At 30.3% G+C, this 72,089-nt stretch overlaps 2 protein-coding genes, 2 long non-coding RNA genes and 1 pseudogene across 10 annotated transcripts in view; 2 read left to right on the top strand and 3 right to left on the bottom strand.

The window, feature by feature from the left end:
* LOC149058161 (uncharacterized) overlaps nucleotides 1–116 on the top strand; it is a 1,437-nt gene extending 1,321 nt beyond the window's left edge. Inside the window, exon 4 of the long non-coding RNA XR_016190419.1 lies at nucleotides 1–116. This exon is cut by the window's left edge and continues 174 nt beyond it. This is a non-coding gene — a long non-coding RNA (uncharacterized LOC149058161).
* A 1,984-nt stretch (nucleotides 117–2,100) lies between these two features.
* LOC149058160 (uncharacterized) lies at nucleotides 2,101–5,903 on the top strand (annotated as a pseudogene).
* Nucleotides 5,904–6,184: 281 nt separating this feature from the next.
* Nucleotides 6,185–11,951, bottom strand: LOC107163658 (uncharacterized). Of its 4 annotated transcripts, none has more exons than XM_089221241.1 (3): nucleotides 11,266–11,951; nucleotides 9,296–9,628; nucleotides 6,185–7,653 (listed from the first exon to the last, which is right to left on the bottom strand). In XM_089221241.1, exons 1-3 carry the CDS (start codon nucleotides 11,530–11,532, stop codon nucleotides 6,610–6,612), a joined length of 1,644 nt encoding a protein of 547 aa, XP_089077367.1. In that variant the 5' UTR covers nucleotides 11,533–11,951; the 3' UTR covers nucleotides 6,185–6,609. The 4 variants fall into 4 exon arrangements, with proteins under 4 accessions (XP_089077367.1, XP_089077369.1, XP_089077368.1 ...); XM_089221243.1 differs by having other exon boundaries at nucleotides 11,302–11,948; XM_089221242.1 differs by having other exon boundaries at nucleotides 9,317–9,628; nucleotides 11,266–11,944.
* Nucleotides 11,952–14,659: 2,708 nt separating this feature from the next.
* ed (hemicentin protein echinoid) lies at nucleotides 14,660–67,875 on the bottom strand. Of its 3 annotated transcripts, none has more exons than XM_015511458.2 (12): nucleotides 67,484–67,875; nucleotides 24,183–24,369; nucleotides 23,558–24,018; nucleotides 21,339–22,514; nucleotides 20,664–21,247; nucleotides 20,164–20,316; nucleotides 18,985–19,279; nucleotides 18,730–18,904; nucleotides 17,593–17,756; nucleotides 17,277–17,447; nucleotides 16,628–16,810; nucleotides 14,660–16,542 (listed from the first exon to the last, which is right to left on the bottom strand). In XM_015511458.2, the coding sequence occupies exons 1-12, from the start codon at nucleotides 67,521–67,523 to the stop codon at nucleotides 16,364–16,366; spliced, it is 3,768 nt and encodes a 1,255-aa protein (XP_015366944.1). In that variant the 5' UTR covers nucleotides 67,524–67,875; the 3' UTR covers nucleotides 14,660–16,363. The 3 variants fall into 3 exon arrangements, with proteins under 3 accessions (XP_015366944.1, XP_015366928.1, XP_015366936.1); XM_015511442.2 differs by having other exon boundaries at nucleotides 17,593–17,768; nucleotides 67,484–67,874; XM_015511450.2 differs by having other exon boundaries at nucleotides 17,599–17,768; nucleotides 67,484–67,874.
* Nucleotides 31,329–57,533, bottom strand: LOC107163863 (uncharacterized). 2 transcript variants are annotated; one of them, XR_001506036.2, is made up of 4 exons: nucleotides 57,354–57,533; nucleotides 55,877–55,942; nucleotides 46,309–46,353; nucleotides 31,329–34,046 (listed from the first exon to the last, which is right to left on the bottom strand). It is a non-coding gene; the product is annotated as an uncharacterized LOC107163863 (long non-coding RNA). The 2 variants fall into 2 exon arrangements; XR_016190328.1 differs by lacking the exon at nucleotides 57,354–57,533 and adding an exon at nucleotides 56,001–56,877.
* Nucleotides 67,876–72,089: the final 4,214 nt, after the last annotated feature.

Genomic DNA, 72,089 nt, shown 5'->3' with positions numbered 1-72,089 from the left:
TAATTACATAAATAATGAATTTTCAAATACAAAATTGTTTTTGTTATTAGAATAAATTAAATATTACATGTTAGTAAAATGTTTTAAGTTAATAAAGCGCATATTTAATTATTTTATATTAGATTTATATTTTGTATTTTCTTGACCTATTATTTCTTTTCTAGATAATCAAAGAATAAAAAAAATATATTTAAATTATGAATAAAAATTAATTAATTAATTTGACCCCCGAAAAAATGGCGTCTACATCGACGGTGAGCTTCACCTGATAACGGGAGTTCGCTATCTAGTATAGTATAGATATCTGTGGTCCGGGATCATGGTTAGTGAATGATACCATGATCACCATTCACCACGCCAATCAGAATTTTGATTAAGTGTAACCACACTACCTACTACCTACGAATAATGACGTAGACTGTGAACCAGGCTTTGTCACGACCCACGGCTTTACACAATGCCCATCATAGGTTTTGAAACGCTACTGCAGGTGACATTTAGAATTGGAAAACTCCGTAGTACCTACCTATAAGTGTACCTGTAGGAACCCGAACCTCCTATATTAAGGGGATTGCAAATCCTATTAATTTTTCATCAAAACAACCTTAGCGGCTGAAAATAATTAAGGTATTTCTAGTTGTTCGATTAAAAAAATGTAAAGATTTTTAAATTGGTAAACAAGTCTACTTTGCTTTGGTCGAAGCATATATTTTATATTTTTTAATATATTCAATATTAAAAAATTACATATTTATAAAATGTAATACAACTAATACGTACATTAATTCTCGTCAAGAATTTACTGAAATTTAAAAAAGTACTTTGACTGATGCAAAGTAAACTTGTTTATAAATTCAAACATCTTTTGATAGAGGTCATATATATAAATCAAAATAATAAATTGAATGAAAATTCTTCTTTAAATTAAAATCATTATGGTCAATAAAAATAAAAAGGCGGGTAAGTCGTGGATGTCGGCATGTCGCTAGCTCTGCTGTACAGTAGGGGTAACGTACTGTAATGGGTGGAATTAAATTTGAATCCAATGATATTATGAAAAACGATTCTTAGCGAAGACGGTTTATCTGTCTATAAGACATAATATTATAGATTATTAAAAATTTTCAAATCTTAGATTAAAAAAAAAAATTTTTATGAATTTCTATTTTAAAAAATTTGCGAATTTTGGTGATTTTCGTGATTTTTACATATTATGTTGTCAAAATTCAAACTTTGAATGCTTGTAAATAAAATTTGTGAATATAGGTATATTTCTTTTATTTTTCAACTGCTATTGTAAAAATATGTTAGAAGCCTTGTATTAAATTTTCAAATCTTAGATATAAAAGGAAAATACTTTATGAATTTCTAGCATAAAATAATTTATGAATTTTCGTGATTTTTCGTGATTTTTACGTATGTTGTAAAAATTCAAACTTTGAATGCTTGTAAAAAAAATTGTGACTATGAATTTATTTTATTTTTCAACTGCTATTGTAACAATATGTTAAGAGCATTGTATTAAATTTTCAAGCTTTTCTGCCTAAAAAAAAGAGTGTGCTTAAAATTTCCCGTGTTTCCCTTAATTTTTAGTTAGTTTTTCTAGATTATTTAGAAAAGTATTAAGAATTTTTTACCTTTGACCGCCCAAAGTACCAACTAGATTCACTTTCTGGTCGAACGAGGTACTGAAGTCAAAAATCGAAGCACTTTTACTGCCCCAAAACGTGATGACAGACACACACACACACACACTAAAAAAAAACACATCATGGTAAAATCAATACATTCATTCATCGCTCCGCTCAGAATCTAAAATACAATCACTCATCAATATGGACCGGATAAAGTGTGTCTTCGAGTCACCGTTTGATATATATATATACACCATGCAATATGACTCAATAAAATATTATATAATTTTATGATAAGTGCTATTTGTCATGGAAACGAGTGACGGAGTTTCGTCAAAAACCTACCTATTCGACGAAAACAGCGAAAAAGTCATAACCGCGGTATGAATGTTATATAAACACATAACTTATTATTAGGTACTGCTCCAGTATTATAGGCGTTATATCGTCACGTACCTACCTATACATGGATACATTTCCTGACCTTGACGACCGGAAGAAAGTCGTGGCGGCGTCCGAGTTCCGAGTCCGCGCACGCTTCTACGCGATCCGCCAGGTGGACGGCGAACGAGCGTACGACTGGTACAAGCGGGTGCGGGCGGCTGCCGTGCCATGCAGATTTGGCGTCGTCAACCAGCCACAGTGGACACCGGTCGTCGACAAGTTCGTTACGGGTCTACGACCAGGCCCGGTGGCCGACCGATTATTAGGCGAACGAGCGGACAGCCGGTTGGACGTCTTGCTGGCCGCGGCGGTTGAGGCCGAGTCGGTGGCCGACGGAGCGAGACGACGTCTGCCCGCCGGAGGGGCATCGCCGGATTTGCTGACCGAAATACGCGAAGGATTGAAGCTATACCGGTACAGCAGCGATGGATACGAGAGAGGTCTCGTCAGCGGTGACGATCGGGTAACGGGGTAAAACATATTTTATATGGTAGACTGGTAGACAACCGACATCACTTGTGCAAAAATGTTTTATTTTAATTACCTATACATATTGCCAAGCCGATGGGTTGGTTGTCGGGACAGGTAGTTAAGTTGGTAGTCATCGTAGGCGCAAATAGCGTTTGTGATTTGGAGGGTGAGCTTTGAGTGCTAAGAATTTCTGACGGTTCGTGTTTGTTTTCGTAGACATGAACTTCGACCGTCATCCATAAGCGCAAATTGCTTCAATTTGGGGGGGAGGGGGCTTAAGCCCTGAAAAATCCGCGGGTACTAATGTTGAACCATAATTATTATTAGTATCTTAAAATTTAACACAAAGTTTTAATGGTATTTTTATAAGTATATAAGAATACTATATCTATATTATTTCCTAAATATCTAAAAGTATGTATAAATACAATTGTTTAGCAGTTTAGCTTAAGGATAACTTAGGATGACTGAGTCATCTCAAAGTGAAAAAAGCGGGTAAGTGGGAATCGCTCTGCGGTACATTGGGGGTGGGATAGACCTCTGACTAGGGTAGGTTAAATTTGAATGCAATGATAGGTATCATTGTATACGAAAAACGGTTCTGAACGGAGGCGGGTTATCTGTCTAGGATATATATTATAGATTATTAAAAATTTTCAAATCTTAGATTTAAAAAGAAAATTTCTTATGAATTTCTAGCATAAAATAATTTACGAACTTTCGTGATTTTTACGTATGTTGTCAAAATTTGAACTGTAAATGATTGTAAAAAAAATTTGTGAATATATATTTCTTTTATTTTTCAACTGCTATTGTAAAAATATGTTAGAAACCTTGTATTACATTCTCAAATTTAAGAATTAAAAAGAAAAACTTTTATGAATTTCTATCTAAGATAATTTGAACATTGCCGTAATTTTTACGTATTTAGTCAACATTTGAATTTTAAATGCTTATAAAAAAAATTTGTGACTATATATTTCTTTTATTTTTCAACTGCTATTGTAAAAATATGTTAGGAGCCTTGTATTAAATTTTCAAGTATTTTGATAGGGCCAAAAAAATTTTATCGACACTTCAAAAGAACATTTTCAGAAAAATTGAAAATTTCAGTTGTCTATAAATATCTAAAAAAAGTCAAAATATTTTGAAAATTAAATCATGTAAATAAAATGCCAATCTTAATAACTTGTAAAATTTTCAAGTATCTACGACTTATACTTTTTGAATAATTACAAATATTTAAAATCGTTTGAGGATAAATCATTATCGTTATGCTATTTCGAAAAAATTTAAAATTCAAACGCACTTAAAATTTTTCCTATAATATGATGTTTCGAGTTTTCTCTATAGCTACTTGAAGGAAAACTAATGGCATACTTAGTGTTGTATTTTTAATCCTTAGTTATAAACACAAACATTTTTATGATTTTTCAACTTCAAAATTACTTGCAAATTTTCGCGTTTTCGACAGATTTCGTAAAGCTTTGACTATAAATGTTTATAAAAAAAAATTGTGACTAACGATTTTTAATTTTTTTTAGCTACAATAGGAACAACTTATAAGGAACCTTGTATTAAATTTTCAAGTATTTTTGGTCGTCTAACATTTTTTTACCGGCACTTCAAAAAAATTTCTAAAAAAAATTGAAAATTTCAGTGGACTATAAATAACTCAAAAGAAGTCTAAAAATTTTGAAAATTAAACTGTATATAGATATCACTAACATAAACATTTGGTGAAAATTTCAAGTATTTACACTTTACAGTGATTAGTTTTTGAATTACAACCATATTCGAAAACTGGTTTTGCGTAAAAATTCCCGTTTTTCTGTCATTTTTTTTTTGTTTTTCTCGATTTTTTTGAAAACTGTTGGAAAATGTTAACTTTTGACCTCTATGGCTCTATAATGCACCAAGGATATTCACTTTTACATCGGAAACCACCCCCTAAGTTTGAAATTGAAGCATTATTTCGACTAGTTATGCTGTACACAGACACAAAAACAAAAAAAAAAAACACACACACATCATTGTAAAATCAATACATTCATCGCTTCGTTCAGAATCTAAAAAATCAGTGACTTAAATTCCTGGTCCTCAAATCACACAGAAACCTGCTGAAACCGCATACAACATATAGACTGTGTGACCGAGTCGATGTCTTGTTTTTTCTCCGTATGGCGCTGTGTCCGAGAGTTGGCCCGAGAGCCTAGTTCGTACACTTATTTGTCAGGATTTTTAATGGGCACCAGTATAGGTTTCTGCAACGCCTCAAATTCTTGTAAAGTTGCAGTCTTGTAAAAGATACTTTTAAAAAGTATTCAAGTACAGACACAGATACTTTCAAATACTTTTTTTTTTTTTTAAATATCTTTTATCTTTTTTCCTTGGCCAATGACCTTATAGATAAATTGAATTATTATTTATTAATCAACAAAATTATTTTTTTTATTTTAGAACTCTAATTTTACTTAAATTAATTAGAATAAGAATAATTAAAAAGTATTTAAAAATAGTATTTGATTTTAAATACAGATACCTTCAAAGATGTATTCAAATACTATACCCTACTTTTTTCAAATGTATTTAGAATACGTATTTGAGTACAAAAAGTATTTGAATACTTTTACTCAAGTACTTTACTAGTCTGTAAAGTTGCTACATAATATATAAAAAAAAACATACTATTAAATTTAAATAAAATCTGGCATTTCTAATGAATATCCTTTATCACATGAAAATCAATATTATTGGTTAGGCTAGGTTAGATTACCCATTACTAGCTTATTAATTTTATTTTATAAGGGCTTTCAACACATTTACAGTTAATAGTGTTTATAGGTACACTTAATTGTCATAGTTAAAATATGGTAATTTTCATACTTGTCATACACTTTCACATAGGTATGGTATTGTTATACACTAATATTGCTTTACTTTACCTAGTTTAAATTATGAAAAAAGTTACAATTGGAACACCTTTTTTTCAGAGTAATGATAATCAACATAAACTATTACAAATGTCTAATGTAAAAAAGATTGGTAATATGAAATCAAGGCTTGATGGAAAATCGTGGTGGAAACCGAGAATTGAAAAAAATGATTATACACCTCTGACATTTAATAATAATGGTAAGCTAGAAACAAAACTGTTAGAAAATGTTCAAGAAAAAACATATTCATATCATCAACCGAGCACAATTACAATCCATGAAAAATCTTTTGGTAATAATTACAAGTCATCTAGTTATTATCACGACGATTCAAAATGTTATTGTTCATTGCCAACAAATAATGACCATAAAAACATTAACCACAATTGGAGTTGGGAAATCTAAAAAGATTGTTTAAATTTATAATCATTCAGATAGTACAAAGAACAAGTGCTGTGTTTGCAACATTATTGCAGGTCTATCGATTTATGAATTTTATATTTTGTGGATAATAATTTAAAAATACAATTATTCTTTATGATACAATAGTTAATAAACATTCACTTCAAAATTTTTTTTAGAGGTTTCCAGACCTCGAGTTACATTCTTGAATATTCTTAAAAAAAAAAGTAGATACAAATTGTAAGACAATAAACAGCACATTTTTATTACTATTACACAGAAAGTTATACAACTAAATGCTTAAGAGTAAATCAATATTTAATGAAAAAACAAAATTGGTATAACATTTATTAATTACCTTTACTAAGTAAAATTATAAATTATATTGTGTTATACAATATGAGCTATAAGATAAGTTATTTTTAATAATAAAAAATTCATAACTTAAGTTTTGAAGTATTAAACAATATACACTACAATACAAAATAAATACACATACTAATAAATAACACATGAGTTTTAATTCATACACACACACACACACACAAAAAAAAAAAATGGTTCATTTTAATTTTGCCAAATAAAATAATTCTAATAAACAATCCAATAACTAAACATTTTTAAACTTTTTTCAATATATTATGATTAGGAAAAATTAACAACAGTTTTACAATTATAAAAATAAACAAATAGTAAAACATAATATTCAGTTATAGTTTTGTTTAGTATCTATCATACTTATGCTTATAAGATCGACTATAACATTTACAACTATCAGACCGACTATATTTTGATTTTTTACAATTTTTACACAATGAAAAATGTGATTTAATATGTTGAGTAGTTTTATGTACTTTATTTATAACACTTTGCATAGGGTTCAATTTTTTTGAATAATTTGTTTTTGTTTCAGGATATATTTGAAATGTATTATCATTTTTATTAATAAATTGAGCATCTTTATGTATTTCATTTAAAATATTTGGCATAGGGTTCAACTCTTTTGAATTATTTGTGTTAGTTGTAAGATTTATTTTAGATGTATTCTCATTTTTAATAATCAAAGAAGTCAACTCATTAACCCAAATGTTTTTAGGAGTCTCTATATTAATTGGTGTTTTGAATGTATGCGGTATATTTGATTTGTTTTCACTATGATGACTAGTAACATAAATAGAACTATCAGCAAGTGGTAAATTTAAGGAATTCATATCACTATGTATATTTGTATGACTAAAATTATCACTTGATGCAAAAAATAGATTGTATACCCTCGATTGTTCTATCGGTAAACTATTCACAGCTGTACAACAGTTACATTTGCATCGAGTTGGTTTAGTTAAAGGTATTCCTGAAATACCGTTAAGACAATTTTTATTTAAAAACTCAAGCAATTGCACTCGAAAAATATTTTCTGTTATAGGAATAACATCTTTGCGCACACCATTCTCAGATACATTTATGGTATTGTTATTTGTAAATGAAAGCATATTAGTATTAGAAATACTATTTGTAGAAAAAAGTATAGGGGCATTAGTAATACTAATGTCAGATGTAAACATGGGAGTATTATAAATACTATTTGCAGATGTTGATACAATAGAATCATTTTCTGTAGACATAAATGCTTTAGAAATATCATTTGTAGATAAATTTGTACACTGGACATTTATTGAGGACACAGATAAATGACAATCTTCCACGGTTGTCAGCTGCTTCTCGACACCACTAGTTTTTCCATTTGATTCATATTCTGCTTGCTCAGTCTAAACAGATAAATAAAATAAATATATATTTAATATATGTATACACTACTATAATCTATAATTTCTACAATAAATTTAAGTGATAGTGTTAAATCATTTTCAAAAGTAATAAGCTATAACTAAGTGTGTACCATTTATATTTTATACATTATTTTTCCACCTGTCTCGTCACAGATCACTTCTCGCCGGCCTAAAAATTTGATAAGCTTTCAATCGCCAAGAGGTAATCGAAATAAAAATTCCTCGAAGAATAAATATGGGAAAAATTGCTAACCCTATGAAGAAAAATTCCCAGACTACAATATTACTCACAACTACGTGAAAATGGTTGAACAAATATTGTTTAATTTGTTTTGTTCTATACTACAATATTATGCATAATTCTGTAAAATTAAATTCTGAAATAAAAATTAAATTTCCTTTAATATTTTAACAATAATGTAAAAATTATAGTTTACAATAGTTTAAATGAAGTTAAATGTAGGTAGGTACTCACAGTTAAAAATATAGTATATAAAACTATTTTGAGTAATCAATACATTGAATAATATAAATAATAATTATTATTATCAAACAATAGCTAATTAATGTAGTTACTCACAGTTGATTATTATACTGTTTCCTAATACTGTGACTTTTTGAATTAAAAAATTGGGGAAACTATTATAGGTAGGTAATGCAAAATTGTATTTTAAAGATTTAGTTTTTAATAATATTGTAATATAAAACAAAATATTATTGTAAATATTTGGAAAATGATTGATTATGTCTATATATATATTATTTTTATTCAATTAAAAGTTTACCTATCATTGTTTCATTGACATTAAATATTAATAATTTGGTAATTACCATGGCTTAATAGACAGGCATGTCAGCAAGATAATACAGCGCATAAGCTGTAATGTATTGTGGAGTAAATCATGGTATGAAAACGGCGGGAATGTGACGTCATCTGGAGTAAACTGCGTATTGATAGTGTATTTTGGTTATCTTGCTGACATGCCTGTCTATTTAGCCATGGTGATTACACTAATTAGCGTTTAAAAAATGTTGATTGTACAATCATTTCATGTGGTTTTAAGTAATATAATAACACTTAAAACATGGATAAATAAAGATTATATAGTAAAAATATTAAACCTATCAATATAATGAGTACCTATGTTATTTTATGATATTAGTGCTATGGTTCTACTAAGACTAAACAAATACAATGGTCTAATTATTCTATCAGGGGTGGCAAACCTTTTTTGGGTCTAGTGCCAAATTTTTGCAATCAAAAGTGACAATTTTTCACATGACCAATGTTTGTAAACACTAAATAGAACATAATAAATATAATGATATAATGTAGTAACATAATCAATTTTACTTATAGGAATACTATAACTTTTAAAATGTTTATAATTTATTTATTTGAAATTTTTACAAGCAAAATGTTCTCAATTTTAATTTTTTGAATTCCATTGAAATTTGACAAACTCACCAGTTTTGGAACGGTGTGTTTGCCACCCCTATTCTAGTTTTACAAGACATAATCTATGGATTATTTTTTATCTCATGTCTCATGATAACTAAAATTGATAAAATTAATAATAATATAGATTTTTAAATATTTGTAAAAGTACTGTATAATTACTGTAAGTTTAAAAACCATTACTTTGTTAACATCAGTATTCTCAGCAAACAGTTTGACTGGCGATGCTTTCGTAAAAAATGGTATTTGTTCTGGAACATCTTCTATTGTAAATTTTGCTGAGAAGTCTAATTTATTAAGATCTTTTATGGTGTCATTTGTAGTATTTGAAACATTAAAATTGGAATTTTCAATGATAATGTTCTCACATCTATCAACCCCTTTCAAATATTCATGTTTGATGGAATTATCCCCAGAATTATCCCCAGAATTATCTAAACAATTTTGATTTGATAAAACCTTTAAGTCTTCTTTAATATCATGATCAATTTTATCCTGTTGACAGAAAGAAAATTATGTTAAAAATAAAGGCATTCAAGAGGATAAATATTTAAAAAAAATTAATTCTCAAGGGACTATTTTTTTCCATTCACAAATTATAAATTATAATTGGAAAAAAATATATTGTCTAAGTAACATATTATATTTAATTAGGTTAACAAAAATTTTAAAGATGTTGTCGGGTAAACTATATTACGGCTCATCTTCCCAAATTCTAACTTACACAAATTATTGGTTGAATGTTATTACTTAAAAAGGACTAAAGATAGAGTCAGCACCAGATATGGTAAATACAGGCCCACTGAGTCATAAAACTTTACCAGCCTAAAACCTGTTCAAATTGGCTAAAACGATTAAATGTAATACTTAACTAATTCGACTAAAATTTAGTATGCACCAAAGAGTTAAACTCCGTAATTTGTTGGTTTATCCAAGCTTGGTATAAGTAGATACATAGTATTATGTCAGAAGTAGATACTCACATAACAGTTACCTACCATATTACGAGTGCTTAAGAATTGCCAAATGAATTGGATATTCAATATTACAAGTTTGCACTTAACTTATTGCTTATGATATTTATATATTTATACTACAATTCAAAATAAAAGAACTTTTCTTATATTACTATTTTTCAAAGATAATGCTGTTTTAAAAATCTATTAAAATAGATTACCTATATGATTTATTTTGAAAACAATAGTAATTATCTGGAAATTTGTTGGTCTTAACCAGTGTAGAATTATCCTACAATATTCCGTATCATGTGGTGCTAACATAATTTATGTATGTGTATTATTATTTCCTATTGGTTAGAGCAATCCAATTTCTAGATACTATGTGTAACATAAGTGTGCGCAGACTTTCATTGCAGATGCAGCATATAAAATTAAGCAGCCCATTTTTTAACAATCGGCCAAATAAATGTTGAATAGTCAAAATTATAATTATTGAACATATTATACACAGGCAGTGTTATTGTTACCAAAGTGGTTATAATAATATCATTTTTTTTTTTTAAATTAACAACTGTTCATATACAAAATTTAAGGAAACATTTGTTCACTGCTTTTGAAAACACCAATTACTATCAGACTTTATTAGTTATAATATAAAATAATTATATTATTTATGGTTCACATTAATTTTATTTACTTATTAGTCATTATAATTTATATTAAATTATTAAATAATGAATTGCCCCGACCGGCCCAAAAAATGTGGCAGATGCAGCATATGAACCTTCTTCTGCACCCGTGCGCACGCCTATGATGTGTAATATTGTAATAAAAATTATAATTAAATATTAGGTTAGAGGTACCTACTATATGTCTATATACAAAACTAAATTAATATATTAACGACATATTTATCGTTGTATACAATCTATAGTTTATACCTTGAGTAGGTAGTTGAGTTCAAGACAATATCGATGTTGCAGAAAACATAAATAGGAAATTCAAACAAACAATACTTTACAATGCCAACTCTAACGAGGTATGATGGAGAAATGAACGAAAAGCTCATCGGAGATATAAATTATATAATAATTTTGAGCTTCAACCAATTAATAAAAAATTGACTACTATTAGGTATAGGTAAACAGACCGTATTAATAAATAAATAGTTACTATTGTTCGGCTACTGGAAATCGCTTGTTCACATACTTGGTTTTCATCTTCGGAGTTCACTTTCTCCGATTTCTTAAAAAGAGCAAGCAGCTCGTACACAATTGAAGGCAGCAAATTCCATTTTTTCACGTCATTAACGGTTTTTATGTTTTCAGCCGCCGGCAAAAACTGATGGAGATCAGGTCCAGTTTTCAGCTTTTTCTTATTGTCGCCATCGTCGCCTTCATCCAACGGGCGTTTAGTGGCTTCATCGCGAACGGTTTCCATGGTTGCCGTCGTTTGGAGATCAGATAGACTCACGACAACAATATTATGATAAAAACAACGAGGGAAAGACAAGAAAGGTCAGGTTTGCTAAGTGTATACTTACATGAATATTTAAATATTAAACACGCGATGCCTCACATTGAACCAGTCACGTTTATAGTGATACATTAGTTCGTTTACAGTTTTAACTTTCAATTCGTCGCCCACCTCATGATGAGTGGGCTTAGGATTGTTTACTGAAGTGTGATTGTTGTAATGTTGTCATTTCGTTAATGTTGCCATACGTCAGTCGTCCATTGATGCGCCCGTGTTCGGTTACGGGTGAGGGGTGACGGGTAGGGTAAACCAAAACAAGACGCTATTTTTAGACCATTAAATTACCGAAAAATACCTAATTATAATTTTATTATTAAAGTGCGTAGCATGATTAATTTATCATGGTGCATAGATTTAAATTTATAATATTATCATGACGTGTTTATGTAAAATGTATTATAAATTATATTTAATTACATATTACGATATCATGAACAAGATTCAAAAATCAACCTGTCGTTTACAAGACCCTTCTGAATAGTGATTAGTGATCGATAAAAGTATAATATTAATATTATTGTATTGTGGTGACATTCTCGGATTTACGATGTTTAGTCGTTGATAATCGGTAGGTAATCCACCACAATATCGATATTTATTGTTTTATAATAGTTTTTGCTATTGTGACGTACGACGTACAGACGTTGATAGTTTTAGTAAAACTCAAGATTTATTTTAACCACATACAATATAATTTATGATTTATTAATACGCAATGATAGGGGAGAGACCAACAAGAGTTTGAAAGTTTGAATGATCAACACAACTATATTAGACAACATTTTAATCAGCAATATTTGGAAAGGTTTTATTAAAATCTCGTTTCATTTGAATCTTCATTTTGGTATTCGACTTAATACGGAGAGAACTAGATTGCAAGAACATGAATCTTTTAATTTTTAAAACCAAAATTATTTTAGCAATACGAATTATCATTTTCAAAAAACCATGTTATTTCAACCTAGTGTCATTTTTATAGCATGCAAATTATATTCAATGCATATTTGAACAAATTGTCATTTCAAGCTTTGTCAATTAATTACTTATTATGTTAATTACAGTGCATCTCGTTAAAAAAATTATGTGATTAAAAAAAAAATGATGAATCCATCCTATATTTTTCAAAATTGCTTCTATGCTATGGAAGCAACAATTTTTATTTCTTTGTCTATACAAATATTGAAATATCACAGTATCACACGGTTTTGCATATTTCAGGAAATTAGACGTGTTCGAACCTAACTTTTAATTTATGCATATATATTAGTTGATAATATTACCCATATCTAGTATAGGTAGTTTAATGGCTATGTCAGGAGTTACTAAATGCGGCCTGTGGACAAATTTTCATCATTTTATCCGGCTCACAGACAAGAGAAAAAAGTAAAAACCGTTAACATTATACGTTCTGGTGGGTGGCTAGCTGGTATATGGTGTTGAAATATTTGTTATTTTTGTTTTGTTATTTATTTATTATTTATTGGTTTTTTTATCGAATGTTGCAATTTTGATCACCTAGCTGCTAACAATTTCTTGATTCCTATTGATTTCCTAATGTGCTCCTTCAAAAATATTAATAGGTGACCCCCCTCTATTGTGCCATGGATTATGTATTTATGTGATATAAGTATTTATTATTTAGAATAATAGCATATTATCGTTATTATTATTATTACTATAGAGTTAAAATAATAAAAGACACATTCCTCCTGTTATTTTTTTGCAACAAAACCATAGGCGATATGTCTAACGATGTGTACCAAAGTTTGTGACAAATATGTATTATTTATTAATGTATCCATAAATCAGGATGGAATTTCTTTTTAAACTGAGTTTTAGACTCAAATTCCAGACAATATAAAAATTTAAACAATAATACTATAGTACCTATATGAATAATAAAGCATAATATGTCAACTTTACTTATTTGTGAGTTATAGTGACAACTGACTATACTTCACTAACAACTGCGTAGTACACTCTGTGGTCCTGTGGATCAAAAATGAAACAATTAACAAGCTACTAAATTAGGTGTACTTAATGAAGTTGAATTTGTTTGTTCTTTTGTAAAAGAAAAAAACAACCTAATAAATAATAATTTATAACTTTCTAATCATGAATTGAGTTCTAAAATAATCTTAGTTCTTAGCAATAACTAATAAGCAACCTTGATAAATACAGATATTCTCAATGTCATTCTTTTTATAGGTAGTTAAAGTATTGTTATTTTGTGCCATAATAATTTGTAGCTACCAAATTTTTTATTGTTTGGGCAAAAGCCCATTTTTTAAATTAATAAAAAAATAATAATATACAAAATGTATGCAATGTACCTAATCAATGGCATAATCAATACTAGTAGGTAATCAATGGCAATTTCAACACTAGTAGGTTGAATACATTTTTGCTACAATCAAATTTCATACAATATCATACAAATATATAATATAAAATCATTATATTCTAGCCCATATTTTATTAAAGACAGCATAATGTGTTATATTTTATATGTTTATAGTAAATCGATAATTGTTTTTGTAGAGAGTACATTACATTTGTATTTACAAAAATACTTTCAATATATTATAATACTCAAACTCTCAAGCTAGTACCACATTTGCTAACTCAATTACTTTTAATTCTCAGACAGTAAGACTTACATGCACTTTAATAGAAAATGTTCTTGAATATAACATTCTAAAAATTAAAAAACATTGGTTTGCCTATTTGAGCTAAATTTTGAATAGCTTATACTGATTCAGTAAGTTATTCAATCCTAATTGGATTTCCAATTGAAGAATTTTTTCATTTACAGCACTAGAGTACTGCACTAAAATGCTAATGGCAGTCACTCAAGCTTTATTGATTTTAATTGATGATATAGAAGTTTTTAAAGTATAATATTATAATATGAAGCTTAGGTCGTGTTTTAGCAGGGTATTGTGAATTGTAAATCGTATATTTGTAAATAATAAATACATTTGGTCACAAAGGAAAATATTCTTTGTAATTCAAATAATTTAGACACTCATTTAGTACATAATATATTTCTTTTTCTTTTATTTCAATATAATATCCCACGCATTGCACAATGAAGAATAATGACTAACAGCAAAATCAATATGAGAAAAAAACAACAAGTCATATTTAAAAAAATTAATACTCTTGGGAAAAGTATACTTATGTAATAAATAATATTATATATATATATATATATATATATATATATATATATATATATATATATATATATATTATGCAACTGGTTAAGGGCTATGTGACATACAAAGCAGACCATTAACAATATTAATTTGTTGCTTATAAAATATTATTTTAATTTTTCATGTTTTATTCACAAAAATAAATTTTAAGTATAAGTTCTAAAAGGCTAGAATAGTTTTAAAATATTGATGGGACTTAAATTTATATACAACAATATCTATTTTATTATTTTTTTTTATAAACTAAAATATAAATACAAAATAAAAAACAAAATTTACAAAAAAAAAAAATAAAAAACAAAATAGAGAAACACTCATATTTGTAGCAGTCAAATTATAACTTTAATATAAATGTATTATAATATATTATATCATTAAAATTACTTAACTGTACTATTAAAATAAATATACTTAAGTAATTACAATGACAGTTTGAACAAAAAAAAAAAATATATATTTACATGGTGTTTATAAGCACATTAATTTATAATGGCACATACCTAATTTGTTCTGATAATATTTATGTTCAACGTCTTCTTGACCTATCAATGTACACTCATACCCCATTAATTTTTTTTCGTTATTTTAAACCTTGTTGAAATTAGGAACCAGGCTCAAAACTAGAAAAATGTATTAATTATAGAGCATACTATCCGTGACAAGTTTACTATAACTCTGCATGAGTGTACACAAGAGGTCAAGAAATTAAGTAAAATACCGGACAGTCTTGGGTCAATTAACAACCAAAATAAAAAACATAAAAAAAATAAATATAGAAAAATTGATCTTTTATAATGAAGAAAAAAAATGAGGAACATGTGTCTTTTTATTGATGTGCGTTCAGATTAATACTGTAATAGGTTTAATGCCATAATCGTGTTATCACTATTCAACTATATAAAAATTTTTTTTTTTTTGTAAAAGGAAATTTGAAAAATTCATGATAAAATGTAATATATTTATACTATCCCACACTTAAAGTGTACAACTGGCTATATTTATACCTTAAATGAGAGTGTGAGAGTATATGTGGGTGACAAACTTCAATAGTTACACAAGTTATGGCGCAACCTAACATAATTCAAATAATAAAATTATATTACTGAAGTATTGTAGTGAACATAATTTACATTTCAAATGTTTTTAAAACAACTAACAGCAGTACAATATTAAAAAAAAAGATAATCACTTTACAGATGTTTTTTTATAATCAGTGCATTTTGTCATTAAGTTAGGCCATATGCGTTCATCATTGAAATAGAATATCTTAACGCTCGTTAAGATTGCAAATAAAATTGTTTACATACACAGATTGCATGTTTATAGAACACAAAGGCAGTGTGGTGGAAACTGAATATAACTTAAGTTTAAAATATGGTCTAAAGATGGATGTTGAGCACAAACAAAATTTTGAGATCTGATGACACCTTAACAACACAACGACATTTTGTTTATGTACAAGAAAAATGTCAAAATTAAAACACTATACACATAGGGCAGATAATGCACCGCATCTAAACGATAATTTCTCTGATTATGCGTCGCGTCCGTGAATTTGGTGTAGAATACCCAGACTCGAGGCTTTCGTCATATGACATGGACAAATGTGGTTGAGGTTTCATGTGCTCCTCATTATCAATAAGTTGCTCGAGGTAAGGGTCAGGTAAGCCACTCACGTCACCGTATGGTGATTCTAAAACAAAAATAAAGAAGTTTTAATTAATATTATAGGTGTTGAAACGTCGAGTAGCTTCAGAAGAAGTTAAGGTTGTACATACCAAGATGAGGATCCCGTCTGCGGGTCTTATCGGCAGGTTGTAGATGACCACTATGAATATAGTCTTGTCTTGAAGGTACATGGCTGTGAGTGCTATAATCGGGGCTGGCAGATGTGAGTTGTGGATAGTGTGCGTAATCATCCATATTTCCATAGCCACCATGAGTCAATGGATCATAACCTCCTGTAAGATTAAATCAATAATCAAATATTTGTTACAATCTCAGTAAAAATTATAACATAACACCTCAGATTTATTTACATAAAAAATTTAAAAACACAACAGTTAATTTAATATTCAAACTTTAAAGTGGACCTGAATTCATTTCAATTTAAAATAAATCTACTGTCATAGGCAGTGGCGTATTTACGGGGGGGTCCCCCCCAACCACCCAAAAAAAATTTTTATATTGGTATTTTATCTTCTGTGATACTGATTATTTTTAAAGTAATCTTTTTTTTTTGCATTTTTCGATGATGGAATTAATACCAATTTGAAACAAAATAAAAATGACGTTTAGTTTAACTAATAGCTTGTAATTTGTGTCATAAATATATTTTAACACCCCCCACCCCCAGAAAAAAATTGTATCTACTCTGCTGGACATAGGTATAAGAGAATAGATAAGCTAATTGTAAAAAATAATTACCATAGTGGTTCATACGTTCAGCCATTTGTAAATGATCATCGCGTGAAATGTGAGTACCACCAGTGCTACCATTACCACCCATTTTCAATTGCCACAAAGAATCTTGAGAGTTAACCGAACCACCATTATTTGAATTAGAATAACTGTTTTCTACATATCCAACATTGACCCCTGAAAAAAAATTAATAAATATTAGTAAACTCATGTCAGTGTATTATTTTTTGTATCAAGAGTTTTCTCCATTCCACATAATTATTTATTATTGTTTTAAAAAGTTTCTCATTCATTCAATTAGTCATTATTTATTAAAGCTTACATTCACCATTCGGACGCAATCCGTTGCCCGTGTGATAAGTGTTGTAGTCGTTTTGGGATCCATACACTCCATTCTTAGTGACATCGTGAACTAGATCTACAGACTGCTGTAATGCTTTGTTGTCAAGGCCAGGTTCAGTGTAAGGTGGGGGTCCATGTATAATACTAGGGTGAACGCTGAAAAAAAAATTTCATTTGAAAAAAATAACCAATAGGCTTTTTAATATTAACTAATGTCATTCAAAAGCTTCAAATAACGTTACGACACTAAAATCTAAGAGTACAAAAAGTTCTAAGAAGCATTGTCTAACCTAAACGTGAATGGCAAATGGCCCAAAATTTATAATACTCACCAATTACAAAAACGCCAAATGTAGCGTGTAATCATAGAAAGAATAATGTAAAATATGAATAGTGGTTTTACAAAGAAGATAATATAATAACAAATTCAATTTCGGGTTATACACGCTACTGCCTACTATGGTCTATGATTAATATTTGTATATTTACATCAACACCATTTAAAACTACTAGTTATATAATATATTAGTGCAAGTACAAAAATAAATATTTTTCAAAAACTGATTCAAACTATCATTAATAGAATAATTTTAATAAATATATTTATATTAAATTTTTAGATACTAAAATAATTGTAAATACATTTATAATAATAATTTAGTATGCATAGGTGCCCGCAGGGGGGTGCAAGCTAGGGCATTTGCCCCCCCCTGGCTTGTTCAAAATATATTATTTTTTAATTGAATATTTTAAGATAAATTTATATAATATACTATACAACAAATTTAAAGTATAAAATAAGTTGTAATATAATAAAATATAATACATTGTATACGAGTATAATGAAAAAGGTTATTATTTTAAAACACCTAGTAAAATTATAATATTTGTCCTCAAATCCTAATTATACATCTATATTGATACAAGAGAATTGAAAATATTAAAATAATTATTTAATTAAAATTTACGTTTTTTTTAATTTCAAATTTTAGCATACGAGTAAAAGTAAAAGAGTGTTAAAAATGTAGTAACCCATTGAATATACATTGTATTAGTTAAATACTAAAACTAGGTATACATACAAGACTAGGGAAACAAAACGGTTTAGAGAACTTACGTCGAAGAATCCATTTCATATTCTTTGCCTGTAGTTTTCTTGGCTGTTTTGCGCTTACAACGACAGAAAATGAACAAAAGCGCCACAAACAGTATGAAAACAGCGCATGATATGACCAGAGCAATTAGAGTGGGAGTGGCCATCGCTTGTTGCTCCTTCACAAAATTCGCACCAACTAAAAACAAAAATAGTAATCAATACCTTCGTTCTAAAATAAGTAATCAACTAGCAAAATTTTATACTAAAATTACTTACTTTCAGCTTCTGTGTAATCACCACATGTGGTCTGACTAGACCGGAGACATAATCGAACTCTAATGCGAACATCATCTGCTGGTTTATCAATCAGATCTTCATCTTCACTACCAGCAATTAAGTTTAGATCATCTTCATCCAATGAACGAGCACCAGTGCTCTGGCGACGCGAAACTAAAGATAGTATGGTAGCTTCACGATGTGTAGATGTGCTGCCACTAACTGCCAATGGCAAAGTTTCAATCAAATGCCAATCTTCACGAGCACCTCCCATAGTTGCTTCAACAACACCAACCTAAAAAACAAAAATTGTTATGTTAACTTATTTTAAATAATAATAATTTTAATTTAGATTTAATAAGATGACAATATAAAACATTTAAATAAAATACTTTTATACATAAAAAAAAAATTCTGAAATAATTCAGAGATTTTTTTATCTTAAAGTAATTTTTGTTGTTGAGTAAACTATTAATTTGATCAAATAATCGGTTAGTTGGAGTAGAAATTTTTGTACGTCAAAAGTACTCATTTTTTGTTCATTGTAATAAGTTATTCGGTTATTCCATAGTTTCATAACAATTTTGAAGAAAAAAAAATACTTTTTTTCTTTAAATTCCTTCCAACTTTTTTTTTAGTATTATTTAAAATTAAAATATATAAATATATCTTGGATAAATATTAACATTTTAGTGAAAGTAAAAAAAAATCAATATCATTAAAATATTCAAGCTATTTTCAGAAATTTTATCCGAAAATAGATAAAAATAAATAAATTAAAAAAAAAAAACACATTTTTAGCGAAAAAAGCGTTCTCACTTGCACAGTGCATAATGGCATGTACGTGCGAAAGTTACATTTATGATAGGTGCACAGTCTACACGCATACTGGCATACTAATGACAATTTACAAAGAATTTAGCATACAATCACACGGCATCTACGTGCATTCTCCTCATATTTACTAAAATAAACTTCTTAAAAATAGACCGTTTGTTTTGTAATCCTTTTAATGTAACTTTCTTTATCGTCAGAATTATTGTGAATAAAAATTAGACCAAAATATTTTGATAAATAGTCATAAACATTTTTACGACATTTGTTTAAACTTTTTCTAAACTATTAAAATTACAAGAATTAAACATTAAAAGAAAATTTCAGTGTAAAGTTAGATCTTACCAGTTGTAAACAAGTTGCACCGATGTTGATAGTTAAAGCATGAGATTCAGGATCAAATGTTACACGTTGAGGGGCTGGAATACGATCCACTTTAGTCATAGCTACAGTCTCTTGCGAATACTCACTATGTCCTTTAGTATTATAAGCTTTTACCTGAAAATAAATTAAAATTTTAATTGAGTTTTATATTCAATGCTATAAATGTAATGATTTATAGCCCAATAATATGTGTATAAAACTATAACACTAACATAATATTTATCACACGATATGTAATTAAACAAAAAATTTAAAAAAAGCTTAGAAAAAAATGTTAAGTATCTCAAAAGTATAATCATTTATTAAGTATGGAGTCAACTCAGTTCCGTTTGATTTCACGGATAATTCGTTCTTTTACTACACTCATCTCTTTGGTATAGATTTGTTTAGTCATGATGAACTCTTAAGTTAATTCAATTGTTTGTTTTTCTATTTTACGTGTTATATCAAACAGTATTTACCTTGAATAAGTAACTTTGATGTTGATCCAGGCCAGTCACGTTGCACGGGTTTTTGGTTTGGCAATCAAATTCTTGCCATCTTTCCGGCTGATTTGACCTCTTGACCGAGTAACAATCACTGTCGAATTCGTTTTCATCCACGGAAACCTTTTTGTAGTTTACAAAGTGTTTGGTATTGATTAAACCACCGTTGAAACCGCTGTTCCACTGTAACACGACATTGTTGTGGCCAATGTCGAAAGCCGTTACGTTTTCTGGATGGTCAGGTGGACCTTTAGGTTGAAGTTTAATCGTAGGCTTTACGCTTCCCAAAGTGTTGGCTACACGACAACTGTAATCGCCATAATCGGTCTCTCGGAGGTTAGATACTTGCAACACGCTGGTGTAGATATCTCCACCGCTTTCGTTTATGGTCGTGTTAATTTCGTAGTGACCGTCGCTGCCGGCCAGCAAGGGAGCCATGTGATTGTTGTAACTCCATTGGAATTCCGGTCGGGGATACGATTGTACCCGACAAATCACTTCGGCCGTCTCATACAAATCACTGGCTACTTTGTTGAACTGGTGGAGCACGATGGGTTCATCTGTATTGTGGAGAAAAAAAAATAACAATATTATAAAAAATGTCCGACGAAAAATATTTAATGCGATGACTATAGCAAAACTTCGACTTACGTTCGATTCTGAGGAGCATGCTGGACTCGGTTTTTTTGACGTCGTTTTCGAAAGCGCAGGCATACACCCCTCGGTCGGACGGCACCAGCTGGTTGCCTCGAGGTCTCTCCTTGCCGTGGAACTTTAGAGTACTGTGCACGGTGGTCACCCCGTTGCTGTTATCCGTCTCGTCGGTGCTCACTTCGAACCAATCGGGCAGAACTTCTTTGCCGTCCTTGAACCAGGTGACCACGGGTTTGGGCTTTCCCTGCGCGGCGCATATGGCCGAGAATCCGATGTCCGACGCGCGCCTGGTAACGTGCGGCTGCAGCTTAGTGACGAACTTCGGGGCGTGGTGGACGGTGAGCAGCACGGAAGACGCGTCACCGGAGCCCATCTCGTTGATCGCCTGACACCTGTAACGGCCCTCGCTGCCCAAGTGCACCGACGGGATTGTGTATTTTGGGCCGGTGGACAGTATCGTGGCGCTGGTGGACGGGTCGGCGGAGTCGAACTCGCGCCACCACTTGTACTGCGGTGTCGGCCAGCCGGGCGGGGACGCCGAGCACGTGAGCGTCACTCCGGTGCCCTCGGTGGCCACGGGCCGGTCGGGAGTGATGCGGGCCACGCCGGGACGGTGCCGGACGAGAAGCGTTAGCGACGCATTTCCTATGCGGTTAATGCGCTGCCGGGACAACGACGACGGGTACAGAATGTTGATGGCACGGCACGTGTACACGCCACCAGAGTCGGCGGTCACCTTGGGTATGCGGAGCACGTCACCGGATTGTCGGAAGTCGGGACGCCCGTCCCGGATCCACTCGATGGATATCGGCGCCGGGTTGGCGGAAACGTTACACTGGATGGTGATGCCGTCCCCCTCCTCGGCCTCGCGCTGCCTGGCCGCCCCTGGTCCAACGTCTACTGTCACTACGGGCGGGTATTGAACGTCCAGTACAAGCTCAGCCTCGCGGGTCTGTCCCAGTCCGTTGTCGGCCAAGCACGTGTACGTGCCCGCGTCCTGGGTCGTTACCTTTTGGATGACGTGGGTGAAAGACGTGGCTATGAAACGGTCGTCACGCATCCACCGTACGTTGTTGACGCGTGGCTTGGCGTCCACGTTACACTGCAGCGTGATGGACTCGTCGCGTTCCACTCGCAGCGGGTTCTCCGGTCCGATCTGGACCCGAGGGTAGTCTGAAACCGGAAATGCGACCGTTAAGAGGACATGCGTTTCGTACACAAGTTTTTGGTACATACAAACACGTTTAACATCGGTCGTCTACAACCGATTTTGCGTACAGAAATTATGTAGAGGTATAGAACACCAGACACGAACATCGAGATACCGGTTTTTTTTTTTAGAAATCACCTTGTTTGAAATATTATATTAACAAACAGTTACGAATTTCGAAAATTTAATAAAACTAATTCTATCTAACGAAGGTAATGAAAAATCGATTATTTAGATCCCTATATTATAAAAGATTTGTTATCATATATCATTATAATAAGTATATATATATGAACTTGAAAATTGCACTATAATAGTAAAATCCATATTATATACATATATATATGCGTCACTATGTTTTAGATAATTTTCATTATAATATCGGAAAAATGTTATAGCCAATAGCGGCTATAACATGAGATACCTGCAAGACACTTCGAATATATTTAAATATGCATTATTTTTTTAAATGTTCTTTACAAAATAAATTCTTAAAAACACAGGGTAACATTCTTTTAATATTGGTTCAGTAATCAGACCGTCTCGTAAATTATTGTATACCCATAAGGTTTCTATATTTTTACAATCGGTATTATTATTATTTATTATTATCATTAGCGCATGATCGAAAATACAACACGCTGTTTACGTCTAACCGAATTGTACACGCTTTGATTTATCTAACACGATGATTAGTCGGTTAGATTCTACTGCACCCTCTATTGGTTCTATTATAGAACTGTTAATAAACTAACACCAACCATCAGGCGACTTCAGTTAATTCTGTCTAAACAAGACATGGAATAAATCTCTCATCACTTATTTTAAAAGGGTCAATGTTGCAATGCAACGTGGGTAGTACATTCAACATATTTTCTGTGCATCAGCATGAAATCAATACATTAAACTATTTTCGGATATTAAGAAGCCACGTGGTTTTCGTTCCTCGTGAACACCCTAGGAATTATTTTTAGATCCAAAACAATTCTATTGATAGTATACTTACAGTTTACGCTCAGTGTGGTCCTAGTTTCAAACTTTGTGTCTTCGACCATAGCCCTGTTCCACACCACGCACCGATACACTGCACCATCGTCCTCACGGCTTGGCGTCACTTGTAACACAGCTGATGTAATGGATTCCTTGGCGCTAGTACCACTTCGTGTCACAGATTCCATAGGTTCACGAACACCTTCACGATACCATCTTACAATAGGTTCAGGGCTGCCACCAGAACTTGTGCAAGACAACTCTAACGCACGTCCTTCGGTAGCTACAGGATTGGTTCCCGGTGAGATACGAGGTGGACTTGGCGGTGTTAGCACAGTGATTTGGAAACTCTGCGAATGAATTTCTCGGCCAGTACCAGCTTCCTTCAATCGACACTCGAATTTTCCATTATCTCTCTCATAGGTAGAGTTAGAAATTAATAAATCATAAATTCCTAGTTCAGGACGGAAATCGAGTCTAAAAAAAATATACTTAATTAGATAAAACTATAATGAAAAAATTTGTTAAATATTGAAGTTAAAATCGTATAATATTTAAAAAAAATAAAAATAAATTTTAATGAGTCAGTATTTTTTTAATGGCAGTAGGTATAATATAAAGTCGCTAAGTTCGCTACTTACTTATAATTGCCTTCCAACGGAGTGGCTTTGATAGCTACATTGTCTTGGTTGTGCTTGTTAGTCCTTAGCCAATAATATTGGGTATCTGCAACAGTTGACGGTAACTGTCCATTGAATCGGCATTTCAGCGATATATCTTCACCTTCTCTGGTGTCGGTAAGTCCTTCTTGTCCCAGGCAAGACCATCCTATAGAAAAAAATAACAAAAACTTCATGAGTAAAAAAATGTACAGATTATGTGTTAATCATAATATTATCATGACAGTTTAAATACGTAATCACATTATAATAATATATAGGCTTGTATGCTCGTGATGAATCATTTTTATGTTAAAATGTTTTAATTTTCATGCAAAACAATATCACACAAATCATTGTTATACTCTCCCACCGGGTGGGTTTCCGAAATGTCTTGCATGAACGTTTAGTAAGAGATAAAAAACGCACAGCCTACGCTGGAACCTCAAGGTTGGGTGTTGGGGAGAGGAGAAGGCGTCTAAAATCCGAATGTATAAGCTACAGGCATCGTTGTACTGACAAACGACCGGCCGGCACATTAAATGATAATCAAGAGAAATGAGTATCGTTGTTTCGGAATGTGGTACACTGGTACGTAGGTATAATACTCGCATGTAATGGCCAAACAAAATTGCTTGTTTACTACCAGTCGGCCAGTGGTTACGATTTTATACATAGCCATATGTATAGGTACTTAATTTGCAACCACAGCGAAACGTACACTGATGGGGTTTTGTGAACATTTCCGTCAGAACAAATTAATTAATAATAACTACTTAATAACAAAACCTAGTTCATTGATACAACGGAGAATACGTACCTACTACCTACGTATGTATTTATTTATTATTTTATTATTAAATGCTTGATATAAACTTACAGCATATAAAAAACTAGGTTGGTAGGTACTGTTTTACGATGTTACTTTAACAACCGACCACCGACATAAAATAATATAATTGCGAATAAATTCTAATTATTTTACCAACGATTGGTTTATTCATTGAATTAAGATGTATGTAACTATAGATAGGTTAGGTTATATATATTTATATTTAATATATTATATATATTTCAAGCAAATACTGCAAATGAGTAATGCCTGCAAGGGGATGACCGGGCGTAATTATTAATATGGAATTGCGGACAGGGGATAATAAGATAGTAAATTTAGTTATCGTTGACTAGACACGGTGAGACGAAACTGTCGATGAACCGGGAAAATTATCGGTTTAATGATTATATATTATAATGAAAAGACTGCAACAACGCATTGATGGTATAGTGTTTTTTTTTTTTTTTGTTAGGTAATGGAAATTACAGTGGGAACTGTAAATAAATCATTTTCCATTACTTAAACTGCACGATCTGTCTCGATTGAAGCATTAAACAAACATTTGCCGGAGAAAAAAAATCACAACAGTTTATTATATTCCATTTGAATATTTTAAATTATTTTTAAGAAAACTATAGTTCGTTCCAGACGAATTCAGCCATCAACCGTATAATTTAGATGTACAGTTTTGTTTTGCAATCGTAACGCCAACAGCTCTTTGGAAGGAAAAAATACCCTTTTAGTGTTCTTATAACCCCAACACGCGTGTATACAAGCTGTCACAGACTTTACAAGAACCATCCATTACCAACTATGAGAAAAGGGCACAATTTTAATTATTTACAAACAACCCTCTCCCCACGAAACATACAACCTATAGTAGGTACACCAACACCACTATACGTATTGCATGATGCCAAATAATTGCCCGAGAAAAACATATCATTCATCTAAGAGATGTATGTGCTTATTTCGTTTAATTTTTCATTTCATTGAACAGCGATATGGAAAGAAAAAACTAAAATATTCGTTAAGGCGAAGTAAAATTATTCCAGACACGACGTGCCAAGAAAATATAAAAAATAAAATTAACGATTTACAAATATTTTGTTGTAGTTGGTAAATAATAATATCGTACTGTATGGATTTTTTGTTAAAGTAATCTGGCCGCGTATTGTTATGATGACTACCACATCACATGAAGAATAATATTACATATATGCATTATAATATATGTATAATGTATATTGTATATAGAATATATAGATAAGTAAAACGAAGAAGACAAACGACCGTGACATGCGGGACACAACGACGAATTTGACTGGCAGTAAACTATACAACGGTCGAATTGTAATATAAGATAGAGTTGCGTGAAGAAGAGGAATAATAATAACCATAAAAATATAAAATGCATCGTTCAAATTAGAAGCAACATAAGGACGTCGGACCATACGGATAACAATAATGTCATCAATGCAGAGAGGATAAAACGTTGGCAATCAGTGGCGATTGTGATTTAAACACAGAAATCTCGTGTAAATCGAACCAAGTAAAAAAAAAAACCCAGTAAAAGCACAATAGATCCCGCGACGACGACGAACCTACAAACCATTTAACCATACACGGCGGCGGCGATTGTTCCGTACGTGTAGGCATCACGGCGAACGGCGGCGGTGGTATGTTATTCACGTAAGAACGACGTAACCTACGTGCCTCGCGTCGACGGCGACGATATCGCGCGGCCAATATTTTTTTCCATCAGATCATCCGCAGTGTAGTTCGATCGGTGGACTATGATATATTTTACATATTGTTTCAAAATATTATGCACTGGCAATACGCATATTATAAATAATAACACGGTGTACGCGTGTATTTCTCGTGTGTCCAAGAGTCGATTTCTTAAGCTCATTGTTATTCATAATAGGCGAAGGTAACCAAATCAGCTACGGTGGCTTACGCACACACACACACACGAACGCGCGCGTACCGGTAGCATAATATAAGACGTGTGAACGTCTTCCACGAACGAAACGGAATCGTCTTCACACGGCTGCGAGCCATTACAAATTCGTCATCACACTCACACACACCAACTCTGTGAATATAACAAATTATTAGGTATCATACAAGTCAGTTCGTTGGACGCAGTGGATCGACTGTGATGACGGCGACGACGACACATTCTTCAGCAGCGGAGCACACGCAAACGAAAAAATGACAACAGGTAACGACTAACGAGACACGCACGCACCTCGAATAACGTATTAATGGTAGCCACCGCAGTAACAAAAAAAAAAAAAAAAGGGTTACCGCGCGGTCGATGTGCAACGGGAGGGCATGTGCAGGAGTGTGGTCACGATATCATTATATTACACCTATACTATCCAAATAATATAATAATATGCGCAATACAAACATGCAGCGGTCGTCGGTGTGTGCGCATGATCCACGAATTATTATTATTATTATTATTATTATAATATATATAGCACGTATATGTGTTGTGTACGGTTTATCTCGCGTGTCGGAGGAAGAGGCGTGTATGAAATATTATATTAAAACATACGACTAGGGGGGGTAGGGTTGTGTACGCGAAGGCCACAAAGGCTATACTCCACAGCCCCATCAATACGCCCTTGTAAAAGGGGATGAATGTCATAAAAGGTTACACGCGACTGGCTACGCGAGTGTGTTTTACCACCGCCGACAATACGCGACAACAGTTGCACGAGCGGAGCGATAACAATAATAATGTAACGCGTTCGGTTGCAGACGCGCGCGGAATTATATAACATATAATATTTACGTTTTCAGACCGCGACGTGCACGCGCAAGCACAGTACGACTGATCGTTTTTGGCACGGACCCGTAAAATAATATAACTATCACACCGACGGCGGACCTTTCGGCGATTTTAGGCTTTTACCGTCCTCCGAGATTTCTGCACAGTTAGTGTATACATGCAGTGTGATTAATTAATTAATATTTTCTATCGATCGTCGTCACATTGATATTATTTATATCGTGTAGGTATCGAATTATATACAGTCTGCCGGCGCTTCTCGAATACAATATAAATTATTTAATAACATATATGAAACGAGTTGTAGTCGCCGCCGATTCTTCTGTTATTCCTTTGTTCAGTATGTGTATAGGTTCGTCGCGTCTACGGGATAAGGCATGTAGATGGGTATTAAATGAAAAAAAAAAAATTCATCTTCCAAATAAATAATATTACCTAGATTCGGGTCTCGATAATGTGATATATAATATACGTGTATATGTATAGGTAGACCTAACCTTATTCTTCATCTTCTTACATTTCTCGTAACGATTTTCGAGGTCATCACGATTAATCAGAGCCGCCACCGATGGCCCGCGGGTCGGACCGGCGCGCCGTGGCGCGGAAGGGCAGGTGGCGGCAACACGGTAAAACATCTGTCCAGGCGGTTATTTCGACGCGCGGCCAGTCGGTTTCACGCCCGCCGCCCATGCCGCCAGACCGCGCGATAACGACGATGACACGACGAGCACCTGTTGAGCACCACGACAGCAGTTCATTCCACCACCACACTCTTTTTTCTCTCTCAGTCTTTCTTTTAATAACAACCCCCACGGTAATGAAATGACCAAAACGGATTGATAATTATTGTTATTCGTGTGCCCGCCCCCACCACACCGGTACTTAGTTATGTTTCCGAGAAATTCGAACGCCATCATCGTTATCTAATGTTGGGGTTTATTTTACGACTTGAGGCCGCGGGCGCCAAAAAACCAAACCAGCTATCGGCCGACTATATAATTACACACAATTGCAGGATAGCTATACGTACGAATAGATTGAATAGAATAATGTTACTTTAAACAAGGTTATTTCAAACATAAAACTACCAACACCAGTTATATGGCGTTTTGTGTTTTCCTTGAAAACGTCATGAATCATGATAATGTAATCTGCAATGGAAAACCTGATATAATGAGATTTCCCGCATTAATGATCACCTACCATTAAACATGAGTAAAATAGTTTACTGAAGAAGAAATTGGCCAACAATTTAAGAAGGTAAAACTAGGCCGGATGTGCGATTCAATAAAACATTATAGGTAATACTCCAATTTATTGTAGCAGATGTTGACCCTATTTCAATATTTTGTCAGTCTGTACAATATTCTTTACATTTTATATACAAATTTGACCAATATAATACACATATAGGTACATATTGAATTATCGTAGTTATTCATTCTATATGACTTCAATATTTAAATCAATATAAGCAAAGCAAAAAGTACTCATACATACTAAATTAAGAATTTTTTAATGACATAAATTAATACGTTATTAACTAAAAAGTTAAACATATACATTGAGTCTTTAAGTAATTTAATTAAAAAATACGTACATAAATGTAGTTTTCAGTTTTTAGTCATCGTATTAAACTTAATACCTAATAATATATTTAGATATATATTCGTATAATTATTTCACAACACATAAAAATGTGATTTAGTTGAAAAATTATGTAAGTACTATTTTCAAAGGTATTAGGTTTCGGGAGTTTTGATCATTGTTAAAATAATTTTGGTTTATCTCCAATATATTAAGTGTAACGGGACATTTTTAAATATTGCCCTTGGTCATAATAACAAAGGTTGTAAAAACAGTAACAATGATAATCTTCTTGACTTTTAGAGTAGTTTGAAATTAAAACTTTACAAATAACCCCGCCGCTGCCACAAATCACAATTAAAATTGAACCACCGGTATTCATTTTTCGACATCTACTTTAGCCGCTATTCGTGTTTTGAAGTTTTTTCTTTACAACATGAATTGAGATTCCGCCCTTTTTGTTCAGGCCTCACTCAGTCACCCAGGAATCTTAATTGCATCCTAAGGGTGGTGGGTGGGTTTTTATTTTGGAGAGGAATGTGAATAAAAAAAAATTAATAACTCAAACACAACCCTCCCACTCTCAAGAAGGGTGAAAAGAATCTCAAAAGTCATTCCCGACATAGTAATTACGAATAAAATATTTAACAACGCATGTATAGGTACCCTTAAAACCTTTATCAAAATTAAACGAGCACGTATGTTGGGGTATATTCTATAGCGAGTTTTGCGATTGGTGTTTACTCATGTGGCAGATGTGTTTGATTTTGGTTTTGTTAACGCTTTGTTATATTAAAAAAATAAAATAACAGGCAAATTTTGTACGACCTTAGGGTTTTTGGTTATTACTCATTTATATATCTACCACAGAAATATATATATTTTATTATTATCATAAATCTCTAGGTTCCTAACCTACTTGGAAATTAAATTTTAGAATCAAAATTTAAAACCATTCGTATTAACTTATGTAATTTTATAATATATTGATTAATAGTCATTAAAAGATATTTCCATTAAATTAGCTATTATTACGCACCTAGTTAAAAGGCCATAGAAACTAAAAAGTTCAAATTATTATACCAATTTTTTTTAGATTAGCAATTCTATATTTGTATAAAAAAATATAGAAATTTAACGTAGAATTGTAGAAACCTGTATTGATCGATCGATTCAATGACTAACCACTAACATAAACCTCGTTTGTGGATTATTTCATTAGTCACATCAATCAAATTTTAGGGGGAAACACGACCTAATAGAATTCGTTCACTCCATTCTATTCACCGTTGTTCTATAGTTCGAAACGCACTTAGAATGTATATGCATTATATAATCGTAGTAATTATTACTATAACGATTATGACGATGTACGTTTTCCTTTCAGCAAAAACATCTGCTTATAACTGTGGCCTTCATGGTCTACCGGGCACTGTCCGAATTGGATGGTATCATCAACAAAAATTATATAAAACACACTTTCGAGCGTGAACTCTGCGTTCAACTCTACGAGGTGAAGATAACGTTTTCAAGTTCACATAATCAGCCTGTAGTTTCGTATTGTGCAGATTTATTTAAAGATAAAAACAATTGGCTTGTTTATAAATTATAACTGTAAGCAAATAAGTTTGTAGACGAATTAAAATAGGTAAATTATGTAATCATATACGAATCATTATATAATTAGATTATCCGTACTTAAGTACATTATAACATGGCGTATTGGTTTAAGCTGCAAAATATTTAATGAAATATTTGGCTAATAATATAAAATTAAAACAAAGATTTTGAAATGAAAATAAAGACCAAAATGCCAAATTGGTACATGTTACGTAAGTCTATATATTATATAGCAGTATATTTTCAGAGCATAAATATATTTTATACAGATAAGATAGAAATACAATATTTAATTTATGATATCGGTATTTTTTGCAATATTATATTTAGGTAGGTACACACAGAATAAAATGATAAGACATTTAGTAGAATATTTGTCGAGTCATTGCCATAGCGATGGACCGACCACAATAATTTAATATGTTAAGAAAGTAGGCTAAAATATTGTTAAATAATATTTAAGACGAACTAAAAAAAAATATATATGACGATAAAATAAACTCATGGTCATGACTAGGCAAGTACAAAACAGATAAAAATGAACTTTGCAAAACACATATGAGACAGGCAGAGCCGTTATAAGAATGATATCTGATTTGTGGATAATAGAAAGTATATGATGGAAAACTGATGGATATTTAATAGATCATTGTTGTTACTCATGTGCTAATATTTTCATAGAATTTTAAGTATGATAATCCACGTAAATGTACATAATATAAACGTTTACTCATAATTTATTATGAATTAACCATATCGAATTTTACAAATAAAATAATTATACGAATTATTGAAAAAGTTTCTAATTTTTGTTTATAATAATGGCTTGTATTTTGCAGTTTTAACTTAAATCATTTTTATTTTTTTTGTTATGTAAACGGTATATAGTCATACAGTCCGCGAATCACAAATTATGTTTTTGAAAAAACAGTTAATATTAATTTATGAGCACGACATCAAAAAATTTAATAGATTTGATTAAATCGAAGAGAACATTTTTAAAATCGTAGAATAAATTAAAATTTTAATTTTTAACCTATACTTTCAGCAATTTAGTCATTGAAAATTTTCCAATCAATGTTTTTTATTTGCATTCCACCTGATTTGTTGATCAATGAACGGCTATTTTCATAACAGATAATAGGTTAGATTCAGAGAACGTGCCAAGTCGATAACCACCAAAATAATCTGATCAATGTAAAAAAATATACTATTTATACATTTAGATAGCAAATAAAACCTCAAGGGATAAATAAATTAATGTTGGTTTGAGATTTAAAGAATTCTTAGATTTCTATGGTTTTATCGGTTCTATTGTTGTTTTTTAATTACCTATACTAGAAGTTAACTTTATATATATATTATATATACTCAAATTTACTCTGATAGTCTGATCACGTTTCTTTAATCGAGTAAATAATAAATAAAAATATTGATTTAACTTGTGTTAATCAGTTTACCACATCAGCACTTTAAAAATATTGATTAATTACATACAATTATTATTTATTTCATTACGTCAATTAAATAGGTATCAAAAGATTACCCATATTGATTATACTTATATAATATTAACTTCTTTAACTTTAAAATAACTAACGTCTATAATACGTATTATTTGTACATTATTATACCTTTAGGTTCCCACCGCAAAGATAACTTATAATTATTATGATATTATATTAATTTTAAATTATCAAAATAACGACTAAAACTCGTGCACTTATTATAGAAGTTTTTTTTGCCAAAAATCAGGTCTTATTAATGGGCAAATGTTTAAAGTACGGAGTACGTGAATAGTTTTTGGTGTAAACAATATAATAAATACTGTATGATGGAAACACACATAGGTACTTGGAGAAATAATATATCCCAAGTTCTGGGTAAATACATATACATATTATTTAAATTACATTTAAAATAATTAATATTTTAATGGGTTTAGCAAGTTTTAAATATATGTATATGCTATTGACGGGTGGAGCTAAAAGGAGAAAGCGAGTGAGAGGATAATAAAAGAGGTTTTATAATTTTCGACACCAAAAGAGTAGTACAAAGCTTAGAAAAATGTCCGAAAAAGGTTGATAATCGATTATTATAAGAAAGAATACACATATACTAATTTAAAAATAACAATTCGTTTCGATAAAAAATAAATAAACGAATTAGGGTAGGTTATTAGGACTGCATTAATGCTAATTTTGAAGTCATAGATGGCAAATCACCCACAGTTAATTTTCAAATTGAAATAAAATTTATAAAAATTAAGAATAATATTACCCCTTAAACTTTCTTTGATTTAAATTTGAATATTTTGTTTTATTATAATATTGGTAGTTCAAATCAAAGCAACAGTTTACTATCTGACCTCCGGTCACCTAAGAAAAAAGTTGGGTATTACTAATTTAAGAGGTGATAAATAATTTTAAATTATTATTTCATACCTAACCTATAGGTATTACCAACAGTATTTTTAATACTTATCAATATAATTTATAATGATTTATAAACGATTCATTTTTTAAAGCAGAAAACTCGCAATCAACGAGAAGACCTCACAATATCGCAAGGCTTCTTAATAATTATATGTAAATTATTAACAATGTATTAATGTATAAAAAAACGAGAATATGTATTGAAAAAAAATATGTAAGTTAAAAGAAAATTATTTAATTTATGAAGCTTTATTAAATAATACAATTTTATTATTACAATGTATATGAAATATTATCATAACTATCAAGTCGATTTATTTATATTTTAAACGAATTGCGTGTTGCGATTAAATAGGTAAACCTCCTCGTACAGTGGAAGCGGGTTTTATTAGGAAAAAAAATAATAATGGTATTTGAGTTTTTCGTTGCTCTGGATGAACCGGTTGCGCATGCCATAGGACCGCTGCTGCGTGTACCACTTACCAGATCAGCGTTTATCTCAAATTTACATACTCACAACACCGGTTGCACGAGATTGTAAAATAATTTTATGGATTTACCTGAAACAACATAAAAATACAACAAATAAATAACGCGGATAATTCTAAAAAAACAATGGTAATTTGAGATTTAAGTTTATATAAATAGTGTTCTTTATCTACTATTACGATCTATTTGGAATTTAAAATCGCGTGTTATTTTTTCTTTGTAAATATGTATGAAAATAATTATTTTCTAGTCATTCATACCAAAATATGTACAGAAATAATGACAAGAAAAGTGGACAAGGTGTAAAAAAAAGATAAGAAAGGTTCGCGTGCCCAATTGTATTTTTTGTTGAAAATAAACCAGCACCTTGGCAGTAGGTATTGTTGTAATATACGAGGCGAATTTCACACGTAGTAAAAATCTTTTACCCCTAACAAATGAACGAAAATATCATGTTATTTCCGGAATAGTAGTATAGTACTTATTACACCTTGTTGCGTTACTTAACTGTCCTTCTTTAATAACAAGTTAAAAGCTTTTGAGTGGACGTACTATTTATATTTTTCATAAAAGAAAAATGAGGACTAATACTTAGAATCGTTGTTATGCAACGGATTGAAGTCTCGCTTTATTTAGTTAACTATTAAAGCATATAATATAAAAATTATTAGGATAAATATGATATCAAGTAAATTTAGCAGGTAATTAAAAAAAAAATTGATTTTAATTTAAATTGTTACTAACATATTATATATTACTTGAATACAAACAAGTATCTACACAATTTATTATAGGTTTTTATGAGAAAAAAAATAGTATCAATAATTTATGATTATTTTGCATGTATAAATAATGCAAATTAATCATAGTTATCTAAGGAGGATACACAAATGTAATTTATACTCATGCAAAAACAAAAAGTTATTTTTAAGGAATCAAGTTTCAAAGGGTACTGAACCCTTTTTGAATAACCCCCTAGCCTATAATTCAAATTTGATGACAAACTTCTCGGTGATCAAATTGAATTGGCAGCGTAATAAAAAAAATAAAATACCAAACCTAAAAAAACGACATAATGCGTGCGCGCGTAATAAAAACACATTCAAATCAGTTCAAAACCATGGGGGATGGGCGAAATTTGCGGCCAGATGGACCTCGCGAGTATATACGCTCGAGGGTGTATATACACGCTTCCCACGACACGCATCAAAAAACACGGGGCGACCGGAGGTCTAATGACGAGCACTTGTTAAAAATTAAACAAGTGCAGAAGGGGACATCAGCGGCATATCATGCGGCGACTTTCAAAATTACCACACATGGTCCCGTAACAACGGTTTTTTTTTATAGATATCAAGTCCGAAACAGAAAAGTACTCATTCTCACGTTCTATTAAATCGTTATCAGTTCACACGATAATGAATATAATTACAAAACAGAAGAAATAAAAAACGTATATTATATTTTATAGTATTTGCACAAACATAGTCCGGATCTTAAAAACCTGTACTTAGGTACTTTCGTATTATGGTCATATGCCGTTTATAGAATACCGTCAAGTTTGTAGTTTTCGTCATTTATGGGAATCATTTTAAGTATGACGTGTGCTACCCTATAAGCGTTTAATGGAATATTTGACAGGGGTTAGCCATCCCTTTTGGATACCCTGAGAGTATCGACACCCCGACCACGATACATCTTTATTCGATTATTGGTTTGGTGCAAAGCACGCTCTAAGCGCTGTAATCCATTTATGGGTTTTATACTCCCTCTCCCTTTGCTTTTTTTCCCGTAGGGATTTGGATTTTTCCCACAGATTTCCATTGCTCAACGTCCGCAGAACCAACAGCAGATGCATTTATACGATGTGAGTATAAGCAAAATAGAATTCAACGTTACTAGACCAGAATTAGAAAGTATATTATGTACAGTCATATTTTAAAATACCATTACCAATTCTGATATTGTTTTAATTTTAAGAATAGTTTCCTACGCGCGATACTATAGTATACTACTATAAACTAGATACAATATAACACAAATTTATAAAATTTATAAAGTAATGATGTTTTTAAAAACAATTCTTAAATTAAGTATTTAAACTATATATGTAAAAACACAGAATAAGATTTTAATTAAACCGATCACAAGTTGTGATTTAGTTGAACATTAATTAGTTTAAAAAAAAAAATGTTAAAGACGAGTTTTCACGAAAATAAAATCTGATATACCGTAGATATAACCTATAAATGTTTAAACTTAGATTTTTATTTTATCTTACATCCGATAACCTAGATCCGTGTATTCAAAACAAATAAAAACTTGGATGTGTCGTGATAAGACAGCAATTTGTCTAGCTTAAGTGCAGCTGACAGCGGACAAGTCTCGGTGGGTTGACAGCAGGTCTTCGAATTCCAAGGTATATATTTCTTTAAGCACACACACCCGAGAAAACCCCACACTTTGATTCATTATTCTATTTCAACTCCTATATTTTGGTAGCTATTTCGTTTGTCAAATACTTGTAATTTAAACAGACTACATAATTAGTCAAACAAGCTTGCATTCGTAACACTATTCGTCTACTGACCCCTACAATGGTATTCACTTATTTACAAGTTTTTTCTGTTTGTTAGTTTTTGGTGAGGGATGAATACGTAAGATGCGTCCTGTTGTCATGCAGATTTGAATGTGACAGGTGCATTAATGCCCACTTAACACCGCATGCACATGCAGACACTAAGAATTGTCGAAAACAATAGGCAATTCATTTTCGGTTTAGCACGACTAGTTTTAAGAACACAATATTACGCAAACATAATTTTTTCATTTGTTGTAAAATAGCATTGAATAGAATAAGCCCAAATTAAATACTTTGAAATATGGTTAGGTTGTCAGAACATTGTAAAATCATAGTTTCTATCATGAAATAATAAATTATAAAATATGTCACATAAAAGAAAATGTATATTACGACCCAAGGGTCAGGAATTTTAATTGGACTTGTGTATGAATTCATCTTGGTAACTTGAATCAAAATTATACTATACTATTATATAATTTATCATGTGTCATTATGTGCTTACAATAAATGTAATCAAACGATCAAAATATATCATATTTTTGGTATATCTATATACAGGTATATATATATAGCCTGTATATAAACCGTTACGCTATATCTATGTTAGTATATCGTACATAAATCATACACAAAAATTAAAATATTTAAAATAGATAAGTTAACGAGTATTAATATTTGTATTAGCTGTAATATTAACAATAAATTTAAACCAATTATTGGGAACCCTTCGTTATACTAAGCGTTATCTGTATTAGTATTTAAGTTTAACAGTTTAAGGAAATATATCTTTATTTTACTCATCCTTTCGGTTTTATCGACGAGATACATTTATTTCCGAGCTGAGTGGAGAGAATGTGCGTTAATGGGCTAAATACCACGCCGGCATTCTACGTATCCTTGTCAATGTGGTGATTTATAAACGGACCCCTTTCGCAAAAGCCACATATTTGCCTCGACGCGCCCATAAATTCATCAATTTCAGAATTTAAACCTTTCCTTTCCGCAAGTCAGATAAAGAGGGGAGTTAGTTTTATTTTTGTGTCATAAAGTGTCGTAAAGTGATGAACTGTGTTTCTGTTACCAATCACACAATTTATTCATAAATATTCTTCTATATTTCCAGGGATTGTAATAAGAATTTATACAAAATGTATAAAATAATTTCAAATTACTTATCAATGCGATTCAAAAAATAATAGTAGGTACCTATATAAATATTAATAAAATATATTTATTATTCAATACCTATAAGTTATAGACTATAACAAAAGCTTTCGAGTAAATAAATAAATATTATAAGTAGGTTCCTATATTTTTTGGCGTCAAATTTAATTTGATTAACTATAATTATTGGAATGAAGAAAATAATATGAATAAATCATAATATAAAAAATATACTTCCTCAAATCACCCAGGACAAATATTTTTTTTTATCTAATTAAGAAAAATAGATTTGATTTTAATGAAGACGAACATTCGCTTGTAATTCAGAGAGAAAACAGAATTTTAAAGCCATTAAAACACTTGGTATATAATATATTCTAAAGGCGTTGAAACTATAGGTGTTGAAGTGTTGACCCTGAATGGAAAATCATTTAATGAGAATTAATTATTTTTATTAAGAAGCTTTTTTTTTTTAAATGAAAATTTTTGCAAATTTCTATACCAATAACATATGAAATTTAAACAATTGTTTAAATGAATACATTATGTACCTAACTAGTAACTATAGTTAATGTTTGCAACATTTTATACCAAATTTCTTTTGCACTAGTTTTGCACTTCATTTGTGTTAAAATAACCCACAAAAAATTAGTGGTTGGATTATGGACGAAAACATCCTGTTATAATTCTAAGGGATTTATAGTCGCATTGCATTACATGTAGTGATGTTGTAAGACCAATACGTTACGGGAAGAATTATTTAACGCGATATAACTATACATAAGAGGATTCAAAAGGATATAAAAATAAAATAATTAATAATAATAGCATGTACATTTTATTTGTTTGCACATAAACTTAAGATACATTTATAGTAGGTACTATGCTTATGTTATTAAACACAGTAATTTATGAAAAAAAAAAATGTTTTAATTGTTTTTCTATTTCTGTTTAAAATTTACCATAATAAGTTTATTATAATATGTGAGTAAAATACAAATTTAACAACATAATTTAAAAAAAATATTGTTTTAATATTTAAACAGGGTGTTTATAGACTAAAAATTAATATTATATAGGTAGATATAACAATTTATAAAATATAAATTGTACGCAAAGTATGTTTTAATATTTTATTTGTGAATATTAGATCGAGCGTGATTATACTATCCACTTTTCAGTTTATTCATCCAAAATAATTTTTTACATATTTCTTTATGTTGAGGAAATTATATTGGTTGTTTCAAACCATTTGTAGGTTTGTTGCGGGGCGACATAGAAAACGGAGAACCGCATTCGAACACGAAAAGTAGCACAACGGGCCCCTGAGGCTGTGATATCAGTATGCGGCGCACACATATATACATATTTTGTATATTTTATACATTTGAACATATTTACGATACACATACTCACGCATGTACCATACGCGTATAGTTTACGCAATATGCCAGAAAGAATAATCGGTTATTTTTCCACAATGAATATTTTCAACCGATTATAAAATATCATCAGCGTTGCATTCTCCCTTTTGAAAAATACCAATAAAAATACTTGACAAATTCTCTTTCACATTGCACCGTATAACACAAAAGAAACAACAGCCGCCCGTTTGCACGGCACTTCAAGTGAATAAATCGATATGTGCATTGTGCATAAAGGAGGATTTTGGTTACGTAGGTACCATAAGATGCACAGCATGGGGTGGTGTACGCCCAGGTATGAAATTCATTTTTATTTCATAAAACCTCTTCTGATATTTTACAGACGATTGGGCACAAACATCTATCAAATAACATAACGTTTGTCAGGAAAAATAATAGCCATTGACATCAAACATTATACCCTCTAAGGGATATTATAAGTATCATAAACAATTATAACAGAAAAAAAGTAATGAATACATTACACTTTGTATATGCCAAATATGACCGTGCTAATAATTTTATATAAACGTTAAGCTCAGCTAGTTTCATAGTTTTATCTGATAATTGCCTGTCTTACGTATTAATATGCATATCGTGTATCCCCTTAATAATTTGGTGATATTTTATGATAGTTTTTATCAATCAAACCAAATAAAATAAGTTTTATGTTTAATTTAAGTCTTATAATAGATATGTTAGTTTTTATGCAAAATATAGAAGTATGTGAGATATCAAGTAAATGAGTTAAAATCTGTAAACAAAGAGAATTATGCATACGCATTTTTGTTTTACTTAGGAATGCACTTGAAATTCATCGTGTTTTAAGTGGACTGTTTTTAAATATGTATTGTAAGCATACATATTCAGCGTATTTTTATAATTCTCTTTTCAAACAAAAGCCTTGTAAAAGTAAAACGAATAATCGACTAGCAAACAACAAACACTTTTGTTTCACCACCCTAAATTTGTTTGCATATAAAATATCGTTAAGAATTAAATAGAAGCAAAACGGTTTTTTTACCTACTGAAATACAACTTGAAAGATTTCTATCTTCGATAAAGAATGGAATAAATTGAAAAATTCAAGTAGGTGCCCAAAAAGTAGGTGTTTTAAAAAAAAAAGAATAATCATGTAGAAAATAATATATATAAATGCATCTGCTCTGTTGTATAGCGATTAGGGGGTACGTTATACGCCCCATGTCCATAGCACAACACGGTCAGCCTTATGATATTCAACGAGTACAGAATCTATTGTTGTTATGAGGCGAGTAAGAAAATTACTCGGGTCAACACTATATAAAGGAGTGGGGTGAAGTTTTTTCATCGTCTTCTTTTCAAAACCATAACAGGGAATGAGAGGAGGTACGGCAACTGGACACACAAAGAAATCATATTTCCACACCCCACAATCCACATGCATAATTCCGGGATCGATTCTCGGGGGTTTACACTTCAATGACTACGCTGGCTATTCAACTTGGTATAGTTATTATTTTTATTATTATAGAAAATAAAATATTCCGAAATTCGGTACGCACCACTTGAAAGAGCCTACTATATGTCAGTTTAATGACAGCTAAGACCCTGACATGGATTCACATCTGCCCCGTATGCTGGTATAATTTTTTTTGAAATTCAGTGTTTTGGAACAAATCATAGCTATATCCTCGTCAGGACTATTTATGCTTGTACTTGCATACTTGAGAAAGAAGTTTATGGTCTAAAATGTCTTGTAGCCACAGTAATTAAAATGTTATTATATTATATAGTTTGCAAACATTATATTTAATCGTTTTGTATTGCACACGTCTATCATTTTATAGTATTCATGGCGATCGAGTACAATAAAAGGTGAAACTGTTTGAAGCAATGAGCTGAAGAAACGAGCAAATCAAATAACGACATGCGCCCAGTATACAATGCTCCGAAATATAAGACAAAACACTACGATTTGAATGATAGTACATAAGTGAATGTATACCATAAAAACATACTTTATACATTAGCGTTTTACCAACTAAAACTTTATTATACGTTAGATTGTCAGATGAAAAAACATAATCACTGACGAACATTACACATGTCAACATCGCACTCAATGTACTAGTCAAGAGATTTTTGTGATTTTTAATGCTCTAAAGGTGTTGGCAGATTCAAATATACACAGTGGACACAAAACTCAATGTCCACTACCTAGTAAAAACCATCATGTAACCATGATGGTACATATAGGTTAACATAATAACATCGTTCACGTCAATATTATTGATGTCGCACGAGCAAGGGAGTAGTACGTAGGCAGGCATGCAGCTTAGGTGTTATTCGGTTAGAACGCAATCGTTGTGGACGACCTATTGTTAGAAAACAATTGACAGTTTCCTCATACGTAAATAATGTATATAACAAAACACACGTACGCGCAAGAACGAGCACTCTCATATTATTATCATGTATATTTCTTCTGTTGTACGACTATGGCGAACAGGGCGCGGTCGGCACACTCTGGCAAGGCGCGCCTGCGACGCTGATCTGAACTCTTGACCGGGCGCGGTAGCGCGAAAACTGGTTCATGACCACGATTATGTACCACCAGTGCAAGCATGATATATTTAAATATTTTACACGAGTGCGCCGTCAGAGTTACTTTTAATTTACTGTTGCGGAAGGCGATAAAAATATTGGCGATTGAACGCAATCAGCATGTCTACCTATAGGCACCTATATTATTGTTTCTCTTACTTGTAATACGTAGGTATCTATAGTGCCATGACGAGGAAATGCAAAAATATTAATTGCATACCTACTATTTTACTCTATATGATTACACCATTCACAAGGTTAATGTATAATTTTGAACGCGAGTAAATCAGGAGTTTTTTTTAAATTTTTATGCATATAAATATTATTATGTTAGGTATTAGAAAGGCCATGAAAGATTCAATGATACATAACATATTTTGTCTAATAAGTTTATTTGACCACACGAAACAAAAGCTCTCCATTATTTACACTTCCAATTTTATGATACGTTATATTATGTATCGGCTATATTTAATATCTGTAAGTATTGTCAATATTGTTATGATATCTTATATACTATTCTGATTATCGCCATTCAGTTCAACAAAAATAGAATTGGGAAAATAATGCCCATTAAAATCAACTATCGAGTTTGATCATGGTTTCCGACTTGACATTTTTAAACTAAATCTCGATTTGACATTTTTTATAATATATAGGTACCTACTTTATAGGTATTTCATTAAAATAGTTTCCAATCTATTTTTTTTTTTTTTTTTGAAATACTAATAAAAAAAAGTTTTAAACATGTTCGTAGTTATATAAACATAAATGTACTTCGTCAAAAATAAAAAATTGTAACCAAATCGCTGAGTAATTAAAAAACTTTCAATAACTACAATTTTATAAATTATTATTACAAAGTAATATTTATTTAGGGACTAATTACTAATTTTCCAGAACATCCCAAATCATCATCAAACTCAGAACCAGCGTTACAGTGTTTGGATTTTCTACACTCAGCAGTCGCGGAGCATACGAAACAATATTACACAACACTATCGGTTGGAACCCCCGGGGGCCACTACAATCCTTGGACCGGCGCCCGATAAATATTATCATACGCTTGCGACCATTTATATAATAATATTATTATATGCGTGTACATTGGGCGTGTATAATCATATATGTGTAGAAACTAGAGCAGTTTTTTTTCCTTTCTATCTCTGCTAGCTATCTCTCTCTCTCTCTCTATCTCTCTATGTATCTATCTTTCTTTATAACATATATATAATATGTATATTAGTATATTTCAATTGCTAACTCTATTTGGTGTCGTTCCAGAAAGTAAAATAAAAAATCCGACGATAATTAGACCGATACACATTTTGTATTACGATAATGGTTCTGCGTACATATATGACCGGGTAGTGTTAATTACGTCCGATCACCCTCCCATCTAAGTAAATACTTATATGTATATTAATGTTATGCACATTTTCACAAGTGCAGATTTCTCTTCCGCACGAACGTGTATAGTGCTTGGGACAAAATGTAAAACTAATCTGCATAAATTCATTGCGAATTGTTACGTTTACAAACGCAATTAATTTTCATGTGCCTAGTAAAAAAAAATGAAAATTATTATTTAATATCTCAGAAGCAGTCAATAATCTGACAATATTTTATTTATATGCGTCGTTCAACATATATAATGTAAAAAGTAATTGATTTATCAGTTGATCGTGGCATTACACATTTTTATTTACATTATAAGTTTTTTAAGTAAAATAATAACTACATTATGTTCTAAATTGAACGGATCAAATGCAATGAAGTCAATTAATAAGTTGTGGATCACAACTCTGATGGGTCATAAATACATTTAAATAATATGTAGCACATAAAAGCACTCGCAATGTATATGACTAAAGTAGAATGTTGCGGAATCTAGAAAAGTACTAAATTGTACTATACAAACTATTGACACACAAAAACTAAGTGATGATTACACAAATCTTTGTCGCGTGACAGAAAATGTTATGCTTAGCAGATTAGTTAATATAAAACTTACAAGTGAATTGAACTCTTAAAAAAAAAATAAAGGTAAGATTATTATCTAAGCAATGCCATAAGATTGTTATTACATTTTAATTTTAAAGCGAGTTATAAGTATTTTAAAATCGTAAATTGTACCTTAATTTTTAAATACTAACCGACCAATAACTCAGTTTAAAATCAAAATATAATAAAAAGCCTAGGACATTTTCTAGATAATATCCTTACTTTTAAATTTTATAAGAGCTTATTTTACTTTAATTTGTAAATCAACGAAGCTAAACATCATCTGCTGAGCATAAAATTTGATATGTTATGCACTTGTAAGACGGAGAAAACAAATGTCAGTGTAAGGTCTTAATAAGTATGAAAAATAATTTTTAATTATAAATATTGTATACAAATAAAAATTATTTAACAAAAATATCAATACAAGGAATGTTTTGAGTCATATATTATTGTGTCATGAGAAAATAACAACAACAAAATGATTAGAAAAAATGAAGCAATTTAGACGATGGCTTCATTATTACCCGTCAAACATTCCACCTCATTTTTCGGAATAAACTTTTAGCGCGTTTAAGTTTTTCACCCTCTTTTGGCACAGCAAAACTCGCGACAGTCATTAGGTACATACTACTTCCCCACTCTACCATCTTGTGATTCTCTCCCGAAATATTTTCAGGGATTTTATTTCCCGTCTAAACACAACGAACTTATTGTTTGTGTTTAACGGGCTACATAAAAATAGCTACACAGTGATCAGGTGATAATATTGGTTTTTCTTTAACAAAGTAAAAACTTAAAAGAAAAACAATTTTGAAAATGTACCAAATTGCAACATCATTGTTTAGCTTGAATTTTTACTTAAAATCTACCTGCAATATTATAAAATTGAATTTTCCTACAATGGCTGTTAAATAATAATAAAAAAAAATCATCCCCACATTAAATTTATTATGGTGTTTGCACAGTTCAACTTGAAAAAAAAAATGCTTGTATACAACGAGAAAAAATAAATACAATATTATTTAAGAACTGTAATTTATACAAATTCCTTAAAATAAAATGGTAAAATTACAAAAAATACGAGAGCGTTATTAAAAATAAATGTAAGTAAACTTGGTGAAGTAAATAACTGAAATTATATTATTAAAAAATTTAATGAAGGGCTTTGTTTAAGGAGTAAACCGGTTTTTTTTGTTATGACAAGGATTTTCGCATAAGCCCTGCATCGTGTTAAATTCTATATGAGTATTGAGTAATATTATATATTCTTGTAAGTATAAACGTTATCCCGGGGTATGTGCTCTTGTATATGGACCCGCATCCATCTCATATTTTGTATAATAATAATTTATCCGTGCTTGTAAAGGGGAAATGTTTTTTGTTCTGTTACTCACTAATCCTGTTTGATATTATATTCCTGGTTAGATTTATCAGGTCCTCTTCGATCAGGAATGGTTTAAATACATATGACTATAGATGTATCATAAAGGTAATTTCTGTACTATTCACTTAGCTAGGTATCTAAGAATTTTCCATTTCTAATAAATCTTGTACACTTTATGTGATCGAAAGATTAAAAAATAATTATTAGGTAACATAAAATATTTTACAGTAAAAAGTTGTTTTGTATTCTACATTTTTCTTAAAAGTTCGTACTTTAGTGAAAGTTAATAGTAATTAGGTTATACAATAATTAAATCCAAAAATTAACGATGCATTTCGTATTTGATTGAACAGTTATATGTTGTGCTCATATTTATATTCTCAAGGACAAAATATAATAAAAAAATAGTACAAACAATCGTCTATAATATTGTAATTTAAACTCAAACAAATCTGATAATAACAAGTGGCGAGTGGCGACAGTGATTTTCAGCAGCCTGTAACTCAATATAATGCCAAAATCTGATAGTGCTGTGTTGGTGTTGTATACAAGTGAATGTTGACACCCAATATCGTGAGACGATACACTACCCAGAGCGCCCGTATAAAATATTAAAATCGATTGGATTACAGCAAACGACATATTGTGTTCAACTATATAGGTGGGAGCACATTTATTAAGTTAATTACTGTGCCTAGATTAAAATACTATAGTAAACTATTGTGAATATTGTGTATACTGAGTACAGTAAATAAACCACAAAGTACAAAAAAAAAAAACGATTTTTCAATATATTGTTTATCTTTTCAAAGTACAATACGTCATACTGTACTAATTTTAAACCATAAACGTATTAATAGCTATTCATAAGCCTACAGAAATTTAATTTTCTGTTTCAATGTAGACAAGAAATAGTAATTGTTACAAAAAATTTAACTAGGTTGTTTGCTGTTAGATTTCAAAATGTTACATTTAATTTTATAAAACTTTTTACTATTTATGTCAAATACCAAAAAAATACAGAATTTATATAATGTATAAACAAATATTTTATATATTTTATAATAATAATTATTTATATAATTATAAAAATATATAAATATTTATAATTGGGTATAAAATATAGTTTAATGATTATAATGGACACTATTAAATTTATTGGGAAAACTCATTTTTATACTCACATTTGAATTATTTATTAAACAAAGTTGGGTGTTATTGTAACGTACCTGAAACAAAAACAAAATAAAAATAGTTAGTTTTGAAATAGATCCTTTGAAAAACTATTTAATTTATAAATCAAAATAAAGGTTCAGCAAAGTGGAGTCATTGTATAACTGATTTATTGCCATAGTTTATAAGTGGCTAGGTTAGCTATAGAATATAAGATAATATGAGATTAATTACATAAACTTTGTAGTCTCACTGAGTGAGCAATGAGCATACGCTTCAAAGACTCTCAATGAAAATTGCATATAGGTACACCCTTTAATTTTAAGTCGTTTTTAATTTTCAATTTTGCTTTTTCAATTGCTTGTTATTATTGATGTTTTTATCTAGATTGATTTTTTATAATGTATCGTTATTGCGAACAACTTTAGAGAAAAGTATAAGCACGTATGTGTCCAAATAAATTACATACGACTACATACGTAGTTATGAACTGGGTCGCCCAGTTCACAAGCTAAACTTTCTCTTATCCACTAGCAGTACTGTGCGAAAGGATAATATGACGAGTATTTGGGGTACACACACACATTTACAAAATGTCGTGTAAATCCATAGTATTCGTGATATTGAAAAATTCAGTTGACACTAGGAAATTGAAAGTGACACACACATGCACTTCACCACTACCTACTTAAGTACATATTATGAGGAAGAATAATGGTTAGGTTTAACAATTACCACAGATAATGAAATTAATATTTCAATTTAAAACAATAATATGATTCATATCTGTTTATGTTAATGTATAAACGATTTTATTAATAATAAAAATAAAAAATTAATAATTTTTAGATAATTAGAGAATGTAAAATAAATTATATAGTAGGTATTTATTTATATTTTGCTTAGGTATAAATTATTTCTACATCATATTTTTCATTAGTTAGAATGTTTTTCCTGTAGGAGAAATAAAATCAAAACTATTTCTTACGTTGATAATCATACCTACTTAACAAAACGTATATAATTTAATAACTGAATCAAGACTCAATAGTAACAAAGATGCATGTTATAATACAGTTTGGTTGGAACATTGTTGTACACGTCTGACGCTGTATCATATTTGATGCGAAATAATCACTTTAGAGTTTAGAGTAGTCTACGATGCCTATATATAGTCTTATCCATCATGTACAATAATATATATTAACCATTATACATTTTTACATAATAATACACTGGTCCAGCTTTTCATGTCGACCTAGATATGTATATTAGTAATCATTGGTAACCTAATACGTATACACATTCAACGTGTTTTTTAGTAATCACACAAAGGTATAATTGCATGTGGTCATTTATATAGACACTTGGAAATTTGTTAGATTTGAAAGAATTTTTACAGTAATTACAATCGATATATTTGAAGTCTTGAAGCTATAAATTAAACAAGAGTTTATTAATCTGTTTCTAATGGAATTTAACTAAATAATAATAGATAAGTAATAGGTTTTATGTCTCTTTGTTTCATTAAGGCAATTTGAATATTAAAACAACATACACTTATGTAAAACTAAATTGATTGCTAATAATATATATATATATATATAATTACATTTAAAATGTAAACGTAAATAAGAACAAATCATTGGTTTATTGATTTTTAAACACTAACTATAGAACAATATATACAAACAACCTAAGAACAAATTAAATATTTATTTTTGTTCCGTAGAAGGTGGAACACGATATATCGAGAAATTTAGATGTAACAGATATCATTTTGGTCATCTTGACTCTTGAATGACCCAAAAAACAAATATGTCAATGATGAATTATAGTTTTCTCTTTTGAATAAGGGTTGAAAAGAGGTATAATAACAAATACGATAGCGTGACCGTAAATAATAACTATAACAAGAGAGAACGAGCTTTGGATTTGACTTTTTTTTATTTATTATGTGAATTTTTTTTTATTAGTTGGGCGATTACAAGAAAAAACATTAAAACAATTAGCTATAAAAAACCATACAAACAATACATACTGGAAACCTTTTAAAAGTCGATCATTTTGCACGGAACCACTAAAAATGGTCAAGAGGTTGCATGACTGGTCGTCGGTTTTTTATTGTTTTTTTTAACCCAGTAACAATAATTATCTGAATTTTAATGAAGTCCCGTTTTTTAACGCCAAATAACCTCTGCACCAACGTCCACCAACCAACACAATATGACCAGCCCATTTTTCTTTATCTGATCAAAATATTTACGGTGGTATGGATATAGTCGTTGATTTTCATGTTTAATTCTTTGTAGCTGATAAGTATACACTTATACAGGAAAAATATTGTAATTTTTTGCAATCGACACACGCTTATGAACTTATAAATCTTATTACATTAGGTCACAAGTTTAACGCTATCGCCATTGTGAATCGACCACAACAATACATTTATTAAACCACTTGGCGAAAAATATTCGATAAACTGATTTTTTTCTACAAACGTATTTTAAAGGTAAGTGTTCTGGTGACTTTTTTCTTCAAACAGTATCCAGGCTAAGCTTATCTCTATATAATATTGTAGCTTATCTGATCAAATATCTGCCCATTTATACATAGGTATATGACATAAAACTCCAGATCAAGTTTTATTTTTCCCCAGGATATTATGACAGTTGTTTTCGTCCCCACTTTGCAGCATTCTCTAGAGATTGTCAATTCAACATGACGACCCCTTAATCGTATATACATCCAAAAGATAGAAAAAATATACAGTTGAATGATTTACCAAGGATGTGTGTTTAGTTAAAAGAACAATTCAAAACACGTACGAATCTTCCATAAGCAATTCCGTTTATATAGGTACTACACAAATTATTTCTAGCAGACTGTACACGCATTTTGAAGTATCCAAAAGCCTAATATTTTCAAATAATTTTGTTCAGTGTTATTAAAATTATGTAAAATATTAAAAGAAGCTAACTGTGTGAGATAATTCAAGTATTTCACATAAATATATTATATAATAGGATTTGCGTATGCCAAAATCTTGTGGCACGCGGAAAATAATTCAATTTGTGCTGTATAAAAATAACATGTCGTGAACACACTCACGAGATAATTGAGTATTTCAAGTGATCTGTGCGAGTTCATACACATACAAATAATGGACGATGGCCATCAGAACAATTTGTTTTATAAATTGGCTTCGATCTTTTTAACGCGATAATAACGCGTACAGTGTTTGAAAAAAGAGATGAATCTATTGTTGATGTGGTATAAAAAATGAACGCTTTGGAAGAATAATGAATAAAAAAAAAAAGTGTATAAACATAAACAAAATCCAATTGAACAAGCAAGTCCGTGAGCAAATACAATTCGTCTCGGTTATAACGTGCCCGCGTGTCTGTTCTCTTCATCTCTCTCACTATTTTAGTATGTTTAACTCTTGGTCGATCTACATTTTTATAAGCTTCATACACTCATCGTGTGAAGCAGTGTTATTTTATTCTTTTCATTTTTTTATTCTACTATGTTGGATATTTTCACGTTCCCCCGGGAAAATTAATCGCCATTTCAGGCCATTGATTCCTGAACGTGAGCTAATTGAAAGTAGCTGCCAAGGAAAAACCAAAATAATTTTCCACTTGTATGTTGCGAATATATCATCTCAAATTTCATAGCATTATTCACCACCATAATCACGATCATATTATATGCTAACATAAAAATAAATATTTTGTGACAAAGCAACTTGACTGATGAAAAAATACAATTACAGGTCTATAACATATTGACGCCATTCAGATAACTACGATATCAAAATTATAGAATATTGAAGAGCACTACCAAAAACATAAACAACTGACATTTTAGTGTTATTAAACTAAAGAAATATTTTATTTGTACATTATGTTTAATACAAGTCAAAATTTGTACGGATTTGTTCGTGTAGGTACATACAATTTTGTAGTTCAAACCTGTACTTGAAAAAAATTGTGAATAATTTAATATCTTTAGTCCGTTAAATTGCTGAGTTACTGGAAGGTGTGTAATAATTATAATAATAATAACGTTTAATTTTAAGGTACAATAGAATTGGTAATATGAAATAAAAATCATTTTCTGCACCTCCTCGTATAAATATTTTTTTCAACGAAATATTTAATATAAATTTAAAAAACATTTGGAAGGACTTTCAAACATCAAATGTATTTATGACCTCAATAATCTTTCCACCAAAGTTATACTTATTTTAGTCCAAACAGACATAATAAAATAAATACACATACGATATTAATTTTTCCAACATTTTGACAACCCAATCGATTGATATAAAATTATTTATATATAATTTTGAAAATGTAACTGTACCTATTTCTTATTTTTCTATCAATCTATTCGAACGTGCATTATAATAGGACACTATACAATAAACATAGTATGAGTTTATTTTAATATATGTATACACTATGCACGTTAATACGTTATACCTTCCAACGTGGTTTGTATTTAAATAACATTAGAAACTGCTACCTACATATAGATACATGACCACAAATTGCGGTTTTTACCAAAATATAGAGCCGATCCTATTGGAAGAGAAAAATACATTAATGTATTATATACGTACATAATAGTGGCCACTGTTGTGTGCATATTTTCCGAGGCTTTCTACTCATATTATTTACACGCAAAAAGAATCAGATGACCGTCAGAAATTTATTATTATGTTACCATTTATAAAACGACCAAGTGCCCTCACGTGGTGGTATGTCAGATTTTATATGATAGGTACATATTTTTCGTGTACTAAGTAAATATAAGTAGATAAGGTATAACTATGATAATAACAACATGATTATGTTATGAAAATGCCGGAAATAATACGTATACGACATGTGTCGTGGACCGTGGTACTATATTATAGTTATGACAGCAGACTGTCAGCGGAAGTTTTCCGGCGTCGACATTTAGAGGATCACTATATTATAAGACGTATTATATAACGACATGCATTATTGTATATTTTTCTGAGGATAAATCTTTTTAAACTCTAATCATAAATAAATAGACCTATACAAAAATAATATTAAAATGTTATACAATTTAACTTACAATTATATTTTTAAACATAAAATTGAACAATCTTGCGTTACCTACTAAAAACACTTGATTACTTATTCAACTTTGAAAAGCGTAGGTTTATGAGTACTATCACATTTTTAAAAGTGTTTCATTATTTTACTGCTTTTGAATATTGATTTTTCATAAATTGTTGCCATTAAGATAGCAGGTAATTCATCCGATTTTAAAATACTAAACTTTTATAAATTGTTTTAAATATCTTGAAATCAAAAGCGATATACTAGCTGCTACCAGTTCAGTAGATATTATATGCAAATCCTCCACTATAGCCTCCGAGCCAATCTAAGGCCAAGTAAATAATTAATTAAATTCCTATGCATATCCGCCGTATTCCATCCAGCAGCCCGGAGACGTTTTGTTACTATTATTATACATACACACAGTATCTACCTATATATTATACGACGGCAGCCTGCACCGAACTACAGCCGGGCACAATGACGGACCATAATTATTTTTTTCTTTTCCATCATAATCAGATAGCCAAGCAAAATCACATACAAACACCGGAGTCGTTATAATAATTATTATTATTTTACTATTTTTTCCCTCTCATAAAATTACCCGGGAGCCATACGCCGGTTGATAGGGGGGATGCACCGTCTTTACAATATATAAACACAACGAACGAGACACCGTCATAGCACAATTAAAACGCTTCTGGAGGCCATGAGGACGGAGTGGATGACCGCTCGCTCGTATTGATATGCCTGTGTAGTTAATATTTTATACGCACTCGTGGCTTCTAGGTATAACGACGGTGGTAACCAGTTTTTCTACGTAACATGTGCACCTGTTTTTTAAACTTTTTTTACCTCCCCTCCTCTTTACTGTGTTGTTGCCTTGCTTTATTTATTTTCCATCTCAATGTTACATATTATTACTAACGTACGATGATAATCTAAGTCTGGCTGGCCCATTAGTATCCTCCCCTCTCCTCTCCTTTACAGCACACCACTATCATAATATATCTGTTTCCTTTCCCTCTCTCACTTTTCTCGTTTTTAATACATTTATATGCAATTTAGAATCAAGCGTATAATGGACGGGTTAAAAAAAAAAACGCCTCGAGCTCAAAATGCCAGAGAAATATTAGTTACTGAGGAACAGCCAACAATTAATATACTAGTAACGAGTATTATATAGATCCATAATATTATACATAATATATGTAGTGGCCATTGTAAATTATAAAACTGGCACGCGTTCCTATTCGTTAAACTGAATTATTGAATGCGTAAATTAATTTTCGTCATTTAACTACTTTTATACAAGAAGATAAAAAATACATTAACTTAACAGTGTTTGATAGTGTTTGTCGTATTTATAAACAATGCATCATCAAATTGATTCAAAATATTTGATAATACAATAAGTCTTCATAAAAAGGCATTTCGTGGGAAATGAAGACATTGGACTGTAAATGTGTAAAAAATTGTCCAATAAATATAATTTATAATTATAATACGTCAGTCATTTTGTAAATCTTAAACATTGATTAATTTTATTATACATGATGCTGTTATATAACTCAAAAACAATCAATCTAATATTTGAAAATAATTGTACAAGTACATTATTAATAAAATTATTGTTTCATTAAATTTAAGTTCAATACTTGTAGATTATATATTTTATGTAAAATACGTTTGATTTTAGAGTTATTATCAAGACCTGACAATACACGTTAAATTATGTTGTAGATTCTAAGAAAGTGATAAAACATTTTATACATCTTTAAAACTACGTGGTTGTTTATAGAAAAAAGACTAGCATATATCGTGGTAATTATTAAAGTATTCCAACATGCAATGGGTCACAGTGGTCACACGTACCCTCAACGCAACGGTTTACAACAGATGAACTCACGTAATAAGATTTTCTACCAATTTAAACCAAAAACTTCCTTTTAGTATAACCTTTAGGCGTTTTAAAAAATGAAAAAAGAATCCAGAAGTCGAACTATTCAAATAAGTACGTGATACGTTTAGTGGGATAATACAATAAAATTTTAAAATAAACAAAACCTTATCGCAGGATATCTCACCCCCCCCCCCCCATGATATTGTCTATAGTTATGTTTGCTATATATAAGTATAAATATTTTATTTGTAGGTATCATTATTTTTCCACAGAACGTTTACCGTCAATATTATTAAATAGATACCATGAAATTGCAACCGGAACATTACTATAGGCTTGAGAGCATCGAGTGACTATTGTCATTTTATAGTATTGCTTGTTGCTACACTGACCAATATTTATTTTTTTTATCTTACCTACTGACCGACAGAAAAAAAATTTGGTACAGTTATTTTTTTAAATTTTATTCAAACATCAAAATCATTACTTACATTTAACAACCGTTTAATGGTATAGAAACAAGTGCGATGAGAAAATTATAACTGACTGCTGCAAAACATATATATAAATATATATATATATATATGTATTATTAATCCTAACAGTAAAACATTTACTATAGTTTTTACATGTTTATACTTATATAGGTACAGCATGCAATTAAAAATATAACAGTTCACAAAAGTTTTCCTAGATCAATGTTTGGATAGTAAATCATTAACATATTATTTTAAAAATAATGTAATGTGTTCAAAAAAAATTTTTTTCAATATAATAATAAAAATTACTGTATTATAATAAGTAGATTTACAATTTACATTATATAGATATATTTGCATAGATGCGTTAAAATATATCGGTTGTTGTTATATATATATATATATACACCATATATATACCATATATATTTAGGTAATCAATAAATTTTATCGTTAAATAGGAAATCAACTGAATCAAGACGAATCTTTAAAGAAAACAATTTAATAGTTTATAGTGATATATTAACCATTAAAAATATAAAGGTTTTCTATACAACGGAAGATTAGAATAAAAACCACAGTACGAGTAAGTATCTAATTTATTTGGCTTGGTAAAGTAGTAAATAGTAAGAAAGAAATTTGGACTATTCCTCAATTAGTTTGAATTATGTACTTCAAACTTATTTCACTCAATACAAGTCAACCTAATAAACAGTGCTTTAACTATAATATATGTTTGTTTTCATTAAAAAGTTTTTTTTTCATTCAGTTTGTTATGTTATGCAGATATTTGCAATATACTTCAAACTTATCAGTCTAATTAAATATAAGTAGCTAAATATATTTTATTTTAACTTAATTAAATGCAGTTTTTTAACAATTAAAAAACGACTTATTGACACAATTAAACATTTAGTTTCGTTATTAATTATTTCATACAATTTAGTAGGTTGTCACCATCAGGATAGTATTGCTATAAGTAGTCTTTCTAGACTACAGCCCAGTACGAACAATTTAGAAAAGTGACAACCAAATAATAGTAACTGAGAGAGTACATTGAGTGCAATATTTTGAGATCGTGAGAAAGTGCCTTTACGATTAATTAAAATGAACATTATAAATGGTACATGCCAATTAATTTAAATCAACTTAATAATATTTAACATTATATGTATAGGTTTAGTCAACCTATAACTACACCTTGAGGCTACTGAAATTATATATTTTTGTTGAAAATAATTGGTAATATATCCCCATGTTATTTCCCTCCCATAAGGGACTAAGAGATGAATAGTGCTATTTATCAAGTGTGAAAACATAATTGTTGACGGCATTATCACAGCCCATCGCAAAAGGCACGGTTTATCCTTTTAATATCGTAAATAACAACGTCCATCGATATTATTCTCTTTTTTTTTACACGTCAGGGGGTGGTCTATTGTTCTACACGGAAAAAGAATCGTAAGTATTTCCATTCTCTTGCATCGTCATCATAATTAAATTTTTGAATGATACAAATAATATTAAATTAAAAATATAAATTATTTAGTTTAAATAAAATAAAATTTAATATTTATGCTAACTTAAATATTAAATATACGTGTATTACTTGAAAAAAATCACGAAAATCATCGCCATCATTAGAAAATAACAATTAATAATATGCAGAAGTAAATATAATATAAATTATTTTTTATAAAGCAATGAAGTGCCACAAGATAATCAAAAATTAATCGAAGTAGATAATTTATCAATATAATATACCACATAATCATAGTCAACAAATAAAGACTTATTATATAAAATATATTATATTAATAGTATACATAGTATCTACTCGTATATTGTATTCGATCTAAAACAATTGTATAAATTAGAAAATTGGTACGTATGTGTATTAAGTCCCTTTACAATGTACAAAAAGTTGCTAAATTTTAACAACCCTAATACTCAATGTAAAAAATTAAGTTTAATAATAAAAAGTATACCTATATATATTATTAGTTTTCATAGAAAACAGTAATGTAAACTCTCTCTTACATGACCACAAAGCCCAACTAAAGGGAAACCTAGTGATTTATTTGATACTCACTTTTTTCCATAGTAATTTTAGTAGGTAACCGAAAAAACCATATTCATACATGATAACAAAACATACCTGCAACAAAACAAACAATAGACAATTAGATAACAAATTTAGTGTGCGATGAACGTACATTTCGTCAAGACTACATTCTGGATTATATGTATGACGGACGTATGAGTATTGAGTATCAATGTTGGTCGTAAGATCATTACCTGTAATTAACTGACACTCAAGAGATCACAAATGTAATATTTTAAGTATAAATTAAGAAACAAGTTGTAAGTTGTAGGGTGTACATAATCTTAATTTTCAAACCACTTACTTTCACCTCAAACTGCATTTTTAAAACCCAAAAACTTTCCAATTGATAACGCATAGACAAGTTGAGAATAGAAAGTATACGCACTTAACAATGGCAATTTGTATATAACATGTAAAAATGACGCGTGTTTAGATTTATCGGCATCGGAGGCTGCTCGCCACATATTACAACCATTTATAACGGTATTCCGGGGCGCACAAATAATTTTATGCGAACGTGACTATTTTAACATGTAATTTAGTAGGAAATAATTTTTTCGCGTGTACGAATCTCCATTTAGGTTTATTATTAGTAGTATAAATATTCTTTCACGAGCCCTTGTATCTAATTTAATTATTATTGCCCAAGCGGATAGCACGAAATATACACGGTTGGTCTCAATTCAATGCGATTGTCCCCGATCACCTACATAATAGATGACTGTTCTAGTAAAGTTAAAAGCAGTAATAAGCTCTATAATATACAAATTATAACATCCACACTTTTTATCATAACACGATATGGGGCCTACCCAAATAATGCGCCGACATTTTTAAAAATATTAATAGATAAGAAAGCTTTCTATTAGGTATGATTAAATCGTGGTTAAAACTTAAAAGGAATATATATGATATTATATACATTAACCGAGATAAAATATCTTCCTTCGCTAATTAACACCAAAAGTTGAGTTATCTTAGCCATCTAAAATTTCAAAAGTTACTTAGACCTTCATTGTTAAACATCTAAATAATGTAATAAACAATAGTCTACAACAATGGAAGTTCAGAAATATTTAAAATAACCTTTTTTTACCGATATTTTATTTACTCCAACATAAATACAAATAAAACACCAAAACATGACTAATTTTATTGAATAAGATTACATTAATAGTATTAATACAGAAGTTTAGTTCATTTTATAAAGAATAATAGTTTTTGAAGTTTTTCATGGCATATACTTGCCATTACTTTATGAAAAAGTTTTATTTAAAAACGAAACTCCAGCAGTTGACCACCAAAATATTGTGTTTGTAGGCTTATGAGCCTCAATTATTGCATATATATAGCCGGATCTACGTATGTTTTAAAAGTAACACATGACCACGGGTCAAAGTCAATAGGATAGGTCTCGATGTAGCGGTTTGGGTAGCCTCAAGACATGATATTATATACGTACGTCGCGAGCCGGCTCCAGCGCTAACTCGTTCCACTGGTTTCTCTTTTTCTTTCTCGCACTCTTTCACCGCATCTCTTGCTCACTCTCGTCTGGCTGGTACGGCAGCAACCACTTCTGTTTTATAACCTCAAAACCGGGTATTGAATTATACCTCTCTTTCTATCAACTCCTTCTGTTGCATTAAGCGCATGCCATACACACATTTATTATAGTATAATATTATATAGCTATATATGAAGAGAGATTAACAGTGGCCGTAAACTTGGTTGCTGTTGTAGTAGGGTCAACGTCCGGGGTTGTCCACAGAATACTACAATTTATTATAATGACAAAATCGAAAATTTTATGTACCTACATGTATTATAGAGCAATAACATAACAATATTGAAAGATTATATCATATTTATATTATATAAATTTCATAAATATTATATTTCAAATTTAATCAAAAAATCACAAATCTTAAATGCATTTAACTTTGCATGATAACTTATAATTCTTATATTATAATCTATGAATATTGTGATACCACTTGGAATTCATAAAATATTACTATTAATTAAAGTTGATAACGACCTTTTTAATGCACTTGTAACTTGTTTATTTCATTTTTACATATTTTCCACAAAACAACTCCTAAACTAATTTCTCAGGGGGTAGATCATAGTTTTTTTGTTAGAGCACTGCTAACGACCGAAAGATTTAAACTAATAAATTACTAAGGGACTAAGTTATTGCTATTTTTTTACACTCCTGCAGTTAGTTTTTTTTATACACATTAATCCGTTACGTTCCCAAATCCCTGAGTTGAATGTTTATTAATGAACCAGGTAAAAATACAACCAGGTCAAAGCGAGAAAAATACTAAAAACAATTCATTTTTTTTTTTGTGTTTTTGGATGGTTAAATACTAAACATTACGATTAATATGCTTAATATATCTATAGTCTATATTATATATATCCTATATCCAACCCCTTTTGAATTAAAAATATAAATTTACAACACTCAGATTATCATAAGCATAACTATGTAATTGCTAAAGTATTGTGGTTTAGATTGATATAACTGTAGTACTGTAGTAGTTCGGACACCGCAGAATAGTTTCATTTATATACAATAATGCTAACATCCAATGGTCGACATTAATTCCCAAAAAAGAATACATATCAATAAAAAATAATAATTTATAGACCCGTATATTCATAATATTAACTATTATTATATAAAATATGATGCGATTTTCGATCTGATTTGTGTAACTTTTCCAATTAACGCATGTTATTTACTAGATGTATATAATAATTAATGAAGGTACCTACGAGTAAAGAGTATTGGTTTAGTTTGACCTCGCATTGGTTACGAGTGATTAGATTGGATCGCTAGACGCCTACCGGAGTCTGGGGTAAAAAAAATTTTAATCAAGACTAACGATGGTGTTATCCACAAACAATAGCGTAGGCTGTACAAAGAACACATCTGGTAAGAACCGGTCTTTACTCTTAAGTACACAAGATACATTTTTTTTAATAAAAAAACGATTATCTCACAAACAATGATACACATGAAAAAAGACAAGAACACGAAAGGAATAGATTATTTTTAAATGTTTTATTAATTATAAATCAATTTGATAAACAATAATTGTATCAAACATTAATTATCCTTTAATTAAATACAATACACATACATATATTTTGTTAATAACTAATTAATTAAAAGTAGATATTTCTTCTTTACTACCTATTCACATTTACGAAATGACTCACCGCATTTTACATTTATATAATGTATACGTTCAAATCAATTACTATTTTTATAAACACTTATAGTTTATAACAAATAAATTTATCAAAACAAATATTAAAAATTTTGTCTCCAAAAATTGATTTTCGAAATTAGTAAAAATAATGATAATGATCATAATGATAATACATCATAGTGAAAGTACTGATTAATTTCAATTGTAACTCATGTCAAGTAAAATATCTAGAATTTCTATAACTTTATAATATACTAGAATTAACTTAAATTATCAATTTATAGGTGGAAATACTTAAAATAACATTTACCAAGTGTATCAGCCATCAGGCACAAGTAATAAAATAACACAGTATATATACAGTGAAAAGTCTTTATAACGAAACTCGTTACAACGAAAAACTCTATATTACGTAAATAACATTAAGTTAACTTATAATGATTGGTTTGATTTAAAACCTATTACTATCTATTACGAAAACTCTCAATAACGAAAGAAATCACACAGTTCAGGTTCGTCATAGAGAGTTTTCACTGTATATAAATAATAAATATACATAATTTATTTATATAAATAAATTGATAATAGGTACTAAGATGATTTTTATAGTATTATGAATTTTACTTGGATACAAACAATCTAAATTAAATTAAAAATTCTTACAAAGAATGAAAGAGTGTTTTAATAAACATACTAATCATTTTTCATGATTGAATTCGTTATCTATTACTTTATATCTATGACAGATCACGATCAATTTATTGTACGACATACGACTTCTAAGTTTAATATTCTATAATTAACGTAAGACACCTATATATTAAGATAAATGTATATTCAGGAGGTTTTTAAGAATAAATGACTTAGAATATTGTCATCACGTATACAAAACAACGAAAGTCGTTTGCATGAGTTCACAATTACATTAGTCCAATGACAGCTGAAACCAGCGTCAAAAAATCATACATTTTCGTAAAATAATAATATTTAATTTTACAGGAAAATGTCCAATAAAAACGGTATTTTTCGCTTACACGCGGGTTTCTAACAAGGGTGGTCGTAGAAAATATCCCGGAGAATCGCTGCAGGGCCGACATTAAAAAGCAATCTGGCAGATGGCCGCCGTTTTTGTATACACGGTGTGTGTATATGTGTCACATCTCACATACGTATTATTACAGACCCACAGGATTTGCAGAACCGACCCCGAGAGCCGAAACAGTTGAAATTGAATATTCTGAAATGGCATGGTAAACGAAGAGAGTGGTGGTGATGTTTTAGTGACACTAAGGGGAAAAATAATTTTTAAAAAATCCGAAAATCCCGAGGCGGATAAACGTGTCAACATACTTTTTGTAGTTTTTAATTACATTATGATGTATCAGATGAAAATATGTAAATTGTACATTTAGCTTATTATATCATAGTCCATACTAAAGTAGTTAATATAGTTGCATATTGAAACCGAACTGTTTATTTCGTCAACATAATTTACATAAACATATCTATACATCTATATCGATGTTTAAAAAAAAAAATATATATATTTGGAATTATTCATGGACGATAAAATGTTCTATAGTCATATCAGTATTTGTCACTCTCTTCGGTCAATCGAAATAATTCAAGATGATAATGTAAACGTTCGGCTGATGGGAAGAAAAAAACAAGTTTTCGGGCAACTGTGAATAATAGTGTAATATACATTGATATTATAATATTTTTTGACAACTTGCCAGATTCTTAGCAAGGCATTTATTAGATTATACCGAAAATGCATAATCGTATCTATACTTACGTCCTACGCACTGTCAACTGAGTAGTTTACAATTTACATGGCGTTCATGTGTTATCCACATGCTGTTTTTTTTTTTTTTTTTTTTGGTAACTGCTTATTGGACAAAAATATTTCATCAACGAGGAGGCCCCCTTACATAACATGCAAATCTCAATTAGCACCTTTTTTTCAGGATATTTTATTACTCTGGTCTGTACTTCGATATTGTCGCCAGTCACGCATTGGGTCGGCTCGTGGCACGAACAAAACCATTATTATTTTGATTTTTTTTCTTTCCATTCTTCGTAGTCCTATTATAATAACCTTTCCTCTCTTGGCCACTGGGTCTTTAATCGCTGCGTATACTGTATACACACTTAAAAGCCTAACCGACTACGTTAATGGACGCGAACTGGTCGTCCACCACCGCCGTCGATGACTGGGTGGACCGCAGACGTACTGCCACCGTCCATTGTTTCCGAGTCACGACAAGTCGTGTGCCTTCACTGCTGTCGTAGCGCATACACGCGCGAGGCTGGCTCGCGTTCAACCACCGCTTTCAAAATACAAATACACCGCAGACGACCACAGAAGTAGTTTGTTGTAGCTGTTGCTGCGATTGCACAACTTTGACATTTAAAAAAATCGTGTGGACCCGCTTATATCATTCTGGCCAACTAATAATAATATTATAATAATCTATATAACGAAAACTTGCTTAGAAAAATGGTTTGGTATGTATATGCAATATGCCGTATGCGTAATAATAACTAAAATTAAAAAAATATTTAATTTCCTAATTTTATCATACGAAACGTTTATTGTTAATATTATGATTTAATTATAAATTATTATACAATATGCAAGTAGGAATTTCAATTGATTATTATTTCGTGATTTGAACAATAACAAAATATACATTTATATTTTTCGTACGAAAAGCATCAACAATAATATTTAATAACATATTATATTATGTTACAAGTACACATCAACATTCGCTGTATGAAAAAAACAACAATCACGTTTAATATACCGTAAGTTTGCTCATCTTTAATTAGAATAAGATGAATAAACAACCCAACGCAAATTTATGTCATTAACATAGAAAACGTATTAAACGAGAAGGAGATTTATAAAAATTGTCTAACGACCGGCGGCAGCGCCCTATCGATCATATATGTTGCTGCTGCAACGGCCCACGTATAATACGCGTGTAGTGTCCGCTATATTAAAACAGGTTCCAATATCGTGTAAAACCAGTTTCTCAGCAACATTTATTATAATATATGTATAAATAAAAAAATAGTAAAAAACATGACAAAAACTAAAAATATTATACCTACACTATACTACTACGCCCACAGCTTACACGCATTTACAAACGTGTGTCGGGATAAAATATCATAGCAATAACGTTTTGTAGTTTAGTATTATGGTCCGAAAATTTATTCGACAGTAATGAGATTCGACATTAGTGCCGACAGTATATTACGATGGGGTCTTCTTTGTCTTGTACACAGCAAGAGAGCACCAAAGAATATGTCTGTATGATTTATCGCCAGTGAAATTGAATATTTACACTTTACACGCATCTCAACCCCATCGACCTTAAACGGTAGCTGGGGAAAATTATATTTAAATGTAACATGCAACCGGTTATTTTATCATCATAATTGTACGTATAATAGCCTTGAAATTATTTTATTTTATTGGTATTTATCACAAGTAAAGTTTAAAATATCAAAATAAATGCAAAATTCGAAGAAAAATATTATATTCATAGTGATTTGGTTGTTACCATGTTTGTTACGTAAATACTGCACGTTCTGCGAATTCTAAATAGGTATACATTGTCTCTAAACGATTGAGAAATACCTATATGAAAACACAATATTATATAGTATGTAAATAACATCACAAATAACGGAGTTTATATAGCATTATTATTGTCAATAACCTAATACCAGTAGTACCTTATACCAGTAAAAATTCTTCAAAGCATGTGTGAAAACGATTTAGACCAACTGACATTTAGAGATTATATTATTAGTTTATTAAACATCTCAGAGGTGTTATAATATGCCAAAATTGTCATAAAATATAAAACTTGAGGTTTTTCTTATTGTAGATTTTTGAGTCTTGCGACAATAATCTTAATACTTTCACAAGTCACATATTACAACGATCAGACCGATCTTATCTGAAGCAATGATGATTGATAATATACAAAATACAATTAGATGTAATCGAATAATTCGACCTTAAAAATAAAATTAACACGAATCATAGTAGTTTAGGTATTAGGTAGGGCTGTTCGATTATTTCGATTAATCGATTATAACGATTATAATTTTTTCCCATCGATTATTTTACGGTTTTTATAAAATTCGATTAATCGTCAAATAATCGAAATAATCGAATTTCCGATTAATCAAATAATCGAATTTCCGATTAATCAAATAATCGAATTTCCTATTAACCTAATAATCGAATTTCCTATTATAATCATGATTAAAGATAAGATTATCTTTAATCGTGCTTTGACGGTTCGAATTAATTTCTATTTTTAGCACTTTTTACATTTTGTGTGTTTGTGTTTACTTTTATATGGCTGCTATGCACTCTATCTTATCGTCTGCATTCTGCTAACTGATTCGGAATGTATTGAGGATAATATTATAAAAGTAAGTGGACATCTACATCAATATGTCATAGTCATCCTGCAAATCTTGTCTAAAATTGTGTAGAAGTTAAGGAATCAATTTATCCATAGTAAAAAATTGGTTAATTAGTCATTAAAAAAATCGATTAATCAGTCAATAAAAAAATTGATTAATCGATTAATCGGTTAATCAGACATTAAAAAAATCGATTAATCGGTTAATGAGTCATTCAAAAAATCGATTAATCTGTCGTTAAAAATAGATTTTTGGAATGACAATTAATTTTCGATTAATCGAAATATACGATTAAAACGTGAAATTAATAATCGAGTGGTAAAAAAAATAATCGAACAGCCCTAGTATTAGGTATGAAAATAAATAATACCAATAATAAAGTTGAGAAATAAATTCAAGTGCCAAAAAAATTGTGTAATAAATTAATGAGATACAATACTATTATTTTTTCTGCGCATTCTGTTCACCACTAAATTATATTAAATACCTACAAAAAAGTAGGTTTGGAAATTTACTGTATCATTACTTATTAATTTATTAATATTGAGCCTTATAAAATATTAGTGGGACATTTTAGATTAAATAGGATAATAGATCGCCGTATCGGAATATTTCGTTGTGGGTAGTAAACGATCAATTTTCCGTACCCTAGGTGAAAGAATTAGAGCGCAGCCACCATGGGGGCCCAAGAACAATGCCGAACGTCGTGCAACCGGCAAAAATATATAAACGGTCGTTAGGCCGTCATGTGGCGACAATAATTAAGATGCCTGAAAACAAAATCATAGAGAGAAAAACACATAACACTGCCGCAATTTAAGCACGACTGTGTTAAAGAATCGTATAATATGTCATAAACCGAAATAATTAAGACAGTATCTTTCCGTTTCTTTCCGTTAGCATATTGGATAGAAAAATAAAAAAAACCTTCGAGATACAACCAATGATGCACTGTAATTTGTGAGCTATGTGTTCCCATTATTTTAAATAATCTAAATATAAAAAATAATTTACCAACAGAATACCTAATATGCAATAAATTCGTTTAATATTTCGAAGAAAGATGACGGCGATTCATAACAAATACCGGCTAGAGAGAAAGTATAAGATTCCACTAGGCAAGGATTAAGTGCTTTTCCTAATCAAATCAAAAAACAAGGTGACTAAAACACGCTGAAGAAATAAAAAACCTATGTGTCACCGCACAATTATAGCAATCTCACGTTACTACAAAATAACCTGTAGGTTACGTACATTTTAATTCATTGAAATTAGCCTAGGTAGGTAAATCCAATAAAAAAAAAAATTATGAAATGTTAACATATTTAAAAGATTTTATTTAATTTCTAAACATTTTATACTTAGGGAATCGGATATAGGCCTTCCCAGGCCATGCATTTAATTGTATCTATATCAATTGATAAGTTGATTGTATAGTCAAATGCAAACGTTAAATTATTTAGATTTATTTAACCAAAAACTAGAACTCTTGTATTAATTAATGATGATTTAATAAATATGTATTTCTAGTTAACATATTATTAGTTTATGTTGTATATTAAAATATATTTTCAAACAAAATGTTATGCATTTAATCAAATTATAATATATTTTTTTGAATATCAGAATTCAGCTATGTGAATGACTAGACCACGGTTATCTACTAGTAGATAACCGTAGATAACCGTGGACTAGACCGAGGACTAGACTGAGTACTAGTACAGATCCACAGATCCACTGCTACAACACAGTGCATAATTTCATATATTGGCAGACGCAAAACGAATTAATTTTTATAACACATGGTTAGCACCCAGAAATAAGGAGCAGAGAATTATAAAACTATCTTAAAATATTGAAGATATAATAATAATTGCATTACTTGAAGAGATTTTGTATACAAATTAAAAACCTGGTAAAACACTAAACAATATTATGATTTTATATTATTTAAGGCATACAAAAAAGTCTTGGGTCACGGTACAGACCACCCCGGAAGAAAATAATAATTATATTTTTCGCTAATTTCGTCGGCTACGCGACGTTTTGAAGAAAAAAATATAAAACGTTTTTTAACCATCAGAACGTGACTGCAATTCGAGTTCACATTTACGCGTGTATACATCAAATACTTTAGACATTCACGCTGACGTCTTGGATCAAGTCCAAACATTGTCGATTTATTATTGAACAAATTACATGCATATACCCGATTATTTTACGTTTGTATATTATAATATTTTTGAAATCCGTTCCCTATGGATTTAATGTGTACAGTGGCCCCCGAATCACAATATAAAAACCGGGCCATTCTAATGCACGCACAAAAATATATGATATCATCATGTGTAAAGAAAGGAGAGTTAAAAAAAAAATATCAAAATATTATTTTACACTAAAAGACCTTCGGTCGTTCAGACAAAATAAACGCATGGGCACACAACACCGGCCTGTCAATATGCTGCACGTCCAGTGTAAGTGTAATACTACATACGTTTTACCTGAGCAAATAGGTGCACAATATATCCCCATCATTGTAAAAACTGGAAAACCTTATCCCCAACAGTGGTTCTCAACAATGCATTTATTTTAGACTATCAGTTTTGTAGATCTCGATCAAATGCAGCTGAATTGGACATCCGAGATTTTAACAGTGCGCAGAACGCTGCATGAACATACCAATAATAGTCCGAGTATTGAAATGAAAAAAATTAAAGTACCTACTAAAGAAGAAAAAATACGATGGACGGTAAAATGTGTACAATCGGTAAGAAACAGTTGTTATATTTCCATGACAAGCGGAAAATCGGTTTCCAAACTCATTAAAATTCAACAACATTACACCAGAAATTTCCGCAACTACAATCCAAATCATAACAGTACGAAAATATTTGCAACAATACCTAAAAATTTCAATACTATAACTATATACTATGTAGGAACGTAGGATGAAATACATTTATTATGTGCATGCTATATGCGTAGGTACCAACTATTTTTGTTTCAAATAATAGGTAACGCAAAAAATCTTTTTATCGGTATAGCTACTGTATAAAATATAAAAATAATAAAGAAAAAACGTTACTCGCGAAGCATTGAGTTTGTTTTCCCTGGCCAGAGTGCAGATAAATAAAGTCTTTGTCTAACGAGTCTCATCTCAAAAGACGCATTAAAAAAGTGTAATAATTATTTTTATTGTTCTTATTGAATAAGAATTAAATCTACTCAGTTTTTACTTTTTTTTCAATGTTGGTGCTTATTAATCTTTAAGTAGGTATTAAAAAAAAAAAAGTTCATTATATTATTATGCATTTATACACCAATACTGTACAGTTTTTATAACACAAAAATATTTGAAAATATCAACGAAACGAAAAATATAATAATATATTTGAAAGATTTGAGATTGGGTTGAAAACGGTTGGAATAGGTCGAAAAAATAATATTATTTGTACGTATCAGCTTCGGCCGAGTGTTTTTCGAACGTCCCATACTACAAAACTATCTATAATAGCACAGCGGTGTCCGATCCGTTTTTTTTCTCGCCGTCGTGTCGTCCGGATTGTTGCCCCGTGCCATACCATAATATTTAATTCAGGTAAAAAAAAAGAACGTGTATCCAAAATAAAAGAACGACGCATACACGTACGACGAGGGGTTTTTCCACATAAAACGAAATTTATTGTTGTCGGTCGAATGTATATTTTTTACCTACCCGCACACGCACACACACGCATAGGATTTACCGAGCTTAAGACGATCGCGATAAATTTTGAGAGCATACAACCCCCCGGGGCCGTCGGGTCGGTCGTTCGCGGACTACATTATATTATTTTTCAGATGGCGGCGGACTGCACGACGAATGATTAATATTTTAATAACAATAGTGAATTTTTGAAAAACCACCAACCTGATAAGTAGACGACGAAAAAGCACAGGAGAATCCTCATGGCTCTGCCGCTTGTAGTTATTCGTAGTCCGGGCTAGTCGAGATCAACACCGACACATCATCGTGGCGGAATGGAAAATACCGATTTGTCGCGTGTCAGCGGTCGCACACATCCGATATCTTGCAATTATAATAGTAATAAAAAAAAAAACAATTTCGAGTATAATATCTAATTAATAGTTAGAACCGAAATATTCCGCCGTCGAACGATTCGCTTGTAAACTTTTAATCGTATTTTATACTAAAAATATCGTTAAAATAATATTATGCTCGCGGACGAACTGACACGAAGCGCACACACAAGAACACACGACACACGTAGAAAGCCACCGGCCGAATGCTGGGCCGTCCGACGCGCACTACACGCGGACGTGGTGGGGCCGCCGACGGAGCCGGTTTTTTCATCGTTTGCCGCCGTCGCCTGGGCGCGCGACCGTACCGTGTCGACCTCTGCCGGCCGGCTGCGATACTGTTTAAGAAAAACAATTTAACACGATAATATTATTGTTATTATTTATAATATGAAATAGCCGTGTATGGCTCATTGCGAAGCTGTTTTGTGTTGATCCAACGCACAATCTATGGAATTATCGTTCGCGTATTATTATTATTATTATTATTAATACTATTATCATCATTATTATTTTACCCGTTGTTTTAGACCCATGAAATACATTCATGTATTATTATAATTTATATTATTATTATTATTAGTGTATTCAATGGGAAAATCGTTTACGTTCAAAAATTATAAGCCCCAAACATTTGAGTTTAGACCGTTCGAGTTTAAAACCACCGGCCGTTGAATTATTAATCGACGAGTAGGCGTCTAAATAATGTAGATGCTTGGTGTATTGCTGGTGATGATAATAATAAACTATCAGAGTTCTCGAACAAATTGGAACCAAAATAATGCAAGATACGATATTCAAATGATTGTAGGAAATTAGAGTTGGTATATGGTTATCAAACCGTATAGATGCTGAAGCCTAAATAGTGAATATTAAATGTTAGTTGTATTTAAGTTATAAACTTATACCTATTATGAAGAATAGATTATATTATTATTACTAGTAATAATAATAATTTATTATTATTGTAAAATATGGATTGTCAAATTATTTAGCTTAGTATATATTATTACCTACCTATTACGTTTCACATTTTATATTATTATTTTTATTCAAATAAATATAAAATTTTTTTTTTAAAGTGTTTTTGACATACAAGGTCATCGAACTTATTGATATAATAGAAATTTTTAACATGAAGTTGTTAAGCATAAATTAATTACTATATATTCAGTAAATTACAGTAAATTACAAAAATGAATAAATAAATAATAATATATGACATCATAATAATTAGTTAATCTAGGTGTATTTTTTTTTAGTACATCTTATTGGTATTGAGAAAGGGTATCATGAGGATGACATCCGCGATTGAGACGCCAGAAGGTAGGCTTATCGCTGAGTTTGAAATATTATGCACTTTTGGCGTTGTTTAGTTGGCCAAAAAATTTATTGAGAGATATTGTATGTAGGATTTAACCATCGGGAGTCTGAAGTCTATATGAAGTGCTTCGTTTCTGACGAACCATAAATATATAATGAAATATAATAATATTATATTATTGTTTTTTTTTTTTTTAATTTTAACTGTCACAAATCTGTTTCAGATACAAGAAAAAAATTAATTTAAATGCTTGTAGATGTGCGTTTGCGTGTTTGATCTATACATATTGCAATAAAAAGATTAATAAATATAAGGTAAATATTCAAATCACGCAATATATTATCATCGTTTTTAATCAAACTATAGCATAAACTTATGGGTTATCCGTTATCCAAGAGACCAAGAAAATACTTTAGTTTCAAAACTTTTTGAAAATTAATTTTTTTGTTTATAAAACATTACGGAATTTATACACTTCAAATATTATCTTGTTATGTATTATAAATTTATAAATAACAATATTTTTTCGTTGAATTATTCGTTAAATTACAAAATTTTATCTTGGCCTGTTCAAAGATACCTATATATGCAATTATGACTCAGTGGCGTATTTATACGGTGCGGGGGATACGGAGGATAGATCCCCCCTTGATCTCTTATTTGTTACTTGTTTATAATATTGTGATTTCGATGGCAAGTGTGTTTGCTAACGTATATCCCCCCCCTTCAACAAAATCCTAAATAAGCCACTGAGTATGATGTCGAAATGAATTATGTTTATTTTTGTATTGATCTTAATTATCGGCAACTATTATGGCTATTAGAATAAATGTATATGTATAGTTATTATTATTATTAATTATTTATTATTTATTGTATGTAGTGAATTGAGTACCTACTCTACCTACTCATATGTGTATTTGATTACAAATTATTGTAATGATATTCACATTATTACACCATGTATAGCTTCATAATTTAATATTACTCTTAAATATCTCTCTATTAAAACATAACAAATCATGTACTTTATTTTAATAATCAAAATTATATACAACATTACAAAAATATTAATATTCATACCTATTCTGAAATCAAATGAGAAGTAATAATGCGAATATCATTATTCATAACATTAAGTAGGTATACATTTTTAGAACGTTAATAAAAATAATCAAATCGATACTTAGTAAACTAAATATACATTCAATATTCAAATAATTTTTTTGATATTTGATAAAAAAAACTTATATTTTAAGAACGATGCTATTGTATGATTTGTATGAAGTTTAAATCTAAAAACTAAAAGTCAGTAACAATACGCATACATAGGCACCAAGTGACAAGTATAATAAATTGATTAATTAATTCCTGATTACAAATTAATTTTCATACGATTAACATACGGAATAAATCATCTTATTTAAATTGTTTTAGACAATTAGTGATTTCAAACATTTTTACCTACATTTGTAACCTTTATTATTTTTATCATTTATGTATGCAAAACAAAAATTGAAAATTACTAACTAGACAAGTAAGAAAAGGGCTATTATATAATATATTATTGTTATTATTTTTTGCTTAGTAGGTATTTTTATTTATATTTGAATCATAATATAACGTTTTTAAATTTATATGCGTGTTTAGGTAATATAAGAGTATAAAAATTTTATTAACTAAACTTCCAGCTATAATAAGAGAGCGCTAGGCAATCATTTAATCTAAGAATCATAAGTGTTGTAAAATCGGAAAGTAAAAAAAAAAGTATTCGGATAACATTCTTAATCCGTACTGTTTTTCCACCCTTTAAATAAAAACAAGTTCACAATATCTACATTATCTAGTTGGTAAATAGAATAACATGAACTATTATGATTATTATTGTTATTATTATTATTATATTATAAATGCGTGATATTGAAACTTTCAGAAATGAGAACATTGTTATCATACTACAATCTGTCTTTAAACCTACAATGGCGAAACACGCAATAACATACAAATATTACAAATATTACTCTATGGGCGTTTTATAAACATATATAATTGGTTTTTTAGTTACTAGTTAGGTACTTTATTTCAGTTTATTGAAAAAAATATTTATTTTTTATTTTTTTAATCATGAACATGTATATTTATGTTTATGCTCGATAATAAATATAATGGATTATTTATTATAGCTGACCATAGTCTACAGTTAAGCTTCGCTATTTGAAGTAAAGACAGATTTAATTTCTAAACTAAATATCTGAATAGGAAATACATTTTACTAACTTATTTACAACCTGGTTCGAAGTTGACATTTTGTAGTAAACAATAGGAATTCATCATAATATACTTTAATCAAAGTACCCGCTAACTACGAATAGACATTTCTTTTCAATATTCATATAATTTATCTAATATTTATTAATTTGTTATACTTTCAATAATTAAGGTAGGTGATGCTATTTGATAACATTACATTTTTTTTTAATTTTACTTATTAATTCATAGGTTGTGGGATTAACGTCCACCAACCACCCATATTATCTTAATCGTAAAAATTTAAAACCAGCTAGAAATTTATGAATCTTATCATAGATGCCTATTCATTATTCAATAAGCAGGTAACTAATTTTATGTTACACAATTAATTTTAGTTTGATACAAAATACGAAAAACGTAAAAATGTGTGTAGTGCGTGTTTTGCTTATGCATTTATTATTTCATAATACATAATATTTAAATATTTAGATAAGTTAAGTATGAAAATAATATTCTTATAAAATATTATATACCTACAAAAAATAAAAGAGGTTATTTTTTAAATAATTGTTTGTCCAAAAATTTTAAACATTGAATAGATTATGAAAACACGTTTCAACTGATACTTTTATTACAACAAAATATATTTTAAACATTGTCTACTCGATACTCGAATGTACTAACATATTGAATATTTTTTTGTTGGTTAGATTAGGTTAGGTTAGGTTAGTAGATAACTACAGACGTCAGACACAGAGATAGGTATAGGTACCTATAAAAGTAGATTATTTTTGGTGTTGCAAATATAGCTATTGTGAATAATCCATTATGTGATGAAAAAGGTCAAAAAGTATTATTGTTT

The sequence above is a fragment of the Diuraphis noxia genome, unplaced genomic scaffold, assembly GCF_037042655.1.
Source record: "Diuraphis noxia isolate RWA-SAM2 unplaced genomic scaffold, SU_Dnox_SAM2 contig0002, whole genome shotgun sequence".
NCBI classification, from domain to species: Eukaryota; Metazoa; Arthropoda; class Insecta; order Hemiptera; family Aphididae; genus Diuraphis; species Diuraphis noxia.
This window is presented reverse-complemented; position numbering and strand designations above follow the sequence as displayed.

What these genes read in the sequence shown, in the direction of transcription:
- LOC107163658 (XM_089221241.1), bottom strand. Translation starts at nt 11,532, where the DNA reads ATGGAAACCGTTCGCGATGAAGCCACTAAACGCCCGTTGGATGAAGGC. An exon ending in TTTCCAGTAGCCGAACAATA is followed by an intron (nt 9,629 to 11,265) that starts GTAACTATTTAT and finishes TTCTGTCAACAG; the next exon opens with GATAAAATTGATCATGATAT. An exon ending in TAATGGTTTTTAAACTTACA is followed by an intron (nt 7,654 to 9,295) that starts GTAATTATACAG and finishes TTATCTGTTTAG; the next exon opens with ACTGAGCAAGCAGAATATGA.
- ed (XM_015511442.2), bottom strand. Translation starts at nt 67,523, where the DNA reads ATGAGGATTCTCCTGTGCTTTTTCGTCGTCTACTTATCAG. An exon ending in GACCACACTGAGCGTAAACT is followed by an intron (nt 22,515 to 23,557) that starts GTAAGTATACTA and finishes TTCCGGTTTCAG; the next exon opens with ACTACCCTCGGGTCCAGATC. An exon ending in TGAACGTATGAACCACTATG is followed by an intron (nt 16,811 to 17,276) that starts GTAATTATTTTT and finishes TTAATCTTACAG; the next exon opens with GAGGTTATGATCCATTGACT.